This window comes from Eleutherodactylus coqui, chromosome 2 (assembly GCF_035609145.1).
Source record: "Eleutherodactylus coqui strain aEleCoq1 chromosome 2, aEleCoq1.hap1, whole genome shotgun sequence".
In the NCBI taxonomy this organism is placed as follows: domain Eukaryota; kingdom Metazoa; phylum Chordata; class Amphibia; order Anura; family Eleutherodactylidae; genus Eleutherodactylus; species Eleutherodactylus coqui.
Genome location: NC_089838.1, coordinates 278,094,276 through 278,166,364, shown reverse-complemented (window position 1 = coordinate 278,166,364; position 72,089 = coordinate 278,094,276). Strand labels below are relative to the sequence as shown.

Below are 72,089 nucleotides of genomic sequence, written 5' to 3'. Positions count from 1 at the left end.
TATAGATATGACTTATACAACAAGTGCAGATAACATGCTGCTCATCATAGTTAGAGTAAGAATAGCTGACATGTTCTCAAATGCCCAACTTAAATACTCCAAGCTACACCCAACCTTTGGAGGCCCGGCAGTAACCCACCCAATGGTGGGCTCACCTGTCATTCATAGGCACTGCCCAACTTCTGTGCCATATCCCTGTGCATGCGCCGAGCAGAATTGTGACCAAAAACGGTTCATATGACCCACCGGCGAACCACAAGTACCACCACTTACAGCTGACTCAGGGTGGGATAACCAAGTGTTGTGTCAGTGTGAGTGATTTTGCTGGTGTTTTGGTTCTCTATGCATTGTGTTCTCTGACTCTGGTGGAAGGGGTTTTGGGTGTGTTGCTCTTTTGGGGCGCACCTGGGGGCTATTGGGGAGGGGTTTTATTTCCTCCTCACTTGGGTTCTGTGCTGTTCAATTGTTGTAGCAGTCTCCTTCTGGGAGTGAAGGAGATCATAGCTGTGTGCAGTACATACTCCAGAGTGTGGAGCATCTTCTTGCAACTTGAGAGTACTCGAAGTTCCTGCATGAGTACATCTTTATTGGGATGTTACACCCACCTTTTTGGTAGTGCTGTTCACATTTTAGAGTCCCATAGGAATAGTACTCATTTCCTTTATTTTCTCTTTACTATTAAAGGGGTTGTCCCGCGCAGAAATCAAAAAAAAATTTTTCCAACTTACCCCTGCATTCTGCCCTGTTAAAAACAATCCCTTTGTTATTTAAAAAAAAAATCGCTTACCTGCATCCCTGTTCGGGCAGCTTCTTCTTTTCTTCTTTTAAAGATGGCCGCCGGTCCTTTCCCAAGGTGCACCGCGGTTTTCTCCCATGGTGCACCGCAGGTCTTCTCCCTTGGTGCACTGTGGATTATCTTCTCCTGTCTTGCGTACCACTGCCGATTACAGCCACCTCATTGGCTGATCGGCACCACATGATGGAGGCGGAGCTACGATGATGCAGAAAAGAGGGAGGAGCCAGCACGCAGCTCGTGAGCCCGGAGGGAGACAGAAGAGGAATCCTTTGGTGCGCAAGCGCGACTGTTCGTGCGACCAGAGAAGAGGCTTCATCGTCGCCATGGAGACAGGGACGCCAGCACCGGAGGGGGTAAGTGTATAACTTCTGTATGGCCAATATTTAATGCACGATGTATATTACAAAGTGCATTAATATGGCCATACAGAAGTGTATAACCCCACTTGCTGTCACGGGACAACCCCTTTAACTGTTTGCTTTCTGAGATTTATGGTGTTAACAGTTCTCGTGCACTTATTTCAGAATTACAGTTACCGCATGTTGGCAGCTGACGTCACACCAAGCCTGGAAACTGTATATAAACATGTCTCATGCACATAAAATTAATGGCAGAAGGTGAGCCAAAGATCTCAGTAACTGGAAAACAAGTTGCAAAATCAAACACCACAACTATATGTGTATATTCAGTGAATGAAAGAACGATAAGTCGCAAGAATCGCAAAAGCAATATCTATAAATCCATGCCGATCGCATTAAAGATATATAGATTACTATTGTCACCTTTACTTACAGTGGACAGCATAGGGGGAAGCAAAGATGGTACAAAAATTACCTGCAGCAAATACAATATCTAGCCACTGACAATCATTAAATAAATTGAGCAAATGAAAGCATCTCATTTAATCCCTTTAGATGGTGGCTATCCAATCTAAAAATCCATCCTGCTTCTTTCTGAGGCCTTAGTCACACGGGCGTTTTTTCCCGCGATTTGCGGATCGCATGACGGATGCGCATCCGCAAATCGCGTGACCGGGGCCAAAAAAATCGCCCGAAAAATCTGCTCCTACCCGCGTTTCATTAGAAACGGGCAGGAGCTGTCCAGCGGATTGAATTCAATGGAGCCGGCAATACAGCCGGCTCCATTGAAAGCAATGGGCTGCCGGCGTGCGCGGGATGAATTGTCGGGAAGGGCTTAAACATATAAGCCCTTCCCTGAAATTCATCCTGAAATGTGTTAAAATAAAAAAAAAAATGTATACTCACCTTTCCGCTGCAGCCGGAGTTCAGCCGCGGCCGCCGGCAGTTCTCCTGAACTGAGCTGTCCGCGCGGTAGACCCGCACCTAAATGGAGCATGTCCGGATTTTTTCCTGCACGCGGGACTCGCGCCTGCAGGGAAAAATGACATCCACAGGTATTTAACTACCTGCGGGTGTTTAATGCATCTCTATGGGGCGCGGATCCGTGTGCAGGAAAAACACTGCGGATATTAAATCAGAATTTGCCCGTGGACATGAGGCCTTAAAACAGTTTCTATATATTCCCCAAAATTGTCCTCTTGGGAACCCTTGCTCTGGAGGAACTGGATGATGACTCCTCCAATTCAAATGGTCATTAGTCTCTATGAGTTTACAGCACACAAGTCCACCCTCATTATAATTCATAATGGATGCATCTAGAGATGTAAGAACAGATTCATTAATCTCTGATATGAACTGCAAACCCAAAGAATTATCATTCAAAGATGCTACAGAGAGAACTCAGAGAACTGCTCAACTGTGCTAGTCCAGAGGATGAAGTTGTCATCAATAAAACACCACCAGAGGAATATGTTTGATGTCGAGATCTCATTGGTGTCCAGAAGGACAACTCTTTCCTCCAACCAGCCCAGGTACAGATTTGCATATGTGAGGGCACAAGGGTTCCTCATCGCAGCACCTCTGAGTTGGTGGTAGATCTTCCCATAAAAAGAAAATAATTGTGTTCTTACACATTGGACATCATTGGGAGCGTCAAAACATTATGGTGTTGATATTGAACACCTCTCTAGCTCAAAAAGTGATCCACAGCCCCACAACCCTGCACATGGGAGATGGAGCTGTACAGAGCCGCCACATCAAGACTGGCTAGTTTGGTTTCTTCTGTAACACCATCAATGTGCCGTAAAACATCCATAGTGTCATGTCCATATAAGGGCTCCCACCCACTGGCGATATTTTCTTTCTTGCGCTGCAAGAGCATGAGAAAAATCTCGCATCGCAGCGCAAGAAAGAGGCCGGTATAGAACCGGCATATCGCAAGCGGTTTCAATGGGGCTAGCGACAGCAGCGCTAGCCCCATTGAAAGCATAGGGAGAATGCCACGGACTTCTGCCACAGCTGTCACAGCTGTGGCAGAAGTCCGCGGGACAGCTGTGGCAGAAGTCCGCGGCATTCTATTCTATTGCTTTCAATGGGATCGGCACTGCTGCCGATCCCATTGAAATCAATGGTTTTAAGCCAAGCCCAGCAGAATGATTATCGGGGAAGGGCTTGAAATATAAGCCCTTCCCTGATAATCATCAATAAGTGTGTAAAAAAATAAAAACATTTATTACTCACCTCTCCTGCGCTCAGCCGCGTCCTGCGGCTGTCTCCCCGGCACTGCTGTTAAGCTCTTTCAGCAGTCGGGGATTTAAAAATCCCTGCCTCCTGAAAGGGCTGTGCAGATTGGCTGAGGGCTCAGCCAATAGCAGCTACTGCTTAGCTATTGGCTGGGCACTCAGCCAATCACCCATAGCCCTTAGCTATTCATCCCGTGGGGATGAAGGAAACTCCTGCCACAACTGTCACCGCTGTTACAGCTGTGGCAGAAGTCCCCGGCATTCTCCATCTCTTTTCAATGGGGCTAGCGCTGCTGCCGCTGGCCCAATTGAAAAGACTGGCGATATCCCGGCGTCATCCCGATTTTTTTCTCGCACTGCAATGCGAGACTTTAACTTTAGAATCGCATCGCAGTGGAGAAAATATTGCCAGTGGGTGGGAGCCCTAATGGTAGAGTTTCAACAAAGGGACCAAAATATAATCAATACATATGCTGACATTGGGATATACTGTCAATACCCAACACAATGGGGTGTCCCTAAAGCGTTGGGGAATATGCCATCCCTGAATTTCGCACCAAAACCCACAATGCTAACTGCAGCCATTGGAGCTGGATTGCTGGCAGGATTTTGCTATTTTCCATTCAGTTATCACTGCAGATTTTGGTGCTAAATATTCCGCCGGAGAGAATATTCCGTAACGCTGTTATGGAATATTCCGTCCTGTGTGATAGGCCCCTTATGATTGCTAAAACAGTCTTCTTCTACCTGTCATATATCAGCGCTCATGCAGCATAATTACAGTGCAGTTAACTTACACGCTTGCCTGCAGATTGTACAGTGTCATAGGGGATAGTTATGTGTTGGTTCTTATGTTTAAAGGGAATCAGTCACCAGGTCCATTCCGCCAGAACTATATGGAAGATGAACCCACGGCAGATATTCACAGTGCCCCGTTTATGTTTTATTCTGAAACACTGCATCATTCAGAATAAGCACACTTTGAAGTTTAACTCAAGAACTGAGCTCAGAGCCACAGACACCGACCGCGCCAGCCTCTCTCTGCCCGCAGTATGTAGACTGGCAGCTCTCTACCATTTTTTGTCAATCCACATAATGCAAGCAGAGATTAGCTGGCGCGTCCCTTCTCCGTGAGTCGGAGCTCAGTTTCTGACTCCAACTTCAAAGTGTGTTTATTCTGAAACTCCAAAGCCAGGGGGACATTGTGTACCCCTGGTTCGTCTTGCCCGTGGTTTGGGCAGCATGAACCTAGTGACAGGTTCCCTTTTAAGGCAAATGTATTAAACTGCCTTCTTGCATCCTGAAGATAGAAACATCTCTCATGATATGCACTGTATACTGCTTTCCGTTATATGGAGCGGCTCATAATAAACCACTGTGGATTATTCGGAAACGTTTTAACATGGTCAGCTTATTATTCCTTTTGTAACCGAGGGTCATTGATGCTCCTCTGTCCACATCGCACTTTGCAGTTCTGGTATGCACTGCTATAAATGATAATATGCTTGCACTATTGTTACAAATTTTTTTCCAAGACATATGGGTCTTCTACTTGGTTGATTGGTATAATGAACTACATGTTTTATTCTTAATTATGAGCAGGCAAATAACTAAAAACGTGAAAAACAAAAAGACACTTTTTGGTTATTTTTCATCTAGCATATATTATGGCAGATTTGCTATTAAAAATGCACTCGTTTCCTGGAGCAAATTGCACCAATAAAGCTGTCTACATGTTTGCACCACATGTATGAAGCGTTTTAGACACTTTTTTGCCAAGTCTGGGTGTGGTTTTGTAGGAGAGGGGTGTGGCTTAAATGTGACTTTTTTTCAACAAACATTTTTCATAAAGTCCAAAAAAGAGGTGTCATTTTTTTTAAAGGGGTCATTACCTAAATACAACTTTTCCCACTATATGAGCTAAAATTCTGCCACAAGATCTGTCATAAAATGAAGTAAGCTTATAGGAGGTATAAACTTAACTAGATCGTCTAAAAATACACCAGATTTAAAACCCAGCATGAGTAACTGGTATACATTTGGCACATTTTAATACTGTCTGTCTACGTTTCCACTGACTAACTATTAGACAGGACTAGTACATCTTCTGCATAGCACATACTGAACAACGCTAGGTTTAATGAAACCTGTTATCTCCCGCGATCCAGTAGTGTCACGTGGTTGGCGCGTGGCACAAAAATCGGACTCTTTTCAGAGTCCTGTGTGCACACTCTTCCGCAGATTTGTATAGGAGAGCATGCGCACAGGTTTCTGAAAAGAGTCAGATTTTCATGCTGTTAGCCAATTTCAGAGGCTAACGACGCTGGATCTTGGGAGCAGGTGAGTATAAAAAATACATCACCCGGCCCCATGTCATGTTTCCTAACGGCACCATAACTTAGTTTATGGTGATGTGGGAATGTGACAGGTTCCACAGGCAGATCGGATTCCACATGCAGATTTCTGCATCACGGAATGTATTGGTTTTTCCGCATGAATATACACGGATGCACTGCGGATCAACTGCGCGAAAAAAATACGCAACCCCACCTCCCAGCCTTTTCCGCACTTCCCTAATTATCTTTAACCTTCAAATCCGCAGTGCATCTGCAATTGTATTTGCGGATCGTTCGCACCAATTGACTTCTATTGAGCCTGACCACACGAAATCCGCACTGAAATAGAGCATGCTGCGATTTGTTTTCCGCACCAAGCGGTCTGCAAATCAAATTTGCATGATTAAATTCAGTTGCAGATGCTAATGCTTCTCTATGGGCACTTTGAATTGCGGATTTTCCACGTGTGTGACGCATGCGGATTCCACTAATCAAATCTGCCCATGGACATGAGGCCTTACAGTATGGTCTGTGTAGTTTGTATTGCAGCTCTTTGCTCAGAATTTTTAGCAACGCTACAATTTTGATACACTTGGCATACCTCTATCACTGCTTTCTTGGGTTGTGGACAGAAGCCATTGGATAGTTTTCTTTTAAATATCTGTTTATTGGAGTTTTTTGTGAAAATTAAACATTCACCGTAACAAGATGCAATAAGTATCGCATATATGACAAATAATCTACACAAACAAATGTAAAACTAATAACGATGATATGTTAGAGCATAGAAGTGTGCTAAGGTATATCTTACGGCTCAATATTTTTAAGTATCTTACACACGAGCAACTCAGGGAAGCAACACATTACACATAGGTGGTAAGGAGAAACTTCCTGGGAGTTTTTAATTACATGCATCTTGTTTTAGGGTGCATTCACACGAACGTATATCGGCTCGGTTTTCACGCCGAGCCGATATACGTCGTCCTCGTGTGCAGGGGGGGGGAGGATGGAAGAGCCAGGAGCAGGAACTGAGCTCCCGCCCCCTCTCTGCCTCCTCTCTGCCCCTCTGCACTAATTGCAATGGGGAGAGGCGGGGCAGGGGCGGGGTTAATTCCACGCCCCCCTTAGCCCCACCCCCGTCCCGCCTCCTCTCATTGCAAATAGTGCAGAGGGGCGGAGAGGAGACAGAGAGGGGGCGGGAGCTCAGTTCCTGCTCCTGGCTCTTCCATCCCCCCTCCTGCAGAGAGAGACAACGTATATCGGCTCGGCGTGAAAACCGAGCCGATATACATTCGTGTGAATGCACCCTTATAGACATTTGGAAAGCAGGATACATGATGCTTCCGACATGCACATTGATCATCTCTGAAATGTATAAAAATAAGGTTTTAAGTGCTAGCATGTACAGAAAATAATATTGTTCATATTGTCTTAGCAACTTAGTCAAAGGTGTTTTCATTATGGCTCATAAAGGGGCCTTTTACATAAGAAGGGTCCTGCCACTTCTACAGTCCTGCAAGTTATGGGTTAGTTCCCAGGTATAACTTTCATATTCGTTCTCTAACATTAACTACACTAAACCACAACCTGTAAATTGCAGACAAGGACTATGAACTTTGACATACATTTCAGCAATGCTATAATCTACTGTAATTAAAATGAATTATGACTGATTGATTTATAAATTGATATGAAAACTGATAGATGAGACAGAAATATAAAACAGTTATTTGTTTGCATATCGCTTGCTCTATCAGTGACTGCTTTTGCAGACGTTCTCCTAGTGACACTCAGTCCCGCATCCGCATTCTCCTGGAAACTAAGCCCTATATTTTATTTGCTACTAACACAAAACCAAAAACTTTTCTGTCAAAGTCTGGGCTTGAGGAGGGAAAAGGGGGAAAGAATGAAAGAAAGCAGTCACAAAATCAAAACTGCTATATCTCAGTCTGACAGATACAAGGATACAGATGTCTCTTTCTTTCTGTAGATGTCTTCCTTCTATTATCCTCATTCTTCAGCTCTTTATGAATTCCACTGTTGAGATGTCCTTTTGTACACCATCTTCCTAAGGGCTACAGGGAGGAGCTTCTATGTTTAGCCCTCCTTTGGCCTTTCTCCAGCTGGCAGTTGGTGTCCTTCGAACTGTTCAATGAGGTTCACTCTGATGACGGTTTAGTCGAAAGAAAGTGTTAGAGTTGTTTGTTGATTCTTCAGGCTCAGTTGGGTAGATACAGTGTATAGACAGATACATTTTTTAATTCACGCTTGGAAAGTCCTAATTTCCTGCCATAAATAACTGAGTTCATGAATGTACTCATTCCAAATGAACATGATAAGTAATATCTTAGTCCATGCTAAATTGGAACAAAGCGGGATTGCATTCCTGGATCTTGTGGTGTTTATTGTCCTCCACCGAATGATGAAACAACATTCTGTCAAGCCAACAACCCCTACCCAAAATGACTTTATAGGTCTTATGCTTTAGCAAACAAAAACATATATATTGTCTATATGTTACTCTAGGAAACGTGGACATTCGATCTCCCATCACCCTATGGGCCCTATGCTAACTCTAGGAAGTTATGCACTTATGGGTGTAGATATAACATGAGGAAAACGTGATGGTAGTATTATATTATTTGGGGGGATTGGCAGTACGTAGCAGATTAAGCAAATCTGTTCATTCTTTTTGCATGGTTTACACAGTGATCACAAGCAGCATATTTTTTTAATTGCGTATATGACCAAACAAATAAATATCAGAAAAATAGCCTGAATAATTCCCATGAACCATCTTCCAATTCCCTTGAACCAATTTGCGGGATTAAACATAGAAAATGTGTCATTCCATCATGAGTCCTTGTTGGCAACTGGTAGGTCCTCTTTTCTGACATATCCCATCTGTGATGTAGTCTAAAACAATAGGGTTATGCAAACCTGTATATTTCTACTGTATATTAGCTATCATATAATTTCAAATCATTTACAAATAAAGTATGGCTCTTGCCTTGGAGAACTGGTCATCGCTTCTGACGTCAGGTCCCCATGCTTGATTTCTTGTCACAAGTTGCTTAATCACCAACAGTTATTTCCACCACTTCCGTTAACCTGAAATGTGTCTGGAATGCTCTCATTATAGAAAATCACAAGGTTTATGATATGATCAGACTTAAGCATATAAAATGGATAGAAATACAAAATGGATGCATATATGGTGCTCTTACATTTTCCCCCCTTTTGTGAACACTTCAATACCCAGACGTATGGTTTGTCTCTACTTCTACAATAGGTGCTGCTTGTCCCTTTGCCATGGAGATGTCCTTTGATGGTAGGAAGGTCCATGCTGCCTTACCTTTCCCAAGAATCCTGTAATCCCCCTATGTATTTTTGGAAGTCTGGGACATGAAGTATATCACAATCTACACATGTCGGAGAGGAATAGCTTATGTAAAGTTAGCATATTCTCTATTGATAGGAGCAACTGTATGCAAGAGATTTATATACTCCCTTGCAAAGGGTGGTTGGTGACTCTTACAAATAAGCAGAATACAGCAGCAGATCAGATGAACAATAATGTAGGTGATCAGACATATATTAGCAGAACCTAAAAAAATTTCCACTTATTACGCACAGAGTACAGAGCCTTGTGTTGTGCAGAGTGTAAGCTCTCGTCTATGGCCTGAAGGTTGCAAGTTCAATCCCCGCATGATTCAGCTAGCTGGCTCAAGGTTGACTCATCCTTCCAAGGTTGGTAAAATGAGAACCCAGCTTGGTGGTGGGGGGGTAATAATTACCTGAAAGCTCTGCAGAATAAGTTAGCGCTATAGAAATAACAAGATTTATTTATTTTATTTTTTATTATCATTGGTTATTAAAACTCAGTAAGTTCCTAGAGCTATTACTTCGGTATTACGCCAGACAACTGTCCAAAGCTCAGGACATCCTACGTTCTGGCCCTCTCTTTTGTTATGTTGTCCCATAATTTGGAACTTTCACTCGCGCACACTTTGTCCAGAAGGGATAACAGTCTATAGTGACACTTTTCCTGGGCAAATGAGATGGCATGATGATCCCCAGTATATGGGCAATTAATAACCAACCAGAGGTCACCGAGCCATGCTTCAACTATTATTGGTTCAGTTGTGCTCTGGTGTTCTTGTGAAAAAAAGGGGTAACAATGCTTTTATTAGACTTTGACCCAATCTTCTCCACAGTGAGGGGTATAGCTGCAAAAGGTGTAGAGGACGCTGTAGGGGCATGAGTACAGATTCAAGAATTATTCAGTTTTCTGTATCATCAAATGCTGCAATAAGGATTTCATGATTTTTAACAAACTTATTACTCCAGCCCCAAACCCATGGTACCATGGCCATTACTAAAAGGATATGCATGGTTCTACCAGGTATTTGATTCTTTTTCTACGGAGACTGATTTACAGTGGCTGGCAAGGACCCAATTGTCTTCTCCTTCCAATTTGACTGAAGTAACAGTTGTCAACTGGACCTGGTGTGGTCCATCAAATCTCAGTTCCAAACTGTTTCCCATTATGTCCTTTTGAAGACAACCGAGTCACCTAAAAGCAAAACCATTAGAAATAAACATGATGCCAGCAGTACTATCCTGAACACTAATCAAGAGCGGTAACTGATGCACAGTCACCATGAACCGGAATCCCAGGATCCAATCTTAGGACAAAATAGAGAAAGGACATGACACCATATTTGGTGCAACTATAGAAAAAAATCCTCATTCCTCCATAAGCCAAACAAGGTGTAGATTCTTCTCAAAGATGTTTAAAAGAAATGGAAGGCACCAGAGCTAAATTTCAAGTCTCATACCAAATAGTATGAATACTTATGACAATGCAAAATGTTAGTTTTTCATTTTTTTTACATTTACAAAGATTTGTTTTCACTTTGTCATTATGGGGTATTAAGTGCAGAATGATGGAGAAAAGCTTGAAATTGTTTTACAGGACCACAACATAACAAAATGTAAAAAAAAATGAAAGGGTCTATAAACTTTCCAAAAGCATTGCATGTGGCAAAAATTTATAATGATGAGTTAGAGAGTATAATTTCTAAAGCTATAGCTAAATGGCCAGGAGGTGAAACCAGAATATGTATATTAGCTATATCTAGTATTGAGATTCTGTAATGGTCTGCATAGAGTCTGGGTCCGGCACAAAAGAGAGCCAAAGGAGATCCTGTCAATTTATAGGTAGTGTGCTTTCCTTTTTTAACCCCTTGAGTGGCGGGTTTCCTACCACCCTGTCGTGCCCACCAGGACAGGTTTTTTAAAATGGTCTAATCATTGAATTTCAACTAGTTTTGCAGTTGCGTCTCAAAAGCCATAACTTTTTCATTTTTCCATTGACATGGCCATATAAGGGCTTGTTTTTTGCGGGACAAGTTGTGATTTTTTAAACAGGGGGGAGGAAAAAAAGAAATGGGGAAAAAAGAAAAAAAGGGGCCATGTCATTAAGGGGTTAAATAATGTATTAACTTCCTTCTCTGGGTCATTACAACGCACACGGATACCACATGTGTGATTGTATTTTTGATTTTTTACAAAGTAAAGGGAGACAAGTATTTTTTTTATTTTTTTAATAATTTTTTTACTTTTTTTTTTTTTTTTGTCCCTTTAGGGGACTTCCACAGGGACCCATCAGGACCCCCTGATCACATTCCGGGGGTCCGATGGTGACAACCCTTTACATGCTGCAGTGACAGCCCTTTACATGCTGCAGTCACATAGACTGCAGCATGTAAAGGGTTAACACAGCAGAGATCGGAGGTTTTCTCTGATCTCTGCTGTAAGAGCTAGTACCTAGCTGTCCTCTGACAGCTAACAACCAGCTCTCCCTGCCACAGAGACCATCAGCTTGCTTCTGACAAGCCGATGGTCTCTATGGCAACTTGTAAACAAAGCAGGACATTGCCGACATATCGGCAATATCTTCTGCTGGTTTTTCAAAGCCCTTGCACTGCTCTCTGTGGGTCTGTGCAGGTAGAGCACAATGTCACAGCTTGTGGCATTGTGCTCTGCAGCTCCCATAGTGATACATAGCCCGGAAATCTTCCGGGCTATGTTGCTATGAGCAGTGGAGCTCGTCCCCAGAAATTTTCCGGGCGTGCCACTCAAGGGGTTAAAGGGCTCATGTGGCGTATATGTCCTGCGTATTATGTGCATATTTTTCACACAAGTAATACGTGGGACTATAAGATCTAAGAATTAACTGGGACTACAGAGATTTATTACAAGTCCTCAGGACTGAAGGTACCAATTTAATAAGAGCAGTGGGGGATAACTCGGAGGCTTGTGGGCACATGGTTCAATCAATTCAGCACTTTTGTCCAAAATGATTTTCTTTTATCACATTCCCACCAAGTATGCGAGTAGGAGCCTGTTGAGATGGAGCATCTCCATTGGATAGTTTTCATCACTTCAAAGTATGCTCCACTTTCCTGTACTTCTTTTGTCACATTCCATGCTAAGCATTTTTGTACTACAATCGACCAAACTATTTTAGCTTCTGTTTGGGTTTAAGCCCCTAGTTTTCTTGGGACTCTGACAGCAGTAACATTTTGAGAGCTAGCGAGGAACAAATAGTTAAAAGAACTGTAATAGAAAAAAGGATTGCAAAGCACGTGAATGCCCAGCCCTCCTGTTCATGTATAACAATACAGAGAAGGAAGTTTATCAGCACTGCTCAACTCTGACTGCTCCACGCACCTCCAGCTGTATAACAGTAAGTAGGGACCTCTGTATTTCATATTATGTATACTTTATTCACTATTCATTTTGATCTGTTTGGTCCTAAAGTCATTACTCTGTAGTGTATTATTACCTTGCCATACTTCTATAAAGTGCCATTTCGGCATTGTTTATCATTAATTTCCTGTTGATCATATAGCACCAGCATATTCCACAGTGCAGTCCGGAGATTGCCTTCACTCACATTAGTCCCTGTCCTAAATTCAGCGGAATCTGACCCTGTGCCCGGACGGTGACCCCTGCGTACCTGTCCGCAGTCATCTTTTCTGTATTGCGGATAGCATATTATGGGCAAATTTGCTGCGTAATCTGGAGGTGGACATCCGCTCCGGATTCAGCAATGCAAATACGCCCATGTGCATTGGGTCTATTTCAGAGAAAGTTACACTAAAGCCAACTTATAGAAAACATAAAAGAATGTATGTTTTTGAAGTTTGGGAGGAAACTGGAGAACCCGAGGAAACCGCTCAATTATGATGGCTACTATATTAGACATGCCTTATATATTCAATAGGAAAATGTGAAGAGCTGGTATCTCCATAATTCTGATTGTGCCGGATTACTGTAGGTTTTGATGTAGTAATTGGTGATTTGTGAGTCAGTTTGCAACTATGCAGCAATTTATTTAAGGTCCAATTTTGAAAGGAAAGACAAGAAAATAGTCAAAATTGGTGCCTTTCTGTAAAGATTTCCGATAAATGAAGCAATTCTTTTCTAGGTTTGTTAACTGAACACAATTAGTTGTATTATCTTGGGCTGTGGCTGCGATGACATTCAGTTTTATGGCTTGTTTATATGACTAGAGCAGCGTGAGGATGAGACGTCAGATGACTCGGTCATTGGTAACTATAGAGATGCTTTCTTACGACTATGGGGCTGTCTTTTATGGGAAGCACTGTTTAGCTAGGAATACTTTCAGATCTTGTTTAAAGTGTCATTAACCCTTCCCATTTGGATCTTGTTCTTACAAGACGCTACTAGACTAAATTCTGCATCTTGTGATACATCCACATTAAAAAGTGCTTCCACCTACAATATGAGCAGAAAAAGGAAAAAATAACTAGCAAATAGTAGTCAATCAGCTGTTTATTGAGCAGCAGACAGCAACACATCTCAGCTTGCCAGCCAATCTCTCTACAAGGAAGCAATGTCTGTATGTTTTCTTATATCATCGAGAAAATATCATCCTTGATTTTCAAGTAAGTAAACACAAAGGGAAGATTTTTCAAAGGGAAGTATTTCCAGTCTGTTCAACATTCGAACCCACGTCAGGCAAGGTGGTCACTCTTCTTCACCCGCTTCAACTTCCTACTTCACTTACGGCCATCCTGTTCTATTGATTCCCAGGTCAAGTCACAAAACTTCATCACAATTAATCCCTTACTTGGTTTATTTCAGTAGTACCACTTTGACTAGGGGAAATTCCTGCTGGCAGGTTTTGTGTCCAAGATGTCAAGCAAAGATGGATATTGATCTGGGGGCACAACTCCAAAGTGGCCAGACATCATGGATTTCATAAAACCCAGGACCTGATCTCCCATCACTATTAGTAGCCTACTCTGCCTAAAGGTGTCTGTGAGTTTGTCGCTGCCTGTCAGACTTGTGCCAGGGACAAGTACAATCACCTTAGACCAGCTTGCCTTCTATTATCACTGCCTGTTCCAGAGTCTTTGTTGTAACACATTAGTATGGATTTTCGCTGCTCCTCTAGCTGCTCCATCATCTGGGTAGTTGTGGACAAACTTCATTCCTCTGGTTAGTCTTCCCTCTGATGTCTGCCTTGCCAGCCACTTTGTTTAACATATCTTCGGTCTGCATGTTTTGCTAATACATATTGTGGTCAACAGAGATGTGCAATTTATGCCCAGGTTCTAGAGAGGCTTGTGTGGTCTTCTTGATATCAATCTGGAATTTTTTTCGACCTACATTTCAAATCCAGTGGGCAAGGGGAGTGTATAAACCAAACTCTGGAGAAATATCTTTTGTAACTCACCATGATGACTAGGTCTAACTTCTCCCATGGGGCAGTGCTATCTCACAATAACTGCACCAGTAAGTTTAGTGGAACTTCCCCCTTCTTTATAAGCATTCTTGTGTGCCTCTGCCTGTGTCCTATCTCTGAAGTTCCTGTAGTCGACAGTATTCATCATGAGTTTCTCTGATTCTGACAGGAGACTAGGACCTTCTTGACTTAACTGCTGCATAGATAGAAGAGTATGCAGAATGGAATCATATACCTTCCCCTTGTCTCTTTCCTGGTGGTCAAGTCTGGTTGTCTTCCAGGTACATTTGCATAAAGATGCCTCCTTCAAGTTTGCTTCTAGATTCTTTGGCCCATTTGTAGTCACTAAGCTATTGAATCCAGTACCCCACAAGTTGTACCTCCTTTCTTCATGATGTATCCCCAATTCCTTCCATGTGTCTCTGTTCAAGCTAATGATCCTCAACTGTTTCTCAAGATCTCTTGGTCAAATCCTGTTTGTGTTGCCTCGAAAGATAAATTTGAAATCAAACAAATCTGGATGCTGTGAGAGTGAGGGTCAGACTTTACTATCTAGTGTATAGGAAGGTCTTCAGTCATGAAGAGAGGATGGCTATGGCAAGTTATGGTCAAGTATATGACAGCAATAACTGCCACTGATGGTTTTCTAGGTGCTTTTCTACACCACCTGCCTTTGTTTTGTTCGAACTCTGATGGTGTGCTGGAGAATGTTCTTAGCTCTCCATAAAGCCCTTTTTATTTGGGACAACTGTTGAGCACTTTAGTGCCCGACAGCCACCCCTGCGATGATTGCTCCTGCATTTTTACACAGGAAGATCATCGCTCAGTAAATGGATGTGGAGCTGGATGGAGAACATTCCAACCCTCTCTCATCTATTCACAGTAAACAGGCAGTCGTTCATAGTTGAGCAATTGCCCATTTGCACAGAATGATGCAGCCGCAGGACAACAATGATCCTTAGGTTTGCATGAAAGATCTGATAAGCAATTTATTGCTCATTGTTCTTTCACTGCATGCGCAGTGACCGAGAACCAGGCCTTCAGCTAAGGAGAGAGCGGGGTACAAGATGGCAGTGGTTCACGGTAGCTCTACCGTCTCCTTTCCCAAAGACTGAAGTACAGCCCAGCTCGGTCACTAACAAGGGAGATAAAATTTTTAGCAGACTTGTTAACTGCAGTTCAGTCCTAGATTGTTGTCGTGACGCCAGTGTCCCTAAATAAGCCATACATTATTCGCGATAAATAAATGAGTTCACAAACAATAAAAGTACTTTTCAAAACCGGGGACACACAGTTTCCTTTTGCTCACAATCCAACTACGATTTTCCAACACAGAGAAATTACTTGTACTTCTCAACATGATGATGCAGAATTCGGTACAGATTTCTGAGCTCTAACTTTCTGAACACATTTGACAACAGAAAGTTCTTTTCCCAGAACACACACATCCTCAGTCGCTGTTATCTGATGGACACTTTCTTGTGTTACATGGTCTCTCAAATTCACTCTCACTTTAGCTGTTAGCTGTAACAGGCAGCTGCACTTCCTCTCTAGATGCAGTTCAGTGGGGGTGCGTGCGGCTCTTGCATTCCCATACCAACTCTTAAGCAGCATCTCCTCTGCTTCCGTCCCAAAAGGAGACAAGCCTTCTAGCAGCAGAGACATAGCCGTGGCCTAGCCCCAGAAGGAGCAACAGCCTGTCTCTCCTGTGCGACCTCCTTCTCCGACTACCAACAACACACTTTTTCAACCCTCTCACTCACAAACTCCACCCCATTCTCCCAAACCACCAATCACAACACACTGATGGGACAAATTTACTTAAAGACAAACAGACTTACAAATGATTGAGGGACCCGACTCTGGGCCACTACACGTGATCAAGCTGCACAATTATCGTGCAAACCGTTCAATCTAACAAGCAATTTGCATGATAATTGTGTAATGTAAAAGGGGATTAACCTTGCATGTGAGTGCACTATGCTCAATCTACTCCCTCCACTCTCTGATACATTTTTAGCCTAAGTGATTTGACATCCTGAAGTTTCTCATGAACTCTTTCCTTCACTTTTCCCTGCCAACCCGACACCGCATACCACAGTGGTGTGGCTCTATACCAATTACCTATCTCCCTACTTCTGTTCAGCGGCACACTAACCAATGAGTTGCACCGAGTGACTGTATAGTTGTATATGCTTGTCATAAGAATCTACTGTGTAATAAAAGATTTCTTATGTCAGGCATAAGAAAATTGGGATGATTAGTGAAACTAAATTTATTAACCCAATCTGGGTATACATTATATTATTATTATTAAAATTGTTGTCAAATGACCCTTCTGGAATATAAAAATCAATAAATAATCAATAAATCGCTAGATTAGCAATAAAATCGTATCCAACTAAAAAAATAATAATAAATAAAGTTATACACATATAATATATATGATAATAAATACATTTCAATTGTTGTATCATACAAATGAACAAATCTATGAATACATAAAATAAACACCAGTTACATAAAAATACATATTTGCAAACATATATATATATATCTATATACACACCTCAGGATCTAAATAACACAGTATAACAGTTCTGGAGTGGTCCGATATGATTCAAAATATCCCATGAAAGAAAGAAAAAATGAAATAAATATAATAAAAGAGGAGGGGGGAGATATTGATGTTGAGTCCATTACCTCAAGATGATCTGATGTGTTGTTCATTGTTTCGCTAACGTAGACATATGGTAAACCCTCCTATAATTAACACTGAAAAATATGAATTATAATGAAATAAGAATAAACCATAACAATATTTGTTCCTTTTATTGCAGGTTGATCAAAATGACAAAAAGCTTCTGGATTCCAGTTGCATTGATCTCCGTCTTTCTTGCATTGATGGTAGCCTCTACAAGAGGACGGATATTCAGAGGTGGTAGCTGGAGATTCAGTCACAAAGGCAGTACTAGAAGCAATTCAAACCTCAGGCACACAGGCAGAACTAGAAGCCAGACCAACATGAAATATGTGGCTGGTGCCGCTATCGCGGGAGGAGTTGGAGGTTTCAAGTTAGGCAATGGATTTAGTTATATGAGGTACCGCTTTGACGATGATATGGACTATCATTATTACACCAACTACCAAAACCAAATGCCCAGTCGGGTTTATGTACCGATGTACCAAGATAATTCACATGTGTCGGAAGACAGATTTGTCGCTGATTGCTACATCATGTCCATGAACGAATATGTGATTAAACCAAATGAGGGGAAGTACGTCTTTGAGATAGACGCAACAGAAGTCAGAGTTAAGAGCGCCGTCATCCAGCAGTTGTGTGCCCGTGAATACAAAAGGGGACCTGAATACTACAAGGACTCCGGGATGAATTTGCTATTTAGTCCAAGTCTCATCCTCTCCATTATGCTTATTGTGTACATCGTGATAGAATGATGTGACAAACGAATGCTAGTTAGTGGAAAACCATTCTATATTTATAGAAGAAATCAATACAGATGTCCTGCTTCACTGACTAAAGCACACATGTCAAACACAAGGCCCACAACCCCATTCTATGTGGCCCACCCCATGAGCAGCAATCTAACAGGCATTCCACTTATCCTGCCTACAGTTCTGGTCTGACGGCAGCAGTGCATAGTCCGTGAGTGCTGACCTCTCCACCCAGTGTCTGCATGCGCCATCATGAATGCAGCACAGACACCGAGGGGAGAAGTCAATGGTCATAGACTAAGCAGCGGTTGTCGCCACTGCCGGAGTTGCTCGCTGAGTGATTGGAATGCCTGTAGAGATGCTGCCTGGCCAGAGGCCAATAGAGGAGTTGCTACTACTACTGTAACTACTATGAGGGTTACTTATTACTACTGGGGCCAATATAGGGGATACTATTACTACTGGAGCCATCAATATAAGGGACACTTATTACTGAGACCACTATGGGGTCACAATTACTACTAGGGCAACAATGTAGATCACTATTACTGCTGGAGCCACGATACAGGACCCTATTATTTTTGGGGCCACTATGGGAGTCACTATAATTACTGGGGTCACTATGGGGGTCACTATTATTACTGAAGCCACTATGGGGGACCATATTACTGGAGCCAGTATGGGGGTCACTTACTACTCGCGTCACTATAGAAGACACTATTATTACTGGGGTCACTATGGCGATTGCTATTACTACTGGGGCCACTATGGGGCACATTATTACTACTGTGGCCAATATGGAGGTCATTATTACTGGTGAGGCCACTATAGGGGACCCCATTACAACTGTGGCCACTATGGGGGCACTGTTACTACTGTGGCTACTATGGAGAGCACTGTACTGTCTTACAATTACAATCAGCCCTTTAAAGGCAACCATAAGGTTGATGTGGCCCTCAGTGAAAATGAGATTGACACCACTAGTCTAAAGAAAAGAAAGGCAACATGCTCACCAATCCTGTGCAAATTCACCTGCTCCGAATTACAAATCCTGCATAACCAAGCAACTATCACATAGAAAAGAAAAATGTGTACGGCCATTATTACGCTAAGTTTCCTTTGTGTTACTATTCAGGTTCCTTTCCTGGTTGTCATGAGTTACAATCATTTAGACAAAACAATATCAGCAAATCTCAGCAACAAGATGGACTGTAAAGAACGTTTAAGGGATGGCGACAGAAGTGAACCAAATGAAGACAAGCCACTCTGACCACCCCTAACATCTTCATCATATTGTGGGGACATGCCCACCATCAAGTATTTTGACTATAACGGTTTCTTGCCTTACTAATCTCTTGGTTTATGAGGTCGATCTCCCCAATTAACATCCTGTTAGTACATGGTGAAGAAAGAACATGGAAGTCAAGTGTGAGGTTTGATCAGAAACATGAAACATTCATGGAGGGACACCAACAAGTTGTCTTCTCTTAGCATCATTGTCTTTATGTAGAGTGAATTTTCTTGTGCTATCACCCATCCTATATACACAGACAAAACAATTGCTTACGTGGATATCTTGTGTTATGGGTTTAATTTAAGATACCTTTAAAGCCTCATGTCCACGGTCAGATTTTTGCTGAGGAATCCGGAGCGGGCGTCCGCCGCCAGATTCTGCAGCAATAACCCTCCATAGCACGCTATGGAAAAATGATTCTTCATGCACACCAGCAGAAACCAATTGTGGTTTCCGCTTGTGGATGAAAAATCGCAGCGAGCTCCATTTTACTGCAGTTCCCGCACGAACGGCTTCCATTGATGTCAGTGGAAGCCGTCTGACCCACAGCCTGGTGGGTGGGTGTATACATTGCTGTGATTGGTCTATCTATGTGTGTTTGTAACTATATCTGACTGTCATAGTGAATTGTTACACAAAGCGTGATAAGGCTGTCTGTGACCGAAACGTTGCTGTCGTTCACATGGAGAAATAAAAGAAAATTTCTTTTGCACCATTTACGCTACTGGTATTGCCTGTTTTTGTTGTGGATTCCTTTGGAACCAGGGTCAGGTTCCTGAAAGCTGGGGTTGCATATTACACTGCCTCATCCTGGTGCATTTGATTTGTGTGCTCACAACCTGTCTACAATTGACATTGCAGACGGACCGCAGATTCGCTTGGAAGAGCAGGAGATAACCAATCACAGGCAGCGCTCAGCTGTCATTCAATGAATTGCTGAGCGCTGCCTGTGATTAACTTCATTACAGTGACAGGACCCAAGCAGCTAAACGCGCCTGAGCCCCGGCAGAGTCGCTGAGGTAAGTATAGATATTTTTTTATTTTCACTCGAGTATAATCCGAGGGGGGCTTTTTCAGCATAAAAAATGCTGAAAAAGTCAACTTATACACGAGTATATACAGTAGTTTTCTTTCTGCTGTACTTCGTTTAAAAATAAAATATCACATAGCTGTGCGAGGGCTCGTTTTATGTGGAACGTCCTGTAAATTTCTATTGGTACTATATTGAAGTACATACCAGTTTTTGATCGCTGTGTATTAAATTTCTTCTCGAAGATGAGGGGACCAAAAAAGCAATTTTTTTCACCTGGACGATGCTCACCATGTGGGGCAAATAACGTTTTACTTTGATAGATTCGACTTTTATGGATACACAGATTACAGATTTTGTTTTAAATTATAAATATAGGAAAAGGCTTATTTTAAAATCTATATTGTCTTTTATTTTTTATAATCATTTATAAAAAAATTTAAAAATGATTTTACATTTTTTCAGTCCAAATGGAAGACTTGAACTTGTGATTGATTGATCACTCCTGCAGCATAATTCAATACTATTGTACATGCTAGATCGGCAATCAGCCATGGAGCACTGGGGGCCTTCAGAAGGCCCCAGACTGCCATGGCAGCTGAATGGCGCTCCACAATCTCATTGCAGGTTGGCTGTTGCCGGCAGGTGTCAGTTGTGAGAAACAGCCGACACCTGCATTGTATGGAGCAGGAGTGGCTCCCGATACCCCTTCATACAAATCCTGAACGCATAGGACATAACTGTAAGTCCTGTACTGTTAAGAGGTTAAAACATCTAATAGCTAAAGTTCGTGCTGCTCTGAGCCCCCATGGCTAAGAACATCTGTCATTAGTTTTTATCTAGAGGATCATCTGTATAAGTATTGGAACGCATCTATTGAATTCATTAGTTATCCATTACTTTCTGTGACTGTGTGTGATCATCCAGAGCGGACAGTTCTGCATTACTTGGCCCTTGCCACTTCCTATTAGATGGAGGTCCAAATTAGGGAATTCAAATTAAAGAGTTGTTAGAGTAATCAGCTGCTTTTAGGTAATACTCAAGGGCTACTAAAGCCTTATCCATCAGGTATGGCCAATTATCTGTACATTGCACTGGAGAAGAATATCACATGAAACAAGGTGGCATTCCAGGCTTTTCTTCTGAAGCTTTTTATTGAATGCATCCTATATACCAATCTTACAACTGTCAGAAGCTGATCACGAGCTTGCCTTGTCCTGTCAGCATCCAATCACAATATAATAAGCATTTTATAGCGAATCATAGCGAAGGTTATTGTTACGTCCACCTGGCGCACTAAAGTACCACTCCTCAGAACGGACACAAACGTGTCCTATTTAAAACTGCAAATGCTCTCATACCATTTGCACTGACAAACTACACCTCTCTGGGCAATGATGGAAGGACCCCCTGTCCCTTACTAATGAGGGAAAGTGGGGAATCCCTGCCTAAAAGCAGCGTGATCGTCCTCATAAGGTCGGCACCACTGTCTTCATCTTGGACCTAGCTATCCTTGATCAGGAACCTGGAGAGAAGCACTAGACACACACCGGACACAACACTGTTCACACACACTGAACACAGAACAGGACTGCACATAAAGCACATATCTAGCCACTTGCACAGACATAACACACGTTACTGTTCACCAACTGAACACAGAACAGGACAGTTCACAACTCATGTCTAGCCATGAGCACAGACATACAGAACATGTCACTGTTCACACCAACATACAACAGGTAATTCAAACCACATAGAACAGGACCGTACATAAAAGTACATGTCTGGCCACTTGCACAAACATAACACACGTCACTGTTCACACCAACATACAACAGGTAGTGCGTACAACAAACAAAATAAAACCCACCCAGAGTTCACATGCATACAGATGGAATACCATAGCCAGTCTAAGTGTCCTCACACCAGGGAAATAGAGAGTCAGCCACTGTGCTGACATAGGGAACAGCGTCAGGCATCACCCATTTGACACACACATAGGACATCAGACGTCTGGGAGCCACACCTGCCCAGAGATAGGGAGAAACCTGCAGGCCACCTGCATCTGTGTGGTTAACATACTACACCCTACACAATGCACGCACCCCATAATGCAAGGAGGGGAGGGACAGCAGGTGTCCAGACCGTCTTCAGTGGAGGCGAGAGAGACACTACAGACAAGCATGCACACACCATCTCTGAGTGGGATTAACAGTGAAAAACCAAAGCACTAAAATGACTCTCTCACAAGAGTTTGCAGGTATTTATCCTCAGCAGACAAGGGGAATTGGCTGGTAGAGAATACCACACCCAACCAGCTCAATTATCCCCTACCTGTGAAGGTGTGCACAAGGAAACCTGTAGAACCACAGGTCCCAGATGCTCAACCTTAATAGTACCTTTTAATGACTAACAAAAATACATGATCTTATTGCAAGCTTTTGGACCCCTCAGGATTCTTCTTCAGGCATAATGACACAGATCTGGATGGGGCATATATAAATACAAATGTACACAGAAGAAAAGGGCACATACATAGGGAGGAACAGTGAAGAACTAAATTGACCAGCAATCTCTCACCAGAGTTTGCTGGTATTTATCTGCAGCAGACAAGGGGGATTGGCTGATGGAGAATACCACACCCAGCCAGCTCAATTAACCCCTACCTGTGAAGGTGTGCACAAGGAAACCTGTAGAACCACAGGTCCCAGATGCACAACCATAACAGTTATAGTTTGTGCACATTCATTTATCTATAGCTACTTGTGGTTTACATGAATCTGCCAAAAAGCTTACCATCTTGTTACATCCTGCTAACTTTTTTATTACACCGAAGATAAGCTGCATCTTTCACAGACTGAAGCAGGAAATGCCTTTAAAGGGGTTGTCTCGCGACAAACCTCAAAATTTAACCTTACCCCATTCCCCCTGTCACCCCCCTGGCATAAAATAGCAAATTAAAGCGTTTTTTAAACCGCTTGCTACTTACCAATCCGACGAAATAAGGACTTTAAAAAATCTTCTCCCAAAGATGGCCGCCGGTCCTTTCCCAGGGATGCACTGCGGTTTTCTCCCATGGTGCACCGCGGGTCTTCTCCCATGGTGCACCATGGGCTCTGTGCGTTCCATTGCTGATTCCAGCCTCCTGATTGGCTGGAATCGGCACACGTGACGGGGCGGAGCTACGTGATGACCCGTAGAAGGGGGCGGAGCCAGAACGCCGCTCGTGCCTGGACCTAGCAGAAGAGGAGAAGACCGCACAGCGCAAGCGCGTCTAAAAACGCAAGAAGACATCAGAATTAGACGGATCCATGGCGACGGGGACGCTAGCAACGGAGCAGGTAAGTGAATAACTTCTGTATGGCTCATATTTAATGCACGATGTACATTACAAAGTGCATTAATATGGCCATACAGAAGTGTATAACCCCACTTGCTTTCGCGAGACAACCCCTTTAATTTATGACATTCTAAATGTCACATAATGGCTGGATTCACACACTCGGCCGATATACGCTGCCGCTCTGATGCATTGGTTTACAATGCTTCAGTGCACATGGGCGTATTTCCGCAGCGTAAAAGCGCCCAGCCGAAATGCACTATCTTGGCCGGCCGGGCGCTTTTACGCTGCGGATTTTACGCCAGCGGCTGCATAGGTTCCTATGGGAGCCTATGACAGCTGCCGGAGAAGGGAGGTGGGAGGGAGTTTAGCAGTGTGACTGCTAAATTCCCAACCCTTCCCTGCTCTTCTCCGCTCCTTGCAGGCTGTTTGCAATGGGAGAGGATGGAGAGGGGGCGGAGCTAAACACCCCCCCCCCTCCATCCCACCCCTCCCATTGCTGGCTGCCACAAGAGGCAAAGCGGGGGCATGAGTTTAGCACACTAGCTCCCACCCCATCACGCCTCCTCCCCTTGCCAAGAGATGGCGAGAGGGAGGGAAGGGGGAGACAGGGGGCATGTATGTTGTGGCATGTGCCGGGCCAGGGCCATCTGAGGGGGCACATAAACGTTAGATTTGTGCTCCCATTCACGCGTTTTTACGTCGCCGGTGGGCAAACGTAAAAACGCCTATGCCCGTGTGAATCCATCCAAAGACTGTATTCTCACATCCATTAATGATACATATGCAGGTCATACTGATCCCTATTATTTTCTTCTGTTGCCATGAGATTGACATTCATGACTGGTTGCTTTAGATTACTCCATTTGCACGTGGCTGCTAATCCTATATCATTGTTTTTAACCCCTTAACACAACAGGATATAAATGTAGGTCCTGGCTGCGGGGTACTTAACACAATAGGACGTGCACCTACACCCTGGGGATAGTGCAAGATCAGAAGAGATCCCACTCCATCCAGTAGCAGGAGCCGGCTGTCACTGATAGCAGGCATCCTGCTGCAACAGCGGGGGTGCATTGGGACAGCGACCCCTGCTGTTAACCCCTTACAAGCCGTGAATCACACAGCATAAACGACATGATACATTTTTTTTCTATGGGTTGGTATTGTTCATGTCATTACAGACATGGCGATACCAAATCCTATGCTGCCCCTGTGATCTGCTGGTTTTGGCCCCCATTTTCAGCCATCCGAGATGTTAGCAGCAATTTTCTAACTACCTAATGAACACTGTGCACTGCACTCTGATTGGTCCCTGCTGATCATATGAGCAACTCTTGCTAATCAGAGAGCAGTATAATAAATTAGTAGTCTAACACTACAAATGTACTGTGGGGATTAGGTACTCTGAAGATTACAGCAGCCATATTGGACAGCCAAAAACATGACCCATAACTGCCGGATTGGAGGGGCAGCAAAGAAAAACAACTGCAGTTATTGAAGATGTCCCACTTGTGTATGTAACCCAGTGCCAAGGCATTTTATGGTGTTCAGAACCAAGGAGATACGTTTTAAGTGTCATTTTTCCATACTCCATTAGTTACTACTACCGTGTTTCCCCAAAAATAAGACTCTGTTTTATATTAGAGGGGGGGGGGGGGTTTCCAGGGAAATACTTTTGATGACCAATCATCAGGATAGGTCATTAATAATTGATCGGCTGGGGTCCGTCGCTCAGGACCCCGACTGATCATCTGAGTGGGTGCATGCTGTCAGCGCAGAAAATACAGAGATCAGAGCAGAAGCTTCCGCGATGACCTCTGTGTAGTGGCCGGCACCTGTAACTGCAGGTATGGCTCTCATTGAAATCAATGAGAGGCTTCTGCTCCACTCTCTGTGTATTTGTGACACTGACAGCATGTGCTCCCTCAGCTGATCGGACGCAGTTCCAAGCAACGGACACCGGTCGATCAACTACTGATGACCTATCTTGATGATAGGTCATCATTAGTGTTTCCCTGGAAAACCCCTTTAATTTTTGTTCTAAAAAAGGCACTAGGTCTTATTTTTGGGGAATGTCTTATACTTATATAGCAGACTCAGTGCGGGTCCCTCCCGCTGCTCTCTGGAGTCCCAACGAGCTTGCTTGCAGTCCCCAGCTGCTGACAAAAGATCACCAATCAATGTAGCGCTCGAAGAACCAATCAGAGCCATGGCATTGGTTCATCGAGGGCTGCGTTGATTGGCTTAGCAGCGGTGCTCGAAAAACAATCAGAGCCATTGCTTCCTGAAGGCGGAGTTTACAATTAAAGGGGCGCTCAGTCTGGTTTCGTTAGCAGAGCGGAGAGCCCGGGCTGGGTGATGGATTGAGATGAGGGAGGCAATATAGGGGGGCGCTGCGCTGTGGAGGGCTTTGTTGATGAACATTTTGAGCACTAATGCAGCGACCAAGTAGCGGGCCCTAGCTTTAGGACACAGCGGGGATGAGCCACAGGCCTTGTCACTGTGGCACTACTGTCTCCCACCCTGAGATGCATCCAAGGCACCTGAAGGGGAGGCTTGAGAAAAGGGAAAACTGGAGGATAACCCATAGAATAGATTATCTCTTAGTCCTTGTGAAGCATGCATGGTGAAATGATTGTCCACACACACAGTATAGGTGAAAAAAATGCTGGGAACAATCGGCAATGTTGCTTTACTTGTAAACTCCAATAGTAACAGTTCAGTGGTGCATACACCAGTATACAGCACAGGTGCAAGTAAAACGGGGAGTGAGGCAGAACACAGGATGAATAACGGGCCCACAGTCCAAGCTATCTGTGCAGCTCCACTCCTGGAAACGACACACTTCTTTTTTCCTCCAGACTCTCAACCTGTGAACACAAACTCTTCCAAGCGTCTCTCAATGCTGCATGGCGATCTCCTCCTTCTCTCTCTCTCACACTTTAGGCTGCGCACTCCTGAGAATAGTAGTCCTTCAGCAGCCATAAAGACATCCTCTTGTCTTCCTCCATTCTGGACTTCAGTAAGCCCAGGCACGGTTCCCTCCTAAAGTGTAGTAGGCTCTTACTCACTTGCTGCAGGCTTTTACTGACTGGCACTCACACTTAGCAAACACTAATATATGGCATGGTCAGGTGACCACAGACTTACGACACAAAGTGATACATTACTAGATATTAACCCTTGCATTCCTGCAGAGGTGCACACCCACACTTCATGCACACAGAGGTTGCAGACCATACAAAGGCACAAGACAAACATGAAAGACATTCTGAAGTGGCCTATCAGTCTGAGCCTCTACACTGAGGCCTCAGTCACACGGGCATTTTTTCCCGCGATTTGCGGATCGCATGACGGATGCGCATCCGCAAATTGCGTGACCGGGGCCGAAAAATCGCCCGAAAAAACTGCTCCTAGCCGCGTTTCATTGGAAACGGCCGGAGCTGTCCAGCGCATTGAATTCAATGGAGCCAGCAATACAGCCGGCTCCATTGAAAGCAATGGGCTGCGGGCGATCTCACAATGAATTTTCGGGAAGGGCTTAAAAATATAAGCCCTTCTCTGAAATTCATCCAGAAATGTGTAAAAAGTAAAAAAAAAAATATACTCACCTTGTCCCAGCAGACGGAGCTCAGCCGCGGCCGGCCGGCAGTTCTCCTGAACTGCTATGAGTAGTATTCAGCAGCCGGGGATTTAAAATCCCCACCTGCATAATGAGCTGCCTCTGATTGGTCACAGCCCTCACCAATCAGAGGCAGCTCTCACTCACCCATTCATGAATTCATGAATGGGTGAGTGAGTGCTGCCTCTGATTGGCTCAGCGCAGGGACCAATCAGGGGCAGCTCTCAGCTGAATGACAGCTGTGATCTGCGATTTCTGTTCTATAATTTATCGGATGAGTGCATAAAAAACGCTCATGTGTCCGATACCATTGCAAAGCAATGGTTCTTTAACATTGCAGATCGCAATCGCATGCGCAGATCGCACGGAAAAATCGCCCGTGTGACCGAGGCCTGACAAGAAACAAATGGTTAAAGAACTGTAATACAAAAAAAGATTGGGGTCAGAAACTCTCTTTTCTTCTTAGGGAGAGCAACTATATACTATAAACTAAGTGAGGAGACTCAAATGGCCAAGCACACTCCTCTGGGTAATATGCAAATAAGGGAGATGGAATAAATCCTCTACAGCGCCAGCTATTGAAAGGCAGCATTCCTTCAAGTCAAAGCAAGGCTTGTATAAAAAGTCTGACTTTGGCTTGAAGGAATGCTGCCTTTCAATAGGTGGCGCTGTAGAGGACTTATTTCATCTCCCTTATTTGCAAAAAAAGGATTGGAAATGACGTGAATGTCCAGCCCCCCTGTTCATGCATAACAGGACAGAGAAGGAAGTTTATCAGCACTGCTCAACTCTGACTGCTCCACGCACCTCCAGCTGTACAACAGTAAGTTCCGTTCTCTGTATTTCATATTATTAGATATACTTTATTCACTATTCATTTTGATCTGTTTGGTCCCAAAGTCCCTATTCTGTAGTGTTAAATCATCTTGCAATACTTCTATAAAGTGATATTTCTGCACTATTTATCATTTATTTCCTGTTGATCATATAGCACCAGCATATTCCACAGTGCAGTTCAGAGATTGCCTTCACTCACATTAGTCCCTAATATAAACGCAGCTCACAATGGCCGAATGCACACGGCCGGGTCGGATTCCGCATGTTGGATGCCATAGCGGAATCTGACCCTGTGCCTGGCCTGTTACCCCTGCGTACTTGTCCACAGTTGTCTTTTCTGTATTGCACATGAGCCGGCAGGCGTGCGCCGCACATGCGCAATACAGAAAACGCCGCGCCGCCGCTAGGCGATGACACAGCTTCCACAGCCCGCCCGCAGTGACAGCTGCAGATGGGCTGTGGATCAGACGACTTCTATTGACTTTAATGTAAGTCGTCCATGCGGAAATCACTCTGAAATAGAGCATGCTGCGATTTTCCCTCCGCTAGCGGAAATCACAATTGCTTCTCGCTCGTGGGCATGAAAAAGCAATTTTCCATAGCATGTTATGGGCAGTATTTGCTGCGGAATTCGGAGGCGGGGGACTACAGAGATTTATTACAAGTCCTCAGGACTGAAGGTACCGAATAAAAAAGAGCAGTGCGGGATAACTCGGGGGCCTGTGGGCACATGGTTTCAATAAATCCAGCACTTTTGACCAAAATGATTTTCTTTTATCACATTCCCACCAAGTATGTGAGTAGGAGCTTGTTGAGATGGAGCATCTCCATTGGATAGTTTTCATCACTTTAACCCTTTGCAATCCAATTTTGGATTCAGGGTTTCCTAGGGGACTTTCTCTTTCTGTCATTATACAATGGCGCCATCTGCTGGCTAGGGCCAGTATTGGTATGTGACAACAGAGCAGCCAGTAATCTACAGTACGAATACCCTGCCGGACGTCTTCCGACAACGGAGCTGTACAGCTTTCAATCAGAATGCCTTTAGACGTCAGAGAGTGGATTGGAAAGGGTTAAAGTATGCCCCACTTTCCTGTACCTATTTAGTCACCTCCCATGATAAATATTCTGGTACTACAATCTGCCAAACTCTTTTAGCTTCTAATGATATGTTTTGGCCCCTTATTTTCCTGGAACTCTGACAGCAGTAACATTTTGAGTGCTAATGAGGAACAAATGGTTAAACAATTGTCACATTAATTAGATTGGAAGCCACGTGAGCGCCCAGCCCTCTTGTACAGAGCCTGGCGGACATTTATCAGTTCTGCTCATCTCCTCCAGCTGTAGAACAGTGAGTACCGTCCTCCGTATTTCATATTATTAGGTATACTTTACTCATTACGATGTGTTTGTTCCTGAAGTCACTATTCTGTAGTGTATTATCATTTTGTAACACTTAATATAAGTGACATTTCTGCATTATTTATTTGCTGTTGATTATATAGTGCCAGCATATTCCACAGTGCAGTCCGGAGATTGCCTTCAATCACATTAGTCCCTGTCATCAACAGAACTCACAATGTCAGTTCACAATCTCAGAGAAACTTACATTAAAGTCAGCTTTATAGGAGACAAATACATAATCTATCAGATGTCTTTGAAGTTAGGAAGAACCCCGAAGAAACCCGATACTTATGATGGCTATTATATTAGACTTGCCTTAAATACCCAATAATCAGGGATTATGAGTAGCTGCTATCTCTATGATCCTGATTGTGTCGGAATACTCTAGGTATTGATGTAGTAAATGGTGATCTATGAGTCAGTTTAAATAATAATATAGCAATTGTTTAAGGTCCAATTCTGAAAGGAAAGACAAGAAAATAGTCCAAACTAGTGCCGTTCTGTAGAGATTCCCGATAGATGAGTTGGAGTCTTTTCTAAGGCGTTTGCACTGGAAGCAGTTAGTTGTATTATCTTGGGCTGTGGCTGTGATGACGTTCACTTTCTCAGTCTGTTTATATGAATAGACTGAAGATGAGACGTCAGATGACTCGGACACCGGTTGCTGCAGGGATGCTTCACCATAACTATTAGGCGGTCTTCTATGGGAGCTCTGTTCAGTTAGGAATACTTTCAGATGCTGTTTAAAATGTTATTAATGTTTCCAATCTGTATCTTATTCTTTCAAGTATTGGTCAATCTATGACTCTACTAGACGAAATTCTGCTTCCTGTAATACATCCACATTAAAAAGCACTTCCATCGACAGTTTTGTACAAATTTTTAGGCAGGTGTGGAGAAACTACTATAAAGTAAGAATGCTGTTAACCCCTTAAAGGGGTTGTCCCGCGAAACAAAGTTGGGGTATACACTTCTGTATGGCCATATTAATGCACTTTGTAATATACATCGTGCATTAAATATGAGCCATACAGAAGTTATTCACTTACCTGTTCCGTTGCTGGCGTCCCCGTCTCCATGGTGCCGTCTAATTTCAGCGTCTAATCGCCCGATTAGACGCGCTTGCGCAGTCCGGTCTTCTCCCTTCTGAATGGGGCCGCTCGTGCCAGAGAGCGGCTCCTCGTAGCTCCGCCCCGTCACGTGTGCCGATTCCAGCCAATCAGGAGGCTGGAATCGGCAATGGACCGCACAGAAGACCTGCGGTCCACCGAGGGTGAAGATCCCGGCGGCCATCTTCACAAGGTAAGTAAGAAGTCACCGAAACGCAGGGATTCGGGTAAGTACTACCCTTTTTTTTTTATCCCTGCATCGGGTTTGTCTCACGCCGAACAGGGGAGCTATTGAAAAAAAACAAACCTGTTTCGACGCGGGACAACCCCTTTAAGGACATGGCCTATTTTGGCGTTGAGGACCAAGCGATTTTTGTTATTTTTCCATCTCCATTTTTCAAAAGCCATAACTTTATTTTTCCGTTGACGCAGCCTTATAAGGGCTTGTTTTTTGCGTGGCGAGCTGTAGTTTTTATCGGTGCCACTTTTAGGTACATAGGCAATATCGTAAAATTTTTATTATTGATTTTATGATAACAGGGAGAGATAACGCATCAATCCTGCCATAGATTTTTTTTTTACAGCGTTAATCATGCAGCATACATGACACACTAAATTTTTTCTGCGGGTCGGTACGGTTACAACGATATACCAAAATTCTTATATTTTTTTTAGGTTTTTACCCTTTTTAGCAATAAAAACCCTTTTTTTTGGAAATCTTTTTTTTTTTTTCTATAGCTGCATTCAAAGTCCTGTAACTTTTTTATTTTTCTATGTACGGAGCTCTATAAGGGCTTATTTTTTGCGAGACGATCTGTTGTTTTTATTGGTACCATTTTGGGGAATGTACGGCTTTTTTGATCACTTTTATTGCATTTTTCGGGAGGCAAAATGCTAAAAATTAGCATTTTGCCTGTTTTTTAGCGTTCTTTTTTTATGCATTTTGCCGTACAAAATTAAAAGCATGTTCAGCTTTTTGTACACGTCGTTGCGGACACGTCAATACCCAATATGTGGGGTTTTAATTTTTTTTTACCTTTTTTTTATGCTAATATTAGAAAAAGCACAAAAAAAGGGGTGTTTTTTACTTTTTTTTTACATTTTTCTTTTTTTTTACATTTTTATTTTCTTTTTTTTACACAATTTGAGTCCCTCTGAGGGACTTGCAGCACTGTGCCTATGATCGCTGTGATAAGGCATGGCATAGCTACTGCTCTGCCATGCCTTATTGCTTATACAGCGATCATAGGCATTGGCAATACAGGACGCCAGTGTCTGGCATCTTGTTGCCATGGTGACAGGCCGGGCTCTCGCGATAACATTACGAGAGCCGGCCGGAGACACAGAGGGAGCGCGCTCCCTCTGTGAACTCTTTCCCTGCCGCGATCTACTTAGATCGCGGCAGGGAAGGGGTTAACAGCGGGGGGCGCATCTCCGATGCCCCCCCCCCCCCCCCCCCCCCGCTGTTGCAGCTGGACGCCGGCTGTGACTGACAGCTGGCTCCCGCTGTGGGATAGCGCGAGGTCAGGCATGATCACGCACTATCCCAATGACGTACCAGTACGTCATTTTGCGCGAAGTACTCACCTCCAATGACGTACCGGTAAGTCATGGAGCGGGAAGGGGTTAAAATTAGAAGTGTTAATAGTTTTTGGGTCAATCAACAAAATGCAAAGTGAATGATTAAAAGAGAAATCTAAATCAAGACAATACTTGGTATGACCACCCCTTGCCTTCAAAACAGCATTAGTTCTTCTAGGTACACTTGTACACAGTTTTTGAAGGAACTCGGTAGGGAGGTTTTTCCAGACATCTTGGAGAACTAACCACAGATCTTCTTTGGATGTGGGTTTGCTCAAATCCTTCTGTCTGTTCATGTAATCCCAGACTGACCCGATGATGGTGAGATCAGGACTCCGTGGGGCCGTATCATCACTTCCAGGACTCCCTGTTCTTCTTTATACTGAAGGTAGTTGTTAATGACATTGGCTGGATGTTTGGGGTTGTTGTCCTGCTGCAGAATAAATTTGGAACCAATCAGACGCCTTCTATTTTTGAAAACATTCTAACTTTTTTCCTCACCTGCTAAAACTTTTACGCATTACTGTGTAAACAGAAAAAGGGAAAAATAGCAAAATAATAGTCAATGGGTTGTTTATTTTGGAGCAGACAGCAACGCATATCAGCATGCCAGCCTGTCTCTCTACAAGGAGGCAACGTCTGCATGTTTTGTTATATAGTTAACTTCATTACGAACATGATAACATCATCCAGAAAATGGCAGCCCTGTTTTGCAAATCAATATACATTCAGGGGGAGATTTATCATTCTTTTTTTGGCATAAAAAAGGTGCAAAACCACTCCTGTCAAATATTTTTTTACGTTTTGAGTGGTACTCCACTCTGTGCCATTTTCCTAAAAAGGGCTTGTCAGAAGGGGCGTGGCTGTCTGGACTGACATATTTATGTATAATTTAGATCAGAAACTGGTATAAATTATAACATAGATCTATGCCAGCAACTAGCTAGTGCAAATTTCTGTGTAGGCACATAGAGCAATTGAGATGTGCCTAAGAGCTCAGTAAGACGAGCATTAGAGATGAGCGAGCGTACTCGCTAAGGCAAACTACTCGAGCGAGTAGTCTCAAAAGATTCGATCTCTCTCCCCCCCCCCCCCCCCCCCCCGCTCCCCCCTGTTCACTCCCGCAACTCACCGCTCTCCCCTGCCAGCACCCAAATCTTTTGAGACGAGCAGGCAGGTACTCGCATAAGGCCGCCTGCACACGAGCGGAAATCCCGCCGCGGGATTTCCGCCGCTGAAAGTTTGCATAGGAGTGCATTAAAATACGCACTCCTATGCAGACGGCCGCAGTTTGGCCGCGCGAAATCTCGCACGGCAACAAACCGCGGCATGTCCTAATTTTCTGCGGGGCACGCACTCACCTGGCCGCCGGCTCCGGTCTGCGCATGCGCCGGCTGCGCGGCAGCTGGCACATGAAAGAGCCGGGGCCGCCAGGCGCGGGTGAGTACGCGCTCGTCCCTGCAGGCGCTCGGGTCGGATCGCGCGGCGAGAATTCTCGCTGCCGGATCCGACCCGCTCGTCTGCAGGCGGCCTAAGGCAATAGTAGTTTGCCTCGAGTAGTTTGCCTTAGCGAGTATGCTCGCTCATCTCTAACGAGCATTCTTCGCTGCACATTTACTCGTAAAACACGTATGGCAAAAAAATCATGTGACTGAAGCGGGCATCACAGTTTAATAATCGCACTTGTGTGCGTTCAAAAATTCGCACATGAAGTGCAGTGCCATCGCTATCCCCTGCTGCAGCTGTGACAGCTGTGGCAGGGGATTTATTGGATGTGAAACCCCTGGATGCTGTCACATAAAGGGGTTACACCTTGTGGTCAACGGGGCCAGCGGCAGCAGCACGGGCCCCATTGACAACATCCAGAGAAGATCGCGCTTCCGTGCAATAGCTGTGACAGCTGTGGCCGAAGATTTCTTCATCTCCGTGAGAAGTCCCTTCATCATTGAACACTGTGACAGCACTGTCACAGTGTTCAGTGACAAGGGGACTCCCCGCGGGGATGAAGAATTCCCCTGCGACAGCTATCACAGCTGTGGCAGAGGATCGCAATTTTCTGCCATTGCTTTCAATGGGACCGGCGCTTCTGCAGCCCTGTTGAAACCAATGGGCTGCAGGCAACCCATGCAGTGATTTTCGGGGAAGGGCTTTAAATATAAACCCTTCCCTGAAAGTCATCCCTAGAATGTGTAAAAAAATAAATAAATATATATATATATATATATATATATATATATATATATATATATACTTACCTCTCTGCCACTGCCAGGGCTCCGGTGCGTCTAGCAGCTTGGTCCTCCTGAACAGCTCTGAAGTTGTTTCAGTGACCACTCAGAGGTAGAGCTCAGCCATTAAATTAAAGCTGAGCGCTGCCTGTGATTGGTCCCTTCGCTTAGCCATCAGAGGTAGCCCTTTCAGCAAGCAGGGATTTTAAATCCCCACATGCTGGAAGAATTTCAGAGCAGTTCAGGAGGACCAAGCGGCTAGATGCTTGGCTCCGGCAGTGGCAGAAAGGTGAGTATATATCTTTTCATTTTTTCTAGAGATCCTTTTCCAGGAAAGGCTTATATTTAAAGCCCTTCCCAAAAATCCCTGCAGGGGTTGCTGGCAGCCCATTACTTTCAAGCAATGGGAGAACATAGCATTCCTGTGCCACACCTGTGACAGCTGTGGCAGGGGAATTTTTTATCCCCCGCAGGGAGTCACCTTGTCACTGAACACTGTGACAGTGCTGTCACAGTGTTCAGTGATGAGGGGACTCCCCACGGAGATGAAGAAATCCTCGGCCACAGTTGTCACAGCTGTAGCAGAGGATTGCGATCTTTTCTGCATGTTGTCAATGGGGCCGCCGCTGCTGCCGCCAGCCCTATTGACCACAGGGTGAAACCCCTGGATGTGACAGCATTAAGGGGTTTCAAATTCAAAAAATCCTGATGCTGCAGTTACTTGCATTTTGCATTTCGCTGTCCTACTTTTTACCATGGCAATTTTTTTGCTAGTAGATGTGAATAACAAATGCAAAAAACATGCGCAACACAAAACAATCGTCAGACTGAGCTCTTACACATGAAGAGGAGTGACGGGAATAGTAATAAGATCGGCATATAGAGCGCCAGTCTTAATAAATCTCCCCTATAGTATTTTTGTTGTTTATATAGCACCAACAAACAGTATTCTGTAGCGTTGTACAGATTGCAGCTATTCATGTCAGTCCCATCCAACAACAGGGAAACTATACAAGCTCCATGTAGACGTTATCCTTGGTTGGATTTGGATCTAGGACCTCAGTGCTGCAAGGCAACAGAACTAATCCCTGAGACAAGGTGCTGACTACATAGAAAAAGGTTTCATAGTAATAACTACAATAATAATCATTATTCCAACATTAGTCATATTCAGTGAATGCACTATGTAAGGCATATCGTGAGGTTGGAGAGAAAGGTAGGCAGAATGATTACCAAGGGTCGCCACTAGAGGGGGTAATTAATTAATTAAAAACAAGCAATGTTCTGCTTTCAAAGGGTTTAGCTCTTAAATAGAGATGAGCGAGTATACTCGCTGAAGGCAATTGCTCGAGTGAGCATTGCCTTTAGCGAGTATCTCCCCCGCTCGAGACTGCAGGTTCAGGTGCCGGTGCAGGGGAGCGGTGAGTAGCGGCTGTCAGCAGGAGGGAAAGGGGGGGAGAGTGGGAGAGAGAGATCTCCCCTCCGTTCCGCCCCGCTCTCCCCCGCAGCTCCGTGCCCGCTGCCGGCACCCGAACCTGCAGTCTCAAGCGGGCAGATACTCGCTAAAGGCAATGCTCGCTCATCTTTACTCTTAAACCATTTTCATATTAAAAGTCCAGAAGTGAAGATATTAGCTGTTGTATTTTAATTTACAGTGTTTAAAACATAAGAAAATCAGGAGGATGGAACAATACCTCTGCGTAGCACCACCTATTGGAAGGCAACATTCCTGCAAGTCAACGTTAGACTCTTTATACAAGATACCCTTCTCGACATACTCTGCCTTTTTCCTTTTTTTATTTTCTTCCATAGTGTTGCAGCAGGTTTTGGTTTTTCATTCATAGAGGTCGGGTTTATACTACTGCTGTTTTGGATTTTCCTTTCAGCTTTCTCTAGCACTGGTGGAAGTGTCTACAGGAGTTTTCTGCTACTTTGTTGCACCTGCCTAGCAATAATTAGGGAGGGCTTTTATTCCTGTGTTGGCTGTAGACTTCTGCTGATTATTCTCAGTCTTCATCTGATGGTTGTTGGAATCAGAGCTGGATCTTGGTCTCCTGTTTTTCCCTACTCATCTCAAGCTAAGTACTGTGGTTACTGGTGGTAGTTGTATTCTTACTTAGTTGCTTACTTCTGTCTCAGATAGGGATAGTTAATGGCTGAGGATCATGGGTCGGGTGTGTTCTTATCAGGGCTGGACATTCACTGTAGGCAGGTACAGTCTCTTATTCTGAGTCATATGGGGAAAGTTCCCTGCTCCATCTGTTATTCCACACATCACCTGTGGTGGTTTATGTGCTTTGTTCCACTGTGTAAGCATAGCCCAGGAACTGTTCAGGGGATCAGTTTTGGTGCATTGTTGTTAGACGTGACATATTTGGTGCTGCTAATCAGAGTACTGGAGGTGTGTTCTGGACAGAATCAGTCTACTTACCCCTCTGGCAGCTTAGTCACTAACTCTGTAGAAGGAGGGTTCTATAGAGCTGTAATCTTGCCTGCTATTAGTGCAGGTGGAGCTAGAAGCTAACAGCTCTGTAAGCAATGCAGTGGGTGGAAAATTACAGGCACAGTTCCTACTGAAATTGAAGGGTTATTTAAGAGATCCAGTGATGCAACTGAAAGATACAGGGTTGGTGGACATGGAGACAGGTTGCATGCGGAATAGTGATAAATCTGAGCACCTGGGCCTTTAGCTACACCACTGGCTACAGATAACTTTTTTGATTACCTTTATTGTATTTTTTAACAAAAAAGGCATTTTGGCTTCGTTTATTTGCTTTTTTCTATAGCGCTTGACATGCAGTATAAAAAGTGATTTCATGGCCTTCCCTCTGTTAACCTTATACATGCCATGATTAACATTGGGAATTTGTGCAGTAGTATTTACGGCATGGATTTTTTCTGCACACGGATTTCATGTCATTTCCTGATGTGGTCTCTGCTATGCTTCCACGCATAATCCGTGATGGGAATTTTGCACGCAGATTTGCCCATTGGAAAAGATCCATGGCAGATCATTGCAGAAATCTGTAGGTCAGCTGAGAATTTCTGCCATGGTTATTAGAGGCAGAGTCCATGCGGAAAAATCCATGTTGGATTTTGCCTTGTGAACATACCCTGATATTATACATAAACCGAATCTAGTGATCATGTTGTGGTCGGATACCTGCAGAAATAAATAAAATACTGATCAGATGCAGTCAAAGTCATAAGAAATATTTACCTCCAGTGATCATAAGTGACAATCAGGAATCACTGACATCACTTGGCGCACATCACTTCTGGTATTTGGTTATTCAGGTGGGATAGAAAATGGTCTATACTGAGCACTGCAGTGACAATGGTGACCAGTGGAGTGTGACATGTCATTAAGCGGTGGGAATGTAGAAGAGATGATGTCATGTGTGCTCTAAAGGCTTTGTTGTTATCATGTCATGACCTATAAAAGCAACTGCTTTCCCCACATAGACCTTCTGTTGGGTGTAATATAAGTCCATATGCAGATGTACTTCTGATGCCCTCCAGTGTCTGCTAGCAAATACAGTCCTGCTTACACATCATCCATATGTTTCAAAACTCTTCTATCTCAAGGTGACACCGACTCTTTGGGAGCAGAAGCAGTTGTGTTGCAGAAGGTTTTTATAGGTGTTAGCCGAAGCTGTGGCTTCTTTTCCAGATCCTTTTCACCAGGAGAAAGGACCTATTCAATTCAGAATCAAGATCTCCTGGCCATCAAGTTATCTTTTGAAAAATGGAAACTTCTAGAGTAAGCCAATTATCCTGTGACCATCTACACAGACCACAATAATCTTGAATATTTCCAATCCGCTCAAAGTTTGAACCCACATCAGACAAGATGGTCACTCTTTGTCCGCTTTAAAATTCCTACTTCATTTCCAGCTAACAGAGAAGGTCGTCAGGACAGATGCTTTCTCCCATTCTGTTGATTCTCATGTCAGGTCATGAAACTTTAGCACATCATTGATCCGTTACTTGGTTTGTTTCGGTGGCATCACTTGGATTAATCGAAATCTCTCCTGTCAAGATTTTTGTCCCAGAGGCCAAGCAAAGATGGATATTGATCTGTGGTCGCAAGTCCAAAGTGCTTGGACATCTTAAATTTCAAAAAACCTGGGACCTGTTCTCCTGTCACTATTGGTGATACTATACCTATGGATGTCCTTGACTTTGTCGCTGTCTGTCAGTCCTTTGCCAAGGACAAATAGTGTTGCCTGAGAACAGCTGAACTTCTCTGTGGCAACACATTGCTATGGATTTTCAGAGAGATCTTCCCTGCTCCTCTAGCTGCTGCGTCATCTGGGTAGTTGTGGACCAATTTTCAAAGATGGCACACTTTATTCCTCTAGTTTGTTTTCCCTCTGCTGTCTGCATTCCCAGTCTCCTTGAGAAACGTATCTATCTGTATGGTTTGCCATTATATATTGTGGTCGACAGAGATGTGCAATTCATGTCCAGGTTCTGGAGAGGCTTTTGTAGTATTCTATATGTTAAGCTGGTCTTTTCTTATACCTACCCTCCCAATCCAATGGGCAAGTGGAGAACTACCTTTGTCACGTCTTGCCATGATTACTGGGTCTCATTTCTCCAGAAGTTCTCTTACAATAAGCACACAAGTAAGTTCATTGGAGTAGCATCCTTCTATTCCTTTTTGATGTATCCTTTACGAGAAGTTTTAGTGAGGTTCCTGCAGTCAAAAGTATTCATCATGAGTTTCTCTGGATCTGGCAGGAGGCTAAGACTTCCCTGACTTTAGCAGCTGCTCATATGGAAGAGTATGCATACTAAGCATAGCTTAGCAAAGCTTGTGAACAGGGAGATGTACAGACAGCCTATGGAGCCAAATGATTGTATCAATATGCCTTTTAATCAGAGCTCTTCAGAATGTTACCCATGTAAGCATGGTAACATTAAAATTTGTAACTCTTAGGGGACAGAGCCTGAATAGAGACTCATGAAGATACAAGGTAGCGAGTTCCAGGATGGGACCTCTGTTTAATGCAAGAAAAGAAAGATCCCAGCGTTGGCCGCCAGCCAGTAAAGCAGGAGAAGCACATGATACGGCGGAGGACAGCGAGACCAAGAGGCTCACTGACTTCTTTATCCTGCAGAAGAGCGGAAGAGAGCAGGAGCTGGAGCAGCAAGATGGTGGTGGGATATAGCTGTTAGAGCAAGAAGCGGGAGTGGCGGTCCTGGGAGACTCCAAGCAAGGAGAAGTGAGTACAGAGGATTCCCCCTGTCCCCGCACTCTGACCATAATCAGCACCATGGACAGTGCAGAGTGAGACCAGAGAAGGAGAGTCCAATGCTACAAGGACTTCTGCCTTGCTGGAGAAGTATCCCACTTGCAGGGGGAGTCCAGGCTCTGCAATTAGAGACTTTATTAGGGAGACTAGCTGATATACCCGGCTTCGCCCGAGTTAATTTGGTACTGGTGTTTATCTGGTGTTCACACGGAAAATCGGATCCATGAGGGGAGGTGAAAATACTCACCCCCAGTCCTCAGCGGTGTCCCGATGTCCCGGGACCCGAATCCCCGTCTGCGCATGCGCGCCCGATGATTGACATCAGGGGCGCGTGCACAGAGAGGCTCGACCCCCGGGAAATTTAAAATCCCTCTGCTCCTGGCTACCATGTGTAGCCAAGAGCAGAGGGATGTCACTGGAGACATGATCACTGTTATCCAATGGATGACAGTGATCATGTAAAGTAAAAAAAAAGTGTAAAAAAGTTTAAAAAAGTAAAAAAAAAGTTTAAAAAGCATACGTTTCATCTCCCCTCACGGATCATATCTGTAAGGGAGGATGAAAGTACGTACCTAAGGCCCCCAGATTTATCCGCGGACCTTACCACAGCTTCTGCGCACGCGCCCGTCGCCAAAATGACGGACGCATGCGCAAAAGCTGTGGATTGCCAGGATAATTTAAATTTTCCCTGCTCCTGGCTACAAAACGTAGCCAAGAGCATGGAGATTTCACGGGGGGCCGCGGTGAGCGGTTCCTGGTCACGTGTTCGCCATTATCCAATAATGGCGATCACGTAAAAGTAAAAAAAAATTTGAAGTTTCATCTCCCCTCACTGATGAGGTGAGAGATGAAACTTTTTACCGGAGGCCTGCGTATTTGAACCCCCGACGCAATCCTCCTCCGTGGACCTTCCCGAATTCTGCACATGCGATTGCCGGCAAAAAGCCGGACACATGCGCAGGAGTCGGGGAGCCCAGGAAACTTAAAATCTCCTTGCTCCCAGCGACCAACAGTCGCCGAGAGTCTGGAGCAGTGACGGGTAGGGGCCTCGTTGAGCGTTCCCCAGTCACGTGATAAAAAGGTAGCGATCTACCTTAGGTCGGTCTCACATGACCGGCTGGGAATTACGGATTCCGCATGCGTCTGATCCGCGGTATTACGCAGATCAATCGCATTGGATTACACAATTCCGCTTACATTAGCGGGTTGGAATTGTGTAATCCACTCACAGAAAAGAGAATGCAGCAGGTTCTATTTTACCGCGGATATCCGCAACATAAAGCCCATTATGCTCCATGGTCATGGATATACCCGCAGCCCATACGCAACTACGTTGTATACGGGCTGCGGGTACCCGCGTCATCGCTAAGCGACGGTGCGGGAAATGCAAACAACAAAAAAGGTGTACTGCGCATAACCGCCTGTGTGAGTACGCAGTTATGCGCAGTACATTATGCGTCCGTACGCAGGGTCACAGCCGGGCTCACAGCTGGGATCCGCTGAGGGCCTCCACAAGCGGATTCCGCCTGCACTCGCGTGAGCCGGGCGTTATTCAGACCACTACCTGTAATACGTAATTTACAAGAAGCCCCAGGAACGCTCGCCTTCCTGCAGTTCCAGGAGCACCTTGTTGAGCGCCTTCTGTGTGAGACCGCTGCACCTCAGCAAGCTTACGAAGACTCACGGAACGCCACTTTTTACACCCCATACCCGCCACTGAGGTCAAGAAAAGCCCCTCAAAAAGCATGAGAGGAGGCAGGATACCAGTTTTATTGCCCCATGGGCCCATTCCAACCAGCCTCCGTAATTACCTCTGTCTTCGGAAATACTACACAGTTCACATTATTACTTTTATCTAAGATTTGCGAACGCCAAAAAGGGCGCAGAGTGTGTGTGGGGGGGGGGGAATTTTTAGGGAGTCAATTTTTATTCCGTACAAATAAGCAATGGGGCCTGGAATTTATTCAGTTGTGCCCTAAAATCCAACGGGTGTTCCGTCCTTTATAGGCCTTGCCATGCGTCCTGTAAGTAGATTAGGGTCACAATGGGTATGTTTCTGAACTCAGGACAAACGGGGGTATCCATTTGGGGGTGAATGTCTTCATTCCTGTGTACACTGTACAAAAAAACTGTTTTTAAATTGAAAAAATTGCCAAAAAAATTGAAAATCATAACTTTTTCCTTCTGCTTTGCTTAGATTCATTCAAATACTGTGGGGTCAAAATACGCAGTACACCCCTAGGTGAATTCGTTAAGGGGTCTAGTTTTCAAAATGGGGTCATTTGAGGGGGTTCTTTATAGTTTTGGCCGCTCAATGGCTCTATAAGTGGCCAATGGGGCCTGAAATTTATTCAGTGGTACCCTGAAATCCAACGGGTATTCCTTTCATTGTAGGCCTAGCCATGGGTCCTGTAAGTCTATTAGGGCCACAATGGGTATGTTTCTGAACACGGGACAAACAGGGGTATCCATTTTGGGGTGAAAGTCTTCATTTATATGTGTGCTGTACAAAAAAAACTGTTTTTAAATTGACACAATAGCCCAAAAAATGAAAATCGTAATTTTTTCCTACTGCTTTGCTTAGATCTATTCAAAAATTGTAGGGTTAAAATACACAGTAAATAATTCGATAAGGGGTCTAGTTTTCAAAATGGGGTCATTTGTGGGTGTTCTCTATGGTTTTGGCCGCTCAAGAACTCTACAAGTGGGCAATGGGGCCTAAAAGGACTTCAAGCAAAATCTATGTTCTGAAAGCCACCAATTACTCCTTTCATTTTGGGCCCCGTTGTGCATGCGGGCATAAGATTAGGGCCACAATGGGTATATTTCTGAAAACAGCACAAACAGGGGTATCCATTTTGGGGTGCAAGTCTTCCTTCATATGTGTGCTGTACAAAAAAAGCTGTTTTTAAAGTGACAGAATTGCCAAAAAAACAAAAATCCAAATTTTTTCCTTTTGCTTTGCTTGAATTTATTCAAAAACTGTGGGGTCAAAATAAGCAGTACACCCCTAGATAAATTCGTTAAGGAGTCTAGTTTTCAAAATGTGGTCATTTGTGGGGGGTTCTCTATGGTTTTGGGCGCTCAAGAACTCTACAAGTGGGCAATGGGGTCTAAAAGGACTTCAAGCAAAATTTGTGTTCCGAAAGCCACCGGTCTCTCCTTTCATTTTGGGCTCCGTTGTGTATCCAGACATAAGATTAGGGCCACAATGGGTATGTCTCTGCACACGGAACAAACAGGGGTATCCATTTTTGGGTGCAAGTCTTCATTCATATGTGTGCTGTACAAAAAAAGCTGTTGTTAAAATGACAGAATTGCCGAAAAAAAGAAAATCCCAATTTTTCCCTTTTGCTTGGTTTGAATTCATTCAAAAACTGTGGGGTCAAAATATGCAGTACACCCCTAGATAAATTCCTTAAGGGGTCTAGTTTTCAAAATAGGGTCATTTGTGGGGGGTTTCTATGGCTTTGGGCGCTCAAGAACTCTACATGTGTGCTATGGGGGCCTAAAAGGACTTCAAGCAAAATTTCTGTTTTGAAAGACACTGACTACGCCTTTCATTTTGGGCCCCGTTGTGGACTCAGATATAACAATAGGTCCACATTGGGTATATTTCTGAACACGGGAGAAATAGGGGTATCCATTTTGGTGTAAATCCTGATTTTCATGTAAACTATAGGAAAAAAATATGACAGATTTGCAAAAATATGAAATTTTACTTTTTCTCCTCTAAATTGAATTAATTCCTGAAAAAAAACTGTGGGGTCAAAATACTCATGACACCCCTCAGTGAATACACTAAGGGGTGTAGTTTTTAAAATGGGGTCATTTGTGGGGGTATCTATTATTCTGACACTCATGAGCCTTTCCAATCTGGGCTTGGTATAGGAAAGCAAAGTGTTCCTCAAAATGCTAACAAGTAATGTTAAATTTGTACGTCTCCTAAATGGTTAAAAAAAAAACGAAAGTTTTTCCAATGTGCGGCCAAAATAAAGTAAACGGGTGGAAATATAAATCTTAGCAAAAATTTTTATATTATGTTTGCACATATTTAAGATATTGCAGTTGGAAATGTGAAAAAATGACGATTTTTTCAAAATTTTCCCAATTTTGGCGCTTTTAATAAATAAACACAAATTCTATCGGTCTATTTTTTCCGCCTAAATGAAGTACAACATGTGGCGAAAAAACAATGTCAGAATCACTTGGATATGCAAAACCTTTCTGGTGTTTTTCCATGTTAAAGTGACACATGTCAGATTTGCAAAATTTGGCCTGGTCATTAAGGCGCAAACAGGCTTGGTCACTAAGGGGTTAAACCCAGAAGAGGGCAGGAAATTACTTCAAAAATAGGGTATCCACGAGGCGAAAAGGAGTACTTCCCCCCCGCACTTAAATCTGGAATGGGAGAGCAGATCCAAAACACAGTGATCTCTAGGAATTTAAAGGGGCCTGACAGATCCCCTAGAAACGGTAACACCCATGTTAAGAATTTCAGAGGTTCCCACCCAATAAGGCTGGGCTTATCCCCCTAGTGAGTATTCCTTCTCACAGCGGGTCATGATATTACCCTAACAAGAAGGGATGCACATCCTTCCTTGATGACAAAATTTCCCTTGCCGTAAGTTGGTTTCCCCCACACTTCCCTCCCCGGGTATTTGCCAGATAAAGATGTATGTTTTTATGTCAGTGGCAAGATATAAAGACTATGCATACTAGGCCGCAACCCCTGGAGAAAAGTAGGAAAAGCTGCCAACAAGCGCAAGCATAAGGTCTCACCATGAGTATTCACCGTATTTCAATAACCGCGAAGGGACTGAACTCTCCAGATAAAAGATCCACTCTATGGAAAGATTGCTTAAAGTTAAAGGCAGATGTTTTTTGCGTAGAAGAAACATATTTTTCAGAGCAGAAATGCCCAAAATTCTCCCACCCTAGCTACCCTACAATTTTCCTTCCGTCAAGGATGCCCCTCTCTCCCATACTGTTATACTAATAATGGAGCCATTTGCAGAGAAGATATGTACGGATATTAATTTGTCAGTAATTCCGCTCCCTTTTAGACAACATAGATTAGGCATATTTGCAGATGATGTGGTGCTCTTACTAACACAGCCCCTTAGATCCCTGCGTATGACTGTCCAACTGATCAACAAATTCAGACAGATCTCCTATTATAAGGTGAATCACAGTAAATCACAAATCCCAGCCATCACGTCCCTAACCAACTAAGGGCAGACACCCACTGGCGTTTTTTTCTCCACTGCTCTGCGAGAGTAAGTGAAAAGTCTCGCAGCGCAGTGCGAGAAAAAAAACGGAATCACACCGGGATATTGCCAGTCTATTCAATGGGGCCAGCGGCAGCAGCGCTAGCCCCATTGAAAAGATATGAAGAATACCGCGGACTTCTGCCACAGCTGTGACAGCTGTGGCAGAAGTGCAGCATGCTATCCCATTACTTTCAATGGGATTGGCGCTGCTGCCGGTCCCATTGAAAGCAGTGGTTTGTAGCAAACCCTGCAGTATGATTTTTGGGGAAGGGCTTGAAATATAAGCCCTTCCCTGAAAATCATCAATAAGTGGTAAAAAAATAATTTAAAAAATTACTTACCTCTCCATCACTCAGACGCGTCCTCCGGCTGGCTCCCCGACACTGCTGTCCACCACTGCTTTCAATGGGACCAGCAGCAGCTCCAATCCTATTGAAAGCAGTGGGATAGCATGCTGCACTGTTGTGACAGCTGTGGCAGAAGTCGCGGTATTCTCCATATCTTTTCAATGGGGCTAGCGCTGCTGCCGCTGGCCCCATTGACAAGACTGGCGATATGCCGGTCCTATTTCAGTGTCTTTCTTGCGCTGCAAGGTGAGAGTTTTCACGTGCTCTCGCAGCGCAAGAAAGAAAATATCGCCAGTGGGTGTCAGCCCTAAGAGATATTATTTGGCAAGAATTGCCTTTCTCCGGTGAAGAAACTGGCATCCCATATCTAGGTACAAAATTATACTATCCCTTGGAAAAGATGCCCAAATTGAATTTCACACAATTATTCGAGGAAATTCAAAAGGAACTAGCCTTATTTGTTAAAGTGGAGCCATCGTGACTTTGTAGGATTGCCCTATATAAGATGTAAGTTTCTTACAATGGCAGTCCCATGCCCAATACGCTTGGTTAAGTCCCTGCAAAAACAGATGCTGACCTTCATTTGGAACAACAAGACACCTAGTGTAGCAGCCTCAATACTATACTCCTCAAGGTCTAGGAGTAGCAGACCTTCTAGTATACCAATCTGCTATTAATGAAACAAGTAAAGGCTTAGTGCTTCCACTCGAATGCTATTCGCCGGCCTACTATCGAGCAACAGTTGTTGGGAGGGAAGTCAACAAGGAATTTATTGTTAGCTTTAGTTGGTGATCTCTCTATAGTGATACCAAAGTTTCCCACACTTGAAGCTTCAACAGAAGCATGGATATAATTACCTCAGGCCTCTAAGATGCATCCCATCAAAAAGTGAATACGCCGATGTGGCACGCATGTGTAGAAGGCCGGAGAGCCTGGCATATTTGAAATCTGCCTGCACCTGGCTATCAAAGATAGCTAATGCAGGGAGATGTGACCGTGGACAGCTGTATGCAGTTCCCGGTCACATGGATAACGGCAATCATGTAAAGTTAAAATAAGTTAAAATAAAAAGTTTAAAAAGTTAAAGTTCCAGTTCCCCTTGCGGATCGTATCCATGAGGGAAGATGAAATTACATAACTAAGGTCCCCGGATTTCACCCACAATGTGATCTTTATCTGCGGACTTTACCATTGCTTCTGCGCATGCACCCGTCAGCAAAATGGCGGACGCATGCGCAAAAGTCAAGGATTGCCCAGGAAATTTAAAACCTCCCTGCTCTTGGCGACCAAAGGTGGCCGAGAGCCTGGAGATGACACAGGGGCTGCGATGAGAGGTTCCTGGTCACATGATCGCCGTTATCCAATAGATAATGACGATCATGTAAAAGTAAAAAAAGGTGTAAGTTTCATCTCCCCTCACCAATGTGATCGGTGAGAGGAGATGAAACTTTTTACCAGAGGCCTCCGTATTTGAAAAGTAGTCATCTACCCTTAGGCCGGTCTCACATAACCGGATAGGAATTACAGATTCTGCATGCGTTTGATCCACGGTAATACGCAGATCAATCAAATGCACAGAATTATACAATTCCGCTCACATTAGTGGGTTGGAATTACGTAATCCACTTGCAGTAAACAGAACGCAGCAGGTTCTATTTTACTGCGGATATCTGCAACATAGAGACCATTGTGCTCCCTGGTCACAGACATACACGGTGTACTGCGCATGTCCGCCTGTGTGAGTACGCAGTTATGCGCAGTACATTACGTGGCCGTACGCAGGGCCATGGCCGGGCTCACAGCTGGGATCCGCTGCAGGCCTCTACAAGCGGATTCCACATACGGCCGTGTGAGCCCGGCGTTATTCAGACCACTACCTGTAATACGTAATTTACAAGAAGCCACGGGAACGCTCGCCTTCCTGCAGTTCCAGGAGCAGCTTGTAGAGCACCTTCTGTGTGAGACCAGTTGTGCCCTGAAATCCAACGAGTGTTCCCTCCATTATAGGCTTAGCCATGTGTCCTATAAGTAAATTGGGGCTACAATGGGTATGTTTCTGAATACGGAACAAACAGAGGGATCCATTTTGGGGTGAAAGTCTTCATTCACATGTGTGCTGTATAAAAAACTGTCTTTAAAATGACACAATTGCCAAAAAAATGAAAATCATAATTTTTTTCCTTCTGCATTGCTTAGATTCATTAAAAAACTGTTGGGTCAAAATACGCAGTACACCCCTAGAGGAATTCGTTAAGGGATTTGGTTTTCAAAATGGCATCATTTCTGGGGGTTCTCTATCATTTTGGCCACTCAAGGGCTCTACAAGTGGGCTATGGGGCCTAAAACACCTCCAAGCAAATTGTCTGTCCTGAAATCCACCGTCTGCTCCTTTCAGCTTGGGCCTCGTTGTGCATACAGACATAATATTATGGGTATGTTTCTGAACACAGGACAAATGGGGGTATCCATTTTGGGGTGCAAGTCTTCATTCATATGTGTGCTGTACAAAAAAAAACTGTTTTAAAATGACACAATTTGCAAATAACTGAAAATCTTAATTTTTTCCTTCTGTTTTGCTCAGTTTCAATCAAAACCTGTGGGGCCAAAATACGCAGTAGACTGCTGCCTTAATTTGTTAAGAGGTCTAGTTTTTAAAATGGTGTAATTTGTGGGGGTTCTCAATCATTTTTTTTCTCCTCTAAATTGCATTAATTCCTGAAAAGAACGGTGAGGTAAAAATACTCCTGACCCCCCTCAGTGAATACATTAAGGGGTGTAGTAGTCGTGTGTGGGGGTATTTATCACTCTGACACCTATGAGCCTTTGCAATCTTTGCTTGGTGGGGGAAAACAAAGTGTTCCTCAAAATATTGATATAATCAATGTTAAAATTTGTGCGTCTCCTAAATAGTTAAAAAAAAATTTTTTCAAATGTGCATTCAGAATAAAGTAAACAGGTAGAAATATATATCTTATCAGAAATATGTACAGTATGTTTGCACATATATGAGATATTGCAATTGAAAATTTTCAAAATGTTCCCAATTTTGGCGCTTTTAATAAATATGCATAAATTCTGACTATTAAATGAAGTACAGCATGTGGCAAAAAACAATGTCAGAATCAATTGGATATGCAAAACCTTTACAGAGTTATGCTATGTTAAAGTGACACATGTCAGATTTCCATAATTTGGCTCCATCACTAAGGCGCAAACAGGCTTTGTCATTAAGGGGATAACATTATGAGAAATATTAATTAAAATGAAATAAAATATTATGTAACAACATTTGTTCTTCTTATTGCAGGTTGATCAAAATGACTAAAACTTCCTGGATTCAAGTTGCATTAATCTCCCTCTTTCTTGCATTGATGGTAGCCTCTACGAGAGGAGGGTCAAGCAGTAGTAGAAGCAGTAGTAGTAGCAGAAGCAGTAGTAGTAGCAGAAGCAGTTCAAGTCACCGAGGCAGCACTGGAGGCAGTTCAACTTCCAGCCACAAAGGCAACACTGGAAGTAATTCAAACCCAAGTCGCACAGGCCATACTGGAAGCAATTCAAACCCAAGTCGCACAGGCCATACTGGAAGTAATTGGAACCCCAGCCACACAGGCCACACTGGAAGCAATTCAAACCCAAGTCGCACAGGCCATACTGGAAGTAATTGGAACCCCAGCCACACAGGCAACACTGGAAGCAGTTTGAACCCCAGCCGCACAGACAACACTGGAAGCAATTTGAACCCCAGCCACACAGGTAACACTGGGAGCAATTTAAACCCCAGCCACACAGGCAACACTGGAAGCAATTTGAACCCCAGCCACACAGGCAACACTGGAAGCAATTTGAACCCAAGCCACACAGGCAACACTGGGAGCAATTTAAACCCCAGCCACACAGGCAATACTGGAAGCAGTTTGAACCCCAGCCGCACAGACAACACTGGGAGCAATTTGAACCCCAGCCACACAGGCAACACTGGAAGCAATTTGAACCCCAGCCACACAGGCAACACTGGAAGCAATTTGAACCCAAGCCACACAGGCAACACTGGAAGCGGTTTGAACCCCAGCCGCACAGACAACACTGGGAGCAATTTGAACCCTAGCCACACAGGCAACACTGGAAGCAATTTGAACCCCAGCCACACAGGCAACACTGGAAGCAATTTGAACCCAAGCCGCACAGGCAACACTGGAAGCAATTTGAACCCCAGCCACACAGGCAACACTGGAAGCAATTTAAACCCAAGCCGCACAGGCAACACTGGAAGCAATTTGAACCCCAGCCACACAGGCAACACTGGAAGCAATTTGAACCCAAGCCGCACAGGCAACACTGGAAGCAATTTGAACCCAAGCCGCACAGGCAACACTGGAAGCAATTTGAACCCCAGCCACACAGACAACACTGGAGGCAATTGGCATCCTGATGGCAGCTGGGGAAATAATTATAATCCAGGAGGAAGAAACTACAATAAGCAGTTCAAGCCTCCCAAAAGCAAGACCAACATGAAATATGTGGCTGGTGCCGCAATTGCGGGAGGAGTTGGAGGTTTCATGTTAGGCAATGCAGCTAGTAACATGAGGTATCGCTTTGACAATGATATGGACTCTCGGTATTACAATAGCTACCAAAGTCAAATGCCCAGTCGGGTTTATCGACCGACGTATCAAGATAATTCATATGTGACAGAAGACAGATTTGTCACTGATTGCTACAACACGTCCATGACCGAATATGTGATTAAACCAAATGAGGGGAAGAACGACTCTGATATAGACCAAACAGAAGTCAGAGTTAAGAGCACCGTCATCCGGCAGTTGTGTGTCAGCGAATACAAAAGGGGTCCTGAATACTACAAGGACTCTGGGATGGATCTGCTCTTTTCTCAAAGTCTCATCATCTTTATCACACTTTTTGTATACATTGTTGTAGAATGATGTGAGAAATGAATGATAGTTAGTGGAAAATCATTCTACATCCAGTATACACTATATTGATTTGATATAGATTTTTTTTCTGTTCATTCACTTAGAATTTTGTTAATTGACAAAACTATTGACACTTCCTTGCAGCATTTTTTCCACTCCTGTCTAAAACTTTTACACAATACTGTAGATAAAAACAATACAGATATCCTGCTCCACTGCCTTAAAAAAAGAATGGGCAACCGGCTCACCACTCCTGTGCATATCCACTTAGGCCAGCTGTCCATGGGAGTTGCGATATACCACTGCGGATTTCCGCCGCAGAAAAAGTCACCCGATTTTCCACCCAATTTTCAGCAATGAACCTAACTTAATGATAGGTTCATCGCAGAGAATCGCGTTCATTGCATTACCCTGCACAGATTATCGCCACGGGTAATGCAGTGAAATATTGCCCGTGGACAGGAGGCCTTACTCTGAAGCACGGATCCTGGGCAATGATCACGTAGAAGGGCAAAATTGATCCAGCTCCATAGTGGGAAGATTAAAATGTATCTTTACTGGGGACTGTAGCGTTCAGCAAACTGAAACAATCTAACTCTATTTCAGGTCAAACCATGCAAAAAGTTTGATTTGATGCAAACCCAAACTTCGGGCAGTTCATCTTGATCAGACCCAGTAAGATCACTGTACACTTCATTAGCTCAGCGGTTAGCCATGTTGCATTGCAACCCTGGAGTCATAGTATCCTAGCATGTAAAGCTGAAAAAACACATGTCTATCCAGTTCAGCCTATAAACTCCCAATGTTGATCCAGAAGAAGGCAAAAAAAAGCCAATTTTTCCCATTTAAGGGTGCAATCAGATGAGTGCTTTGGGGTTTTTTTGCGCGTCTATATGTGCGAAAAAAACACTCTGCAGAAAACGCGTGACTGGACAAATCTCATATGTGCAGATCATAAAACTTTGCCCACTCACTGGAGCAGCTGCGCAGGGCTTTTGGATTTTCCCTGAGCAGGGAGAGAGGGAGCAGGGCTATAGGGAAAACCCCCATAGCTCCACTCACTGTCACTGCTCTGGGGAAATCCTCCATAGCAGCGCTGTGTCTCTCTGATATGGTGAAATCCCTCATGATTTCCCCATAGTGCAGAGAGCTTGGGCAGAGGCTAGCGGGACCTGCCCCACCCCTCCGTGATGTGCTATGGGGATTCTTAAAGAGAATCCCATAGCAAATCATTGAGTTGCATGGCTAGAGGAGGGGCTAAAGGGGCAGGTCCTGCTAGCCCCGCATCCTCATCCAATGCTCTTAGTGGAAACCCTGTAACTCCGCCCCCTCTCTCTCTCCGCTGTAGAGAATTCCCTTGGGGAGAGAGGTGGGGGGAGTCCCCTACTGCCCCTCACTGCTGGGGAATTCCCCAGCGGGGGGGGGGGGGGGGGCAGAAGGAATACAGCTTACAGCAGGACATTCAAAAGGTACTCCCCAGTAGCAACCTTTAAATGTCCTATGGTAAAATCCTGTCAGTCCCTGCGTGGATTAACAGAACCTTTGGGGCTTCCCATTATCCCCATGGGGACTAAAAGGAGTTAACAGCGGGATATTTAAAAGGTGCTTCTGGCCAGCACCTTTTAAATGCCCTGCTGTAAGCAGCAGGGAATCTATTGCCAGTGCAGGAGTTTCCATTAACTCTTGCTCCCATAGGCAGCAGGATAGTGCATGTTCTATCTTTTTTTAGGTGCGAACCCATTTTGCGCTGCAAATTCCTCACATATGAACGCTTCTATAAGAACCTATTGTTTATTTTAGAAGCATTCATTTGCCACGGACCTAGAACATGCCTGTCTGACTGCGCCCTTAGGAGAAAAAAATCTTTCCTGACTCTAATCCGGCAAACCGAATAATCCCTGGGTCAACAAGCCTTTTGAAGTTATTGACTGAAGTTGTTGAATGATTATAACATATAATACTGTAATGCTAAAAAAAAAGGTGTCAAATTGTCATCATCACATCCCCAGGCAGAAAGTTCCATAGTCTCACTGCTCTTACAGTAAAGAACCCGCTTCCCTGTTGGTGTAGAAACCTTCTTTCCTCTAGATGTAGAGGATGCCCCCTTGTTACAGTCACAGTCCTGGGTATAAATAGATGATGGGAGAGATCTTTGTATTGTCCCCGGATATAATTATTATATAGGCTCAAATCTGACCAAGGACAACAGATGTTGTCCTTGGTCAGATTTGATTCCGATAACAAGTCATAAAAGTTTAGCAGGTCATTGGTCCGTTACTTGGTTTGTTTTAGTGGCATCACTTTGGTTAAGCAAAATCTCTCCTGGCAAGATTTGTGTCCCAGGGGCCAAGCAAAGATGTATATGGATCTGCAGTCACAACTCCAAAGTGCTTGGACATCTTGGACTTCAAAAAATCTAGGACCTGTTCTCCCGTCACTATTGGCGGCCTACAGATGCCAGACTTGTGCCAGCGACAATTACTCTTGCCTGAGACCAGTTGGCCTTCTGCTGTCACTGGAGTTTGTATGTTTTGCCTGCGTTTCTTCTTCTTCCCCTCCTCCTTTGGAAGCATAGTAGTGAAGATGTTGTCCTTGGTCAGATTTGAACCTGGGTTCCCAGGGGTACAAGGCAACAGAGATAACCACAGTGGAAGATACAGGAAAAACAGAGTATGCCGAGCTCATGCATGGAAATGCCAAAGGAGGAGACATAGACAAACAGTACTTGTGAAAGGGATGCTGCCCACTGGCATAACTATAGGGGATGCAGGGGATGCGGTTGCACCCGGGCCCAGGAGCCTTAGGGGGCCCATAAGGCCTCTCTTCTCCATATAGGGAGCCCAGTACTATGAATAAAGCTTTATAGTAGGGGCCCTGTTACAGGTTTTGCATTGGGGCCCAGGAGCTTCAAGTTACGCCTCTGATTGCTGCCATCTTAGTAACAATACAAAGCCAGAAGGCTATAAAGGTGCCTAACTCAGCCATGCCATTTCTCTCTGCTGTTTTAATGGACTGTGGCTTATTATCATATCCATAAATGTGTTACTAGCTGGTCATAAATAAAGTCATTGCACTGTTGATCTACAGCATGCTATTCCTCTGTTCTGAGGTTCGCGCCTATGTCCTAGCATTTTCAGCATCTCTACTATATTTGAGGTCAAGAATGTTTATGGCTCTTAAACACCGTTATATACTAGTTTTAGGTACTATATTATTTTTTTATTGTTTGTCAAAAACCAACTGCCTTTACTGTGTTTTACTCTTAAATTATTTTTTCATTTTTCTGTTTTTTAGTTTCAACCGCTACAATTCTTTTTTTATTGCATGGTTGTTTCATTGCTGTCTAAACATCCATTGATCAGATGATTACTAGTAGAGATGAGCGAGCATTGCCTTTAGCGAGTATCTCCCCCGCTCGAGACTGAAGGTTCGGGTGCCGGCGCGGGGGAGCGGTGAGTAGCGGCTGTCATCAGGAGGGAGCGGGGGGGAGAAAGGGAGAGAGAGATCTCCCCTCCGTTCCTCCCCGCTCTCCCCCGCAGCTCCCTGCCCGCTGCCGGCATCGGAACCTGCAGTCTCTAGCGGGGTAGATACTCACTAAAGGCAATGCTCGCTCGAGCAATTGCCTTTAGCGAGTATACTCGCTTCATCTATAATTACTAGACATTCCGGCCATTATTACACTGAGTTTTTTTATTTTACTATTCAAGTTCCTTTCCTGGTTGTCATGAGTTGCAATCATTTAGACAAAACAATATCAGCAAATCTCAGCAACATGATGGACTGTAAAGAACGTTTAACGGATGGCGACAGAAGTGAACCAAATGAAGACAAGCCACTCTGACCACCCCTAAAATCTTCATCATATTGTGGGGACATGCCCACCAACCAGTATTTTGACTACAACGGTTTCTTGCCTTACTAATCTCTTGGTTTATGAGGTCGATCTCCCCAATTAACATCCTGTTAGTACATGGTGAAGAAAGAATGTGGAAGTCAAGTGTGAGGCTTGATACCAACAAGTTGTCTTCTCTTAGCATCATTGTCTTTATGTAGAGTGAATTTTCTTGTGCTATCACCCATCCTATATACACAGACAAAACAATTGCTTCCTTGGAAATCTTGTATTACCAGTTTAATATAATATACTTTTAACACATATTGTAGCCTTTGCTTTTTAGGGTCATGCATCCAAAATGCAGGTTGGTTTTAACCAGTACCGGTTCATACACCTCTGAGCCCCCACGGCTAGGACCATCTGTCATTAGTTTTTAGGGCTAATAGACACGGGTTAAAAAATGGCTCTAGTTCTGCATGTTTGTGTGACACACAAAACTCTTGCGACATATTAACCCATTGTTTCCAATGGGTTAACTTACAGGGATGTTTTTCCGCTTGCAGCATTGCTGTAAGATGGAAAAGCTGAAGTATGTTCCATTTTTATTGCTGAAGACTCACCCATTATTTGCTATGAGCGAGGAAAAAATCACATCGCAATCGTTTAGGTCAGGTGTGATGTGGTTTTTAATTCCTTATTGAGGCAACATTCCTACTCATTTTACTATTAAAACAACATACAATGTGATTTTCACACAAAAACACAACGTAGTCCCATAGAAATCTCACATGTAAGAGTGTAATATCGGTCTCAGCTTCTAAGACCCATATCACACTCAGTGTAAATACAGCCTTAGGGCTTATTTAGACGACCGTATATCGGCTCGGTTTTCATACGGTGTCCTTGTCTGCGGGGGGGGGGGGGGGGGATGGAAGAGCCAGGAGCAGGAACTGAGCTCCCGCCCCTTGCCACTATTTGCAATGGGAGGGGCGGGCATGGGCAGAGCTAAGCGCGGGGACTTAGCCCCGCCCCATCTCGCCCCCTCCTATTGCAAATAGTGGCAAGGGGAGGAGAGGGGGCGGGAGCTCAGTTCCTGCTCCTGGCTCTTCCATCCCCCCCCCCCCCCATGCAGACAAGGACACCGTATATCGGCTCGGCGTGAAAACCAAGCCGATATACACTCTTCTAAATAAGCCCTAAGGGCTTTCTCCCATGAGCATATTTGTACACACAATACGCAGAGAATAGAACCCATTATTTTCAATGGGTTCTTTCTCACTTTTGCTTTTGCTTGCACATTCCACATGCGCAAGAAAAGCACCGCCATGCTCTGTTTTGGTGCTCATTTGCAATGAACTGTGCAATTTCATGGGAAATCAACACACCAGGGACTAATTAAGGCCCAATGCCCACAGGCAGATCTGATTTGCAGAATCCGTGCAAGTGACCTGCGTAAAAATCTGCAAATCAAGCCACCCATAGGGATACATGGGCGCCCGCAAGTAAAATAAAGCATGCAGACTTGATTTGTGGATCCCACACGGACGGCTTCCATTTAAGTCAATGGAAGCCATCCGATCCGCGGCCCATTCATTTACACTCATCTAAAGGAGCCCTTATTTGGAGGAACATCTGTATAAGGGCTTATTTAGATGACCATATATCGGCTGGGTTTTCACGCCCGGCCGATATACGGTGTCCTTGTCTGCGGGTGGAGGGGGAATGGAAGAGCCAGGAGCAGGAACTGAGCTCCCGCCCCCTCTCCGCCCCTTGCCACTATTTGCAATAGGAGGGGGCGAGACGGGGGCAGAGCTAAGTACCGGCGCTTAGCTCCGCCCCCACCCCTACCATTGCAAATAGTGGCGAGGGGCGGGAGCTCAGTTCCTGCTCCTGGCTCTTCCATCCCCCCCCCCTTTCCCTGCAGACAAGGACACCATATATCGGCTGGGTTTTCACGCCGAGCCGATATAAATAAGCCTGTATCTTAATAGGACTGTATTTACATGGGTGAGTGCCATATTGGTCCAAGAGACTTGGACCGATATTGCACTCCTAAGGCCTCATGTCCACGGGCAAAATAGGATTTAGAATCCGCAGCAGATCACCCACATGCGGATCCGCATCCCATAGGGATGCATTGACCACCCGCGGGTAGATAAATATGTGCCCGGCGCATGCGCGCGGCACGCAGCTGGCGTGCCGAGCACATCCGCCGGCCGAAGAAAGAAGATCCGGCCGTGAAGAGGAGAAGACCTGCCCGGTCCGCTGCGGGTGAGTTCATTCTTATTTTAAGCGCTCATGTCCGCGGGGCAGGAGGGACCCGCTACGGATTCTCTATGGAGAATCCGTAGCGGGCCTGATTTTCCTCATGGACATGAGGCCTAAAAGTGTGATTTCTATGTGAGTGCAATGCGTTTTTGTGAGAAAATCGCATCGCATTGCGGTAAATGTGATTTTCAAAGTGTTTTTCACGGGTGTAAATCACAAGTTGTTTCATTACGATAAAAATAAAAAATATTGCATTGCACTTGCAAGAAACTCACAGTGTGAGTGTGATGGGATATTTAATTTGTCCATAGCAAATAATTGATGAGTTTTCTGCAATAACGCAGCAAAGTGGAACCAGGTAAATAAACCCATTGGACCAAATGGGTTAATCTATTGCATGAGTTCTGTGTGAGGTGCATACAGAATTCATGCGATTTTCTCATTACCTGTGTGAAAAAGCCCCAGGTACTGTGACATGTCTCCTTAAGGGCTCTTTCACATTAGCGTATCCGTTTTTACGTTCGCTCGGGCGCGCCATTAAATTGCATTAAGGGACATTTTCCCACGATGACGGCCAGAAATAATTAGCATTTTCTCGTCCATTCACATGACTGGGCATGGCGTTTAAGCAAAAAATACGTCACCGCCCAGAAAACCCTCGCTCGGCTTAAATCCTCGAAATGACTTGAGAAGCCTAGATAGAGGCACCTGTAAGCTTTTCCCTGCGTTGGACGCTGCTAAACTCCCTCCCTCTCCCTTTTTTCCCCAGCTCCCAGAGGAGTCTATGGGAGCCACCAGCATATATCGGTCAAAAGATAGAACCAGAACTATCTTTTTATCCACCATATAATAGCCGGCGCGGATTTCGGTCCCATAAGTTCAATTTTTTACGGTCCGACATTTGTACGCGCCGTAAATTCGGCCATGTGAATGAATGCATTGGAAACCAATGCCTCAAATGGTCACGTATATCAGTCGGCCGTGAAAACACAGCCAATATACCCTCGTGTGAATAAAGCCCAACTCAATGGTTATCCATTAGTCTCTGTGGCTCCATCTATGTGATCATCCAGAGCGGACAGTTCTGCATTACTTGGCTTTTGCCACTTGCTATTAGATGGATGTCTAAATTAGGGAATTAAAACTAAATATAAGGGCTTAAGCAGAAAATTGTGCTAGCGCACGTTTTTGCATGTGTCAAACTCATGCCCATAAAATGTGACTAGTAGAACCCACTGATTTCAATGGGTTTGTTCTCACAAGCGTTTCTCCTATCTCCTATCTTTTGACGGTGAGAAATCTTGGTGTCAAAAAATGCACCTATTGATGCGGGATTTTCTCGGCGCGTCAAGAAATCATTTATCTGAAAGAACGCATAGGAAATCATGGGTTCTTTTAGATGCGATTTTTTGATGCACCTACTGAGCGTTGAAATGACGCTCGTGTGAAAGAGCCCTAAGGCAGCCAGCCCTTATTCCTCCTGTCCACGGGCAAATTATATTTAGTAAATCCGCGCGTGAAAAAAAACGCAAATCCGCATCCCATGGGAAAGCATTGACCATCCGCAGTTAATTATTTTTAGGCCGCCTGCACACGGGCGAAAATCCCGCCGCGGGATTTCCCGCGGGATTTCCGCCACTGAAAGTTTGCATAGGAGTGCATTACAATACGCACTCCTATGCAGACGGCCGCGGTTTGGCCGCGCGAAATCTCGCGCGGCAAACAAACCGCGGCATGTCCTATTTTTGTGCGGGGCACACACTCACCCGGCCGCTGGCTCCGGTCTGCGCATGCGCCGGCTGCGCGACAGCCGGCACATGAAAGAGTCGGGGCCGCCAGGCGCGGGTGAGTACGCGCTCGTCTCTGCAGGCTCTCGGGTCGGGTCCCGCGGCGAGAATTCTCGCTGCCAGATCCGACCCGTTCGTGTGCAGGCGGCCTAAGTGATTTGCAGATTTCACACACGTGAAAAAAAACGCGACATGCTCCATTTTAGTGCAGATCACGCGTGCGGGAGCTCATAGAGCTCATATCTCAAGTGATCTACCGCATGAAAAAAAAAGACAATCATAGTGCATCCACAGCAGATGTCCACATGGGCCTGATTTTCTCCATGGACATGAGGCCTTAGGCCTCATGTCCACAGGGAAAATTAGGCCCGCTACGGATTCTCCATGGAGAATCCGTAGCGGGTCCCTCCTGCCCCGTGGACATGAGGGCTGAAAATAACAATTTACTCACCTCTCCGCACACTCCGGATCTTCCCTTCTTCACAGCTTAATCTTCTCTCCGTCGCGGCTGGATCTTCTTTCTTCTGCCCGGCGGATGTGCTCGGCACGCCGGCTGCGTGCCGCGCGCATGCGCCGGGAACACCCACCGGCCCGAAGAAAGAAGATCCAGCCGCGACGGAGAGAAGATCAAGAAGGAAAGATCCGGAGCGTCCGGAGCAAGTGAGTTTATTCGGGTGCGGGTCTCCCGCGGATCCGGGCGGCTTCCATAGGCTTTAATAGAAGCCTGCGGGAGCCGTCACCATGGGAGACCCGCACTAAAATAGAGCATGTCCGGATTTTTTGCTGCACGCGGGACCCGCGCCTGCAGGGAAAAATGACATCTGCAGGTATTTAACTACCTGCGGGTGTCTAACGCATTCCTATGGGGCGCGGATCCGCATGCAGGAAAATGTTAATTTGTCCGTGGACATGAGGCCTTAGGCTTTAACCAGCCATTCAATTCCACGGAAAGGGATTATCACTTGCGTGTGTGAACTGGTCTTGCGAGCATAAAAATTACAGTACTATGCGCAGACATGCACGTATCAGCCTGAGTCTTGGCATCTCCAAACCAAGTTCATGCGCAAATACGCTTGTCTAAGGGCCCTGTTACCTGAACAATTATCATTCACATTCTCGCTGGATCACGGGAATCTGAACGATAATCATTCAGTGTATATACCTGCATAATCTAAATGACGAACGATAATTTATTTGTCATTCAGGTCGTGCAGGCATCAAAAATGCATTGACAATCTGCTCATGTAAACAGGCAGTAGTTCATCAATGAACAAGTGCTGCTTACTGTGACTGGAGAAGGGTAGGTTGGAATGATCTCTGGCCCACTCCACTTTCAAAAAACAAGCCCTCATACAGCTACGTTAAAGGAACTGTTTTAGGGTCCAATGATACTCACGCTGTTTCTTCAGAAAGCATAGACACTTTACTGTACTGGTACATATATGTTCTTTGGAATGGCTTCCCGAAGACTGAACCCTCAACAATAGGAACCTTACTCTCTTATTCATTCCACACAAAAACATTCCTTCGCTATCTAAAAACAAACTGATTGGTTACATTTTACTACAGTATTACACAGGCGCAGTATACAAACTGCTGTCTTATTTCATTGCCCTTAAATAGGCATACTTCCGCCCTCCATTTTTACAGCACCCACCATGTTACTTGCGTTAACTCTTTTTATCCAAATAACAATAACACAGCCAGGGCTCTTTCACATGGGTGGAACTATTCTACCAGTATGCAGCAGAATTGCGGTCCTTTGGAATATTCTGCACCAAAATCTGCACCACTAACATTCAGATTTTGATTCCAAATTGAAAAGGGATTAAGGCCTCATGTCCACGGGGAAAATCAGGCCCGCCACGGATTCTCCATGCAGAATCCGCAGCGGGTCCCTCCTTTCTCGGGGACATGAGGCCTGAAAATAAGAATAAACTCACCTGTCCTGGACGCTGCGGGTCTCCCCTCCGTCGCCGCCGGATCTTCTTTCTTCGGCCCGGCGGATGTTCTCGGCATGCCGGCAGCGTGCCGCGCACATGCACCGGGCACATCCGCCGGGCCGAAGAAAGAAGATCCGGCCGCGACGGACGGGAGACCCGCAGTGTCCAGGACAGGTGAGTTTAATTCTGGTACGGGTGTTCCGCGCATCCAGACGGCTTCCATAGGCTACCACAGAAGCCTGCGGGAGCCGTCCCCGCGGGAGACCCACACTAAAATGGAGCATGTCGCGTTTTTTTTCCTGCACGCGGATCCGCGCCTGAAGGGAAAAATTACATCCGCAGGTATTTAACTACCTGCGGGTGTCCAACGGATCCTTATGGGGCGCGGATCACGCTGCGGGAAAAACGCTGCAGATTTTAAATGATAATAATCCCGTGGACATGAGGCCTTAATCTGCCTGCAACTTTGCATCAAAATGCTGCACTGCCCCCTCTCGGCTGCTCTGTCTGTTCCTGGGGGCACAAACAGCAGCACTTAAAACTCTTAGGCGTCATGTCCACGGGGAAAATCAGATCCACTGCGGATTTGTAACGCGGATTTGGGCTGCGGATACAGTGCGGATGCACTGTAATTGTCTTTTATTTTTTATGCGGGAGATCAATTGAGCTATGTGCTCTATGAGCTCCCGCATGCGAAATCCGCAGTAAAATGGAGCATGTCCATTTTTCTTCATGCTCCAGAAATTTTTTAATTACCATCTGTGGGTATTTATCTACCCGCGGGTGGTCAATGCATTCTTATGGGGCGCAGATCAGCGTGCGTGAAAAACGCTGCGGATTTTAATTCTTATTTTCCCCATGGACATGAGGCCTTACATTTCAACAGCAGGTCCTCCAGGATTGTGTCTGGTAGTCCCCTGTTATCCCCCTCACCTCCATCCCCAAGTATTGCAGCGCACTGATGATACATCCTGAGCATGCACCCCTAACTGATCGCATGATGCTAACATCATCACAGGCCCTCCAATTCTCACTATTCTGATTGCCGAGTGTGTTCCCAAACATCATCCCCCCTGAGAACAGCCTCTATGTAGTACAGTACCTAATAGACGATCCGCCAGGCTCACTGGGGCTCACATTAGTGGTGGTGTATCCTCCATCCTCAGCGGTGCTGCAGGCTCTAGTGTGGCTGTGCAGTAACCACTCTGATTGGACAAGCAGCCGCTGCTGATGGCTGCTCTATCAATCAGCTCTCAGACTGAAGTGGTGCTCCTTCCCTTGCTCCTGTAGTCTGCCATGCATCTATCTGCGCTGATCCACCTTCAAAAGACCTTGGGAGTCTGTCAGGAGTTTAGGGAAGGAGTTGTAGAAAAAAATTAAAATGTATCATTTTTAAAATTTGCTAGCGCTGGCACGGGCCTCCTCCTCCTGCCAGGAGCCACCCTAGGCACTGGACCTCCACTGCCTAGTGGCAAGTATAACCATATACCTTAAACACTTCCCCGCAGATTGTACAGCATCAGGGTGGGTATTTACCATATACAGGCATTTGCCTCTGTGTTGTTTTTTATGTTTACAGCAATGTAATAAACTGTGTTCTTATATCCTCAATGCAAATAAGGAAGATGGAACAATACCTCTACAGCTCCACCTATTGGATAGCAGCATTCATGCAAATCAATGTCCGACCCTTTATACAGGTCTTTAGAACAATGTTTGGGAACTGAAACCCAAGCCAGGATTCATACACAATCCCACCACAGCCTTTGCCATAAGCTAAAACTCACAGTGGTGCCCCCTTAAAAAGTAACTTTTATTGATATGTAATAAAATATATTATAGTAGCAATGAATTAAAAAAATCAATGTAGAGGACAGCATGGTGAGCAGTCTGTGTGGGGGAGGACAGCATGGGGAGCAGTCTGTGTGAGAGAGGATGGCATGGTGAGCAGTCTGTGTGAGAGAGGACGGCATGGGGAGCAGTCTGTGTGAGAGAGGACGGCATGGGGAGCAGTCTGTGTGAGAGAGGACGGCATGGGGAGCAGTCTGTGTGAGAGAGGATGGCATGGGGAGCAGTCTGTGTGGGAGAGGACAGCATGGGGAGCAGTCTGTGTGAGAGAGGACAGCATGGGGAGCAGTCTGTGTGAGAAAGGACGGCATGGGGAGCTGTCTGTGTGAGAGAGGACAGCATGGGGAGCAGTCTGTGTGATAAAGGACAGTATGGGGAGCAGTCTGTGTGGGAGAGGACAGCATGGGGAGCAGTCTGTGTGAGAAAGGATGGCATGGGGAGCAGTCTGTGTGAGAGAGGATGGCATGGTAGCAGTCTGTGTGAGAGAGGACGGCATGGGGAGCAGTCTGTGTGAGAGAGGACAGCATGGGAGCAGTCTGTGTGAGAGATGATGGCATGGGGAGCAGTCTGTGTGAGAGAGGACAGCATGGAAGCAGTCTGTGTGAGAGAGGACAGCATGGGGAGCAGTCTGTGTGAGAGAGGACGGCATGGGGAGCAGTCTGTGTGAGGGAGGATGGCATAGGAAGCGGTCTGTGTAAGATTACTTATTAGGAGTAACAGCAGGATGACACTATTAAATGGGGTAGCAAGATGGGAGGTTGTGAAGAGGTTGAGAACCTATTGGGAAAACTTGGAGACAAAGATGCCTGTGTTGCAAATTCTGCCTCGGAAATATGTAGCAGAACGTTTTCACAATGGCAGTTGCTGGCAAGGTGGAGATGATGGGAAAAGACAATGGGGCTTATTTATCAATAAGGTGTAATTTGCTCTGGTTTTATACTAGTTCCCGACAGCTGTAATCTACACCATATTTATGAAAGAAGTAGACAGCGCTTGTAAATGTGGTGAATATTTAGAAGTGCCAGAAAAACTAGTAGATTCACCAAAAATGTTTAAAATGCGCCAAATTTAGATGAAGTTAATTAAAGAGACGCACGCAGGCAAGGAAATAGTCAATAGAGAAGGCATAAGAAGTTGACATGTGCCACAATTTATGCTAGATACACCAAAATTAGAATTAATTTGACTTTGCTCAAAATTTACCTCATAGTGCATGCTGAGGTAATCTTAAGGCCTCATTCACATGAGCGTCATTTTAATGCTCAGATAGCTGCACTAAAAAGCTGCATAGTGGTCTGATCGTTAAATCGGGTGAATGAATAGCAGCGGCGAGTATGTATCTGCTGCTGCTATTAGCGAGTATGCCGCTCCCTCACCCTACCTTTGCTGGCTGGCTCCCATAGAAGTCTATAGAAGCCACCGGCGCTGTGCCATCAAAATATAGGACATGTTCTATCTTATGACGAAGAAAAATCTTGCCATCCAAAAAATTGTTCATCTGAAAGAACCCATTGGAAATCATCGGTTCTTTTTGATGCATTTTGTGACGCACCTAATCAGCATCAAAACGACACTTGTGTGAAAGAGGCCTTACACCAATTGGCTGAAGCCTCTGGATTCACCGCCGTATAAATATGTTATGCCACTAAATAATAAAAAATGTTTGAAAAGTTTATAAAAAAAAGAGCAATGCGAGTGCCAAAATGACGAGAGATGCGCTAAAAGAATGCTATGTTGCATCAAAAACCACACAGATGCACCAAAATTAAATAGCTTTTCGGCTGTGCTCAAAATTTACTTCAGAGGCTTAAAGACTATGGTAACAAATTTTGCCAAATTTGACAAATACATAGAATGAGTCGACCCAATACCTATGCTGTTTAGACCAAGCTTTAGTTAGTCTAATCTAGGCTTACTTTTTGCACCTGTTTTCTAACATTCAGCTTCATAAATTTGTCAGAAACACATAGGCCACACCCACATCCCTATTACATGGAATGATTATCCTTTAGTTAAGGCCCATTTACACGCAACAGTTATCCCTCAAAATTTGTTCAAACGAATGAACTTGTGAGATAATCGTTACGTGTAAATGCGAAGCCATCGTGCACTATTCGTTCATTTATCGTTTAGTGCTGAGTTTCAGCCTGCATAAAAATGGTTATTGGTTTGTTTGCTTTTCACTACATTTAAATGGCATTTCTTCAGTCTTTGAAAGACTGAACAACTTAAGGGGAGGGGTGATTGTTTGCCTTGAAAACACAATAACTACTTATTTACTCATGTCATCAGAGGACAACGACTTATCTTTAAACTAATTAAAACCCTGCTGGCCAGAGATTCCTCACATAAACACACCATGGACTGAGTAAACAACATGCACAGTGTTTACTTTAGCTAAAGAGGGAAATGCAGATTATCTCACACAATTATCTGTATGTTTAAATGCTCAGCATTTCTATGCAAAAAAGGTAATTAATTTGTTCAGTCCTTCATTTAAAAGATAATTGTTATGTGTAAATGAGGCTTTAATCACTGGATTGTGCAAAACAGAATGATAATTGTTCAATGTAAACACGGCATGACATGAAAAACGATAATTCATTCATATATAGTTCAGTTTATGCAGGCATAAAAATCAAACGCCTCTTCGCACGTTTAAAGAGGCAGTCGTTCATCTTTGAACAATTGCCTGTTTCCTCTGAATGAAGGCAGGTGGGTGGCCGGTAGAGATCTCCAGGGCGCTCCGCCTCCATTCAGTAAGTAACTTTCACTCCTCTGTGAAAGCAGAAGAGCCATAATCTTTGGGATAGAAAACTGATGTGAGACGGCGCCCCACTCGCTTTGATGCAATAATAATGTAGTAAATGTAAAAAATGGGACTTACCCGGTGTGAGTGGGTGGGCCTTACAGGGGACCCTCCACCTAACACCTCCACGTCCTGGTAGGCGTTGTATATATTTTTGTTGGGAAACTTGGTCCAAGTTTCCTGAGACTCCTCTCTCCAGTCCGGAAAAAAGGAAGAAACAAAGGAAGCAAGCAGGGATCTGTCACACCCCTGGATGGGGATGCGACTATATATAGATGAATATAAGAAAAAATAAAAAAGATCCAGCGCTCCCAGAAAAGCCCTTTTTCTTGGCTAAATCAACAAAAGGCTCCTTTTGTTGATTTAGCCAAGAAAAAGGGCTTTTCTGGGAGCGCTGGATCTTTTTTATTTTTTCTTATAATAATCTTTGGGATGACTTTTAGGTGCTTAAGCACCCTGCAGTCATCCTGTGTGAAAGGATCCTAACGCACCCATTATTTCCTAGCAGAACACATGAGCCATGGAGAACACGATCCACACGAATGAACACCAGGACCTGGCTATGCATGGGGCAGCAACATGACTATGAGCCTATTTACACTCACTGCTTGCTATTTACATTTTTCAATCCAACCAAAGATAACAATTTTTGCACATCATCAAAATTGATGATCTATGATAAAAATAGATTTATAATTGATCTCTGGCTAACACCAACCAATTAACATAAAGGTTACTCATAAACGAGCAAATCATGTTGATAATTGAAGACTGTAAATGTGCCTTTAATGGTTGAGCCATTTTCAAGCCTAGTTCTTAGGGCAGCATGAGCTGTAAATATGGCCCTGCTAACAAGGCACAAATGGTTAAAGAATTCACATACTGTACTGTACAAGATGTGATTGGAAGCCACAGCGTGCCTAGGAGCCCAGCCCTCCTGTTCATGTATAACAAGATAGAGGGAGAAGTTTATCAGCACTGCTCAACTCTGACTGCTCCACGTACCTCCAGCTGTACATCCGTAAGTACCATCTTCTATATTCTATATTATAGGGCATCATTTATTCACCATTCATTAAGATCTGTCCTGTTCTATCCTGCAGTCACCGTTCTGTACTGTATGCATCAGTCTGAAATACTTACTGGATATAAAGTTATATTTCCACATTCTTTTTGATTTCCTGCTGATTACTGTATATAGAGCCATATTCCACACTACGTTTTTCAACTGGAGAGCCCAGAGGAAGCTCCTGACTTATAATGGGTATTATATTAGACATGTCATAATTACCCAATACCCAGATAAATATGAATAGCTGCTATCTCATAATTCCGACTGTGATTGCTGTTGATGTAGTAATTGGTGAGTCAGTTCGCAATTATGATGTAGTAATTTGTTTACAGTCCAATTTGAAGGGAATGATTTTAAAAAGTCCCGACTAATGCCGTTCTGTAAAGATTACCGATAGATAAGGTTGATTTTCTCCGGGTTGTTGAACTGGAAGCAGTTAGTTGTATTGATCTTGGGCTGTGGCTGCGATGACGTTCACTTTTTCAGCTTGTTTGTATGAATGGATTAGACTGAAGACCAGACATCAGATGGCTCGGTCATTGGTTGCTTTAGAGATGCTTCACCAAGACTATGAGGCTGCCTCTTATAGCTAGGAAGACTTCCAGTGAGAAGGAGGAAAGCATTGTTTACAATGTCATGAACCTTTTCCATTTGTATCTCGTTCTTTCTAAGTGTTGGCAATATTTTTACAATATGTTATGTCGAGACATTGTGGTTGAATATGAATAAAGTAAATAGGAATCAAGGGGAGAGTGTAAAATAATCAGAAATACATTAGTAATGCTTTAAGAAGTGATGATAATCTGTCTACAATATTGCCTAATACACGGTTGAGTCACATTATTATGAGACCTCCTACTTTCGCCGAGTCACAAGTCATGGGCTGGCTTGGTGGGTATAAAAGGTGTGGGATAGGCTGTCTGCTCACATATCACTCATTGTTGTCTTGGGTAAAAGGGGTGATTCATCAGAGTTAGAAAAATGGGTGATTATTGGCTTTTAGGCCGAGGGTGGCAGTATTTTGCAAACAGCACAGCTGTGGTGAAAGTGTATTGTAAATGGACAAATAGCGCCATAGGAAATAACCGACATGGAAACCATGGAGCACTACGTACCACTGATGTGGGAGGTGAGCGTAGCCTTCCAAGGTGTGCAAGGGCCAACCGATATGCTACAATGGAGCAAATCACCAGGAAAATAAACTAGGGCTACCAGACGTGTCTAAAACAACAGTTCAGTGAACCACCCTGAGTATGGGGCTTCAAAGTGGATGAATAGTGACTGCACATATGCTAACAAAGTTGCATCAGAAGAAAAGGCTTCAATTTGCATGGCAGTATTGGAATTGGACCATCACTGATTGGCAAGGGTTGTCTTCTCTGATGAGTCACGTATGAACGTTGGCCTGTCAGCTGAGAAGCTTGGAATTGCTTGGAAAACACAAGCTGGTGGCAGCAGCATTATGGTTGGGGAAGTTTTTAGTGGCATTCTATAGGTCCACTCATCCATGTGGAAGGCACTATGAACCGATTTGGTTATTGATTAGAGATGAGCGAACGTACTCGTTTCGAGTAATTACTCGATCGAGCACCGCCATTTTCGAGTACTTCAGTACTCGGGTGAAAAGATTCGGGGGGCGCCGGGGGGCGGGGGGAGGCGTGGCGGAGCGGGGGGTAGTAGCGGGGAACAGGGGGGAGCCCTCTCTCTCTCCCTCTCCCCCCCACTCCCTGCTGCAACCCCCCACTCACCCACGGCGCCCCCCGAATCTTTTCGCCCGAGTACGGAAGTACTCGAAAATCGCGGTACTCGGGCGAAAAAGGGGCGTGGCCGAGTACGTTCGCTCATCTCTATTATTGATCCATCCTTGCAGATCATGTACACCCTTACATGCTATTTGTATTCCCTGGGGCAGATTTGATCTTCCAGCAAGACAATGCAACATGTCACAAGGTTAGAAATATCTGATTGTGGTTGGAAGAGTACTTCCGAGTACTTCCCTGGCCCACCATTATGCTAGACTTGAACTCAATTGAGCATCTGTTGGACCCCCTCGATTCTCATGTTCACTCTATGGATCCTCCTCCAGTAACTGTGGGATGCACTGCAGTCAGCATGGCTCCCGATACCTGGGACACCTTACTGAGTCACTCGCAGCCCGTCTAGCTGCTGTCTGTGCGGCACATAGCACTTACTCTGGATATTAGCTGGTGGTCATAATAATGTGATTCCATTCTGTATCTATGTGCTATATGAATGAGTAAAATTAATTTTAAAAAGTCTACAATGGGAAGGAAACATAAAATAGTAAGTTTTTGTCTGGAAGAAAAGTAAGAGTGGGGGTAGAGGAGGTAAAAAAAGAAGATGAAGAAGAGAAAGTAGGAAGAGTAAGTCATCCTTGCTCTCTCCAACGTGGGAAGTCAAAAAACATTTTAACGTTCATTTCAGATTGGCGTAGTAGACCCATGCGTTAGCGTCTATAAAATGGCTGGGACACCGTGACCTCCCAGAGTTCTATAGAACATATATGACCATAGAACCCTTTGGTTATTTAAGTTTAGATTAGTAGAGCCATGTGAGGCTCGGGTGTTTGAGTTGGAATATGGAACCTAATATGCGGCCATTGTGTGGTCATCTGAGTGACCAATCTGCAGCAAATAAAGTATCCATAAATCTGTCAATAGGCCCAGAAAGCAGATTTTTCGGGAGAATGGAATTGGCACCCTGCAAATTTTTGTTATTTCTGAGCAAACTGATTTCCAAAATCCTGTCATTTTTGAGGGGCATTGCCATCACATATGGTAAAGAATACCAAGCTCCCCATCACTTCTCTATCCAAACTCACTCTCACAAGGAAGCATTCTATGTACAATAGTTTTACAGGAGTATAATACCATTATGTAAGTAATTTATAATAATTTTCCTGAATCTTGACTCATCGGGATATTTTAGGAGCTAGAGATTGTAGAACTTTCAATTATTCATTAGTGAAATGTATTTTAAGGTCTTCCCCTCGTTCTTCTTATGAACGAGTGCTTTATTTCCTGCGGAAACAAACTTAAATTATAAATAAGGCCTTTTTAATAGTTTCTTCTAGGACTAGGGCCAGTTTTTTAAAAGGAGTAGGCTCTCTGAGACAATGTATGGCACTAGGGAGGTTTCTGATGGATTTCATAAGTAATGTGACTACATTATTGATAAATATGACAATTAGGGATCCTTATTTATCTCGGTATAAAAAGGTTGCGAGTCATCTTCATACAGATCAATAAATGTAAGTCTTATTTGAAAGAGTTCCTCTAAATATTGGTTGTAAACTGAAAGGGATATCCTTCACCTGCACAATGGGAGAAGCCAGTAGCATTCTGAGCCTCTTCAAACCTGTAGTGTGGCTTTAGTTAGGCCTCCTTCACACATGAATGCGGCAAAGTGCTGCAATTTTACTTTAGTTTTCGTCAGGCATGTAAAACCACTTTTTCCTTCACACTTGCGGAAACAATTTGTGTATTCCACGAGAAAAAAACGCAGCATGCTCTATTTTGCTGTGGACTCTACCCAGATGGCCTTCATTGAAGTCAATGGAGGCTGACCGACCCACAGCCCATTCGCAATTGAGATTGTGGATAGGCTGCAGGTACCGGCGTCATCGCCTAGCAATGGAAACAAATGATAAAAAATGTAAACGATTATCCGCCCATGTAAACTGACAGCATTTTAGCCCTTTCCAATCCACTGTCTGACGTCTGAAGACATTGTAATTTAAGACTGTACAGCTCCGGTGTTGGAAGACGTCTGTCGGGGTTCTCTTACTGTATATTGCCAGCCTGTCTGCTGTCGGAGCCTATCCAACGTGTCACCTCATGCAGTACTGGCTTTAGCCAGCAGATAGCGCCGTTGTATAACGGCAGAAAAAGAGTAAGCCCCCCTAGGGAAACCAGGATACAAACTGGATTGGAAAGGGTTAAAACAAACAACTCTGACAAGCAAACAGTTCATAATTATTAACAACTTCAGAAGGGTTGTTGATCCAGGGATTATCTCGAATGCCAGATTGGAGTTAGGAAGGAATTGTTTTCCCGTAAGGCCAAAGGCAGACGAGTGTTTTTTTGCGAGCACCTATGTACACACAAAAAATCACATCTATTAGAACCATTGGTTCCCTATGCAGTGTTCACATGTCCATTTTTTGTAGGTGCAAAATACTCACACCTGCAAAAGATAGGATATGTGTACACCAGCAAGGTCCGTGCTGCGCATAACATCAAGTGATGTTACAGGGAGTCCCCTCATCACTTAACACTGTGACAGCACTGTCACAGTGTTCAGTGATACGGAGACTGCAGCAGGGACAAAAAAATCCCCTGCCACAGCTGTCACAGCTGTGGCAGGGGATCACAATGTTCTCCCATTGCTTTCAATAGGGCCGGCACAGCTGTTGAAATATAAGTTCCCTGAAAATAAGCCCAAGCTTATACATCACCTCACCGGCACTGTCCAGCTCCAGCGCGTCTTCTCCCTGGCTCCCCGGGCCCCCTTCTAAAGCATGTTCTTCTGTCCGGGATTTAAAAATCCCCGCCTCCAGAAAGCACTGGCTCAGATTAGCTGAGCACTGTGTCCAATCAGAGGCAGCGCTCAGCCTTGAATGACAGCTGAGCGCTGCCTGTGATTGATTACAGTACCCAACCAATCAGAGGCAGCGCTCAGCCATTCATTGAATTCAATCACAGGCAGCACTTAGCTGTCATTTAATGAATGGATAAACACTGCCTGTGATTGGCTGAATGCTCAGCCAATCAGACACAACCTTTCTTAGGAGGTGGGGATTTTTAAATCCCCAGCAAAAGAAGATGCTTAAGAAGATTGCTGGGGAAGCCAGCAAGAAGACGTGCTAGAGCTGCGACAGTGACGGAAAGGTGATGTATTTTTTATACACAGCTAGGGAGGATTTTAAGGTAAGGTTATATATTTTAAGCTCTTCCCTGAAAATCACTATAGGGGTTGCCTGCATCCCATGGCTCTCAATATGGCAGCAGCAGCGCCAGCCCCATTGAAAGCAATGGGAGAACATTGCGGTCCTGTGCCACAGCTGTGACAGCTGTGGCAGGGGATTCCTTCATCCACGCGGTCCCTGAGGGGATGAAGGTATCCCCTGCCATAGCTGTCACAGCTGTGGCAGAGGATTGCGATCTTCTGTGTATGTATGGGTCAGCGCTGCATTAAAAGCAATGGGCACAGAGCTTCAGTCAGGCGCATTTTGCATGCTTGTACAGTGCATTTTTATAGCACACCTATGTGCGCAAAAAAAATCACTTGCCTGACTGAGCCCTAAATGGGGAAAATTTGCTTCGACCTTATTGTTTGGTTTTTTTTGCCTTCCTCTGGATCAACATTGGGGGTTATTAGGCTGAATTGGATGGACATATGTTTTTTTTGACCTTACATACTATGTTACTATAATAATAAAATATGAATATGTATATCCAGTTTCTTCTAGAGGATGACTATGGCCTATTATAGGCTAGTATATGGAGAGCTATAACTGCCACTGATGGTTTTCTTGGTGCTTAAGTAACAGAGTCCAGCGTATTTCTACACCTGCTCCTTTGTTTTGCTCCAGCTCATCTGGGGATTGTTCTGGAAGAAATTCCTGGCATATCTTTTCCCAATACAAAAACAAGAGCGATCCCTGCCTGACCTGGCACATAATTGTGTGCCATGCTAATTCTGCCCTCTCCTCTCTCTGCCTCTTTATTTTTCCATGTATGATTTGATATGCCGACGTCCCTCATGATCTCTTTCCTTTACTCCCCTTCTCTACCCGGTACCCTGAATCAATCTGGAATTGTCCTAAGCTGTATCTCTACTTCTCTACATCTGGTTGCCAATCCACTAACCAATAAGTTGTTGTACAAGGTTGTATTCTTGTATATGATTATGTAATAATAGGTTTCTTATGACCTTCTGTCACTGTCGGCTGAACACTTATCTGACCAACATAATTTCCTCCCGAGTTCCCCATAAAGCTGAGCCGAGTGTATATGTACTTTCAATTGGGAGAGAAAAATAAGCCACAACCAGACAACTCTGGTGGCAGCTTATCTCCAAAAGAATGGGCATGTACAATTTATCATGCCAAATCCTTCCTTTCCCCAACATTTTCCATCAGGGGAAAGTCAAGAAGCACCTGTGGCACATAGGTTGGTGGATTTGGCTAACCTTTATGTGTATGGGGGCCATTGAAGTGAATCTGTCTGGTCCCTCATGGGTTTCTAGCTGCAAACAAAACAATGTGGACACA

At 44.4% G+C, this 72,089-nt stretch overlaps 1 protein-coding gene across 2 annotated transcripts; it reads left to right on the top strand.

Annotated features, from left to right (window-relative positions):
* The first annotated feature begins 27,983 nt into the window (after positions 1-27,983).
* On the top strand, positions 27,984-51,606 carry LOC136612605 (repetin-like). Of its 2 annotated transcripts, XM_066593067.1 has the most exons (3): positions 28,032-28,084; positions 29,363-29,449; positions 48,609-51,606. In XM_066593067.1, exon 3 carries the CDS (start codon positions 48,619-48,621, stop codon positions 50,239-50,241), a length of 1,623 nt encoding a protein of 540 aa, XP_066449164.1. In that variant the 5' UTR covers positions 28,032-28,084; positions 29,363-29,449; positions 48,609-48,618; the 3' UTR covers positions 50,242-51,606. The 2 variants fall into 2 exon arrangements, with proteins under 2 accessions (XP_066449165.1, XP_066449164.1); XM_066593068.1 differs by lacking the exon at positions 29,363-29,449 and having other exon boundaries at positions 27,984-28,084.
* The last annotated feature ends 20,483 nt before the right edge of the window (positions 51,607-72,089 follow it).

Bases quoted from the DNA above. Each gene is read 5' to 3' on its own strand.
- LOC136612605 (XM_066593068.1), top strand. From the start codon at position 48,619: ATGACTAAAACTTCCTGGATTCAAGTTGCATTAATCTCCCTCTTTCTT.